Source organism: Arachis stenosperma, chromosome 9, assembly GCF_014773155.1.
Source record: "Arachis stenosperma cultivar V10309 chromosome 9, arast.V10309.gnm1.PFL2, whole genome shotgun sequence".
NCBI lineage: Eukaryota > Viridiplantae > Streptophyta > Magnoliopsida > Fabales > Fabaceae > Arachis > Arachis stenosperma.
The window spans coordinates 47,667,286-47,739,374 of NC_080385.1; the positions used below are offsets into that span (position 1 = coordinate 47,667,286).

Genomic DNA, 72,089 nt, shown 5'->3' on the forward strand with positions numbered 1-72,089 from the left:
CTTAGGCCTGGGCAAGCCGAATGTCAAAGTTAATCTGAAATCAAATAATATTGATGAAACAGAGTTAAATAAGCGAACAAATATAACTTATTGAAATATATCTGTGCTTGTTGTACTTACAAAAGTGTCCTTAAACCACTTCCTTGTGGGTGTTCTCTGAAAGACCTCGCTCTGACGAGTTTTGCAACCTAGCTCGATCTTCTGTCCATAGGGTTTACAGTTTCTCAAGAAACCATTATATTAGTTTCAACTTTATTAATAATAAAATAAACAAATTGAGTTAATAATTAAAACTTTGAATGATACAAACCATCTTTTCCTTAGTTGCCCTATAGGTGGTGGACCCTTTGGTGTGCATGGATCCACTGATCTTGGATGCCCGACTAGCTCGGGCTATAGCTCGGATTGCCCAATATTCCCCATCGTTTCAATACTCATTCAGTCGAGCGAGGATATCGTCTGGAATCTAGTCTGCAGGAGCACCCTTGTTACGGATGTCTACTAGTATCTCCTAGAGGCACTTGGAGGCTCTCCCTTGCCAAGTATTATACATCTTCTGCTCCTCCGCATGGATGAACTCAAAGTGATCTTGCAATAGCAAACACAAGTAAATCAGATAAACAAGTTTATAATTTGAAGTAAAAAAAACAATTATCCTAAAAAGTCATCACCAAAGATCGCAGACGCTATCTAGAGCCATACTAAATTTGGGTATGAACCACCTATAGTGATTCTTGAAAACCAATCCTCTCCAACCCCAATCTCGGAAGGTCTCAACTGTCATTAGGCAAACAATTCCACTATATATGCATGTTATACTATGAATAAACCCATAAATGTAAAACATACAAGTCACTTCCTTCTGACACTACCTTCTGTTTAACAGGCTACGAAGATAAGGCACCTCTTATGGCTTTAGCTGTAGACTGTGTCGGTTGTGACTGCGGATTAGGTGATGCCTGTGCCTGCGGTGATGCCTGGGTCTGTGGTTGTGGAGGTGTTTAATGTATGTCATTGTCTCTAAGGATAGATCCAAGGTTGTTATCATCCTGACAGGATCCAACCGTAAGATAGTTGTGCTTGCACGTCAACCACAGGATCGGTAGTAGGCACGATCGTCATAGGCTGAGTGTGTGATGACAACGTACCTTCCTGGGCCTTCCCCTACTACAACCACCCTCCCTGTCATCAGCTCATCCCCTACTTCTGTAATCTATCATGTCATCTAAAGCAAGTGAAATTAAATGAAGTTAGACCGTTAGTGCTTAATTCTTCCTACATTATAGCCAATAAAAGAGTTCGTATTTAAATTTTATTAATTAAATGTTTTAAAAATTCTAAGAACATTTGATAAAGTCTCCTTTATAATTAGGACACTCCAAATTTTCCAATTAGCAACCACATCCAACACATACAATAATCAACATGAAAAAAATATTTAATTTGTTAATAATCCTAACCATTCTAATCACATTATACCCCGGCATAGAATCATTTTCTTTCTCCAACACTATAAATCTATCTTAAGGTTCGAATCTCTATCATAACATGCATAATTGGCAATAAAATTATTTGATTATAATTTTAATTACATTTTCATAACACTAAAATTAATAAATTTTTATAACATACTTGAAAGTAATCAAAATCTACTGACTCCTTTATCTTCTGATAGTAGATACAATACTGGCAGCAACAACAACCTATATTTTGATCAACATTGTTTCAAATTAACCCAAAATGCAAAAAACAGGAAGGTTAAGAAGTGTGAGAGAAGAGAGAGAAGAGAAGAGAGAAGAGAGAGAGAGAGAGAGAGAAATAGAATTGAGGGAAGGTAATACGTTTTAATTTGGTTATTATTTTTACCGACGTCCTTAAACACTGCATTTTATTTAACTGAATTTTAGTGAACACACAAAATTAAAAATTTTAAAACGTCACTTTTACCGACGGTTGGTTGAACCATAAACCGATGGAAAATCTGATCCAATTTAATGAACAACTGTTTAGATAAAAAGTACTAGATGAGAATTGGGAACTAGTTAAGATCGGGTGCATTCCCCATCCTGTTGCTAGCCTCTTCTGTTGTCACATTCTCTTCACTGGTGCTAGCCCTTTCCGCCACCATCTTCCTTGTCATTGCCTTTGCCCTTACTTTCCTTGTCATTGAAATCCTCTCCCTCCAACATCCTTGTAGTCATTATTGTCGTTGCTGCCTCCCACATGTATTCCTGTCATTGTGGACATTCTATAGTGACCAACCAACATTTCAAGTTGTAATCTTAGTTTATTTTGTAATGGCAATTTTTTGTATGATATACTTGAGTTTAACAATAGAGATAACTTGTGATTTTAGCTACTTACGCTTTTTGTATTTGTAATGTTTAATTGATACTTTGAATATCGTTATTCATTTCATAATGCATTTTAAATATCATAACTCGTTTATCTTGTCTTTAAAGCAGTTTTTGCACAAAATTAAAAATGAAGGAAAACTTACCTTCACAAATATTTAGTAAAAACTTTGTTAATTAGCAAAACATCTAATCAAAGTACTTAGTTTCTTGAAGGTAAATTTTAATTATAACAAACTAATTCAAATACTTTCATAAAACACAAGACTTTTGATCAAGCCTCGCTAAAATCATTTACCAAGGAAAAGAATATCCTTTACACTACTCTTATTATGAATAATATCTTCTAAGGAGAACTGTATTCCAACATCTAGGGACCTGAGTATCCTGAATAGTCTTCAAGTTATATGCTCCTTTCCATAGTACTACCTTAATTTAAAAAGGCCCATTTTAATTCAAAGCCAAATTCCCATATCAGTTTACCATGATTCCGTAGACCTTTTAAGAACCAGATCCATTTTCTACCACAAATCTTCCAAATCTAAAATGCTCGTTGGATAACTTTGGAGTTGTATCTCCTTGTAACTTGTTGCTTAAGGGGTTATTCTGTGAGGTTGGTCATTAACCCAAAATTCTTCAATTAGATCCTTTTTTTTTACCTCATCTTCCAAGGTACTGAGGAGCATCTGAAGACTTGCCTTACCAATCTTTATAGGAATTGTAACGTCCTCATTTAAAGCTAACCAAAAAGGAGATTCTTTGATGCTAGATTGTATTATGGGGTAGTTTGATAAGACCACAAATTAGCTCCTAATTTATTAGGCCACTAGCATTTAGATGATCTAGCTATTTTTTCAATGCCTCTAAGAATAAGGGGCACTTGCTCATGTGTGTGTGTGTGTGTGTGTGGAATGGGGCTCTTTGTGCAAATCTGAGTGAAGTTGACATTTCCTACATTTTTAACATAGTCCATTGAATCTCGAACTACCGTGAGCTAGTAGTAGTAGTGCACAAATTCCCACACTTTGTACAACTAAACCAGCAAGTGCACTAGGTCGTCCAAGTAATACCTGAGTGAGTCAGGATCGATCCTACGAGGATTCTAATTTGAAGCAAGCTATGGTTATCTTGTAGATCTTAGTCAGGCGAATAGAAGAGTTGTTTGATTGTTTAATTTGCAGGAAAAGAAAATATATAAAACGTTACTCAATTGAAGGTGAAAGCAATGATATGAAGATAGTTAAGGCTTGGAGATGCTTTGTTCTTCTGGATTACTCCGGTCTTACTATCTACTCCAACTGTGAATGATTTATTCTATGGCATGCTGTATGTGATTGACGTCCTTCTTAAGAGATCGGCAATGCTCCTCTAGATCTGAACCCCAGGGTTAGTGCGGATCCAGTCTGATTGAAGGTGAAGCTCCTGCAATTCATTCTAATTTGTGATCCTACTTAAAATGCCACAGACAAGGTCGACTCTTCCGGATCAGAGAATGCTGCACTTTTGGTTCTAGCCTCTAGGGATATTCATGGGCCGGGTGAAACTGGGTTTGATGTGACTCAGAACCTGCCCAAAATATACACCGGGTCTATTTATTAGACCCGAACCCGACCCTAGACCCGATGAAACCTATACACTTTCGAAGACTCCAATCATTATTTGACATGGTAAAATTCACTTGGAAAAATATAACAAGAACCAACTCTTCTCTAAAATTAAAGCATAACCATAATCAATACTAATATTGTCTAATAACACCAAATATTTAAATCAATACAAATAACACAATATTATGCATTAATTAGTTTAAAATCTTATGCATTTTAAACATAAAACATTAATTTATAGTCTTATAATAACTAATAGTACAAAATATTAAGGTTTACAAATACTTAAATTCCATATAAGAATAGCCATCATCCATCACTAATAATATCAAATATTAATTATGTATGATGACCGGGCCACCGAGCCGATTTCAAGTGACCCGAGCCATGGCACGGACCCGACCCGAAATAATGACCGGGTCTATTTTAAGACCCTAACCCGGCCCACAAAGACTTTACCACAAAGAATCTAATCTCCCTGTACCTCGGCTGAACTGGTGTCTCGAGAAGTCCCCAACAAAGTCGTGGATTAGCCATCTAAGAGATGTATGATCAAGCTGGTGGTTCATCATTGTCCGATGAAAGACTCACTCTGAACCCCTTTAGAATGAGATAACCTTGTGCCGGTTCAACGCATTCATAATGATGAAGAACGGATATACATCTTAGAATAGAGAATCAAACACGAATTGAGATAGAACAGTAGTACTTTACTAATCCATAAAACTCAGCAGAGCTCCTCCCCTCAACCTAAGAGGTTTAGAAACTCATACTGATAAAAAATACAATGGTAAACAAAATATGATAGATCCTCCCTAGAATGTAACAGTTCTCAATTAAATACTAAGCTAATGACTAAGGATTACATAAGAAGGGTAAAATAGTCTTTTAGTGCTTAAATCCACTTCTGGGGCCCACTTGGTGAGTGTTTGGGCTGAGCTTGATTGAGATCCACATGCTAGCAGGCCTCTATGGCATTGGACACTGGCTAGGGGGTCTTTCTTGGGTGTTGGACGCTAGTCTCTTCTCTTTTGGGCGTTGGACGCCAGAATAGAACAGGAGGCTGGCGTTGAACGCCAGTTTTGGGCCTTCAATTCTGAAGCAAAGTATGGTCTATTATACATTGCTAGAAAGCTCGGGATGTTTGATTTCCATAGTCATTGCGAATGCTCAATTTGGACGTCTGTAGCTCCAGAAAAGATCTTTCAATTGCAAGGAAGTCAGATCCAGACAGCATCTGCAGTGATTTCTCTGTCTCTGAATCAGACTTTTGCTCCAGCTCCTCAATTTCAGCCAGAAAATATCTAAAATTGCATAAAAACACACAAACTCAAAGTAGAATCCAAAAATGTGAATTTTGCACTAAATCCTATAAAAACTTAATAAAACTTAAACAAAACATACTAAAAACTATATGAAAATGATGGCAAAAGGCGTATAAAATATCCGGTCATCAAAACATTAAACTTAAACTGTTGCTTGTACCCAAGCAACCAAAAATAAAGTAGGATAGAAAGAAAAGTAAGATGTAATAAATCTTTGAGTTTTTAATGAAACTCAGTTTTAATTAGATGAGTGGGACTTAGTAGCTTTTTGCTTCTTAATAGTTTTGGCATCTAACTATCCATTGAAACTCAGAAGTGTTGGTCTCTTTAGGAACTTAGAATCCAAATGATATTATTGACTCTCCTAGTTTAGTTCTTTTTTTATTATTGAACACAGCTTTTTAGAGACTTGGCCGTGGTCCTAAGCACTTTGTTTTCCAGTATTACCACCGGATACATATATACCACAGACACTTAACTGGGTGAACCCTTTCGGATTGTGACTTAGCTTTGCCAGAATTCCCAGATAGGGGTGTCCAGAGTTCTTAAGCACACTCTTTTTTCTTTGGATCACAACTTTAACTGCTCAGTCTCAAGTTTTTCACTTGATACCTTCACACCACAAGCATATAGTTAGGGACACTTTTTAATTGATGCTCAAAGCCTTGGATCCTTTTACCCTTGCCTTTGGGTTTAAAGGATTATTGGCTTTTTGCTCTTGCCTTTTGGTTTAAAGAGCTATTGGCTTTTTCTGCTTTTTATATCTTTTTTTAGCATGCATATATGTATATATGTATATATATATATATATATTATTTTTTTTCTTTTGCAACATACTTTTTTGCTGTTTTTTCTTGCTTTAAGAATCAATTTTTGGATTTTTAATATTACCAATAATAATTCTCCTTTTTCATCATCTTTTCAAGAGACAACATTCTAAAATTCCAACTTCAAATATGCACTATTCATTCATACATTCAGAAAATAAAAGCAATGCCACCACATCAAAATTATAGAACTTGAAATTCATGTATCTCTCAATTCGTTTCAAATAAAATTTTCTTTTAAGTATGGTGAGAGATATATGGAACATTTTATAACTTTAAGACATAGATGATCATGCAACAAGAACAAGAGAACAGACAACAAAAATAACAGAAAACAGAAAAATAACATAAGAAAAGGGGATTAAGAGAACGAATCCACCTTAGTGATGGCGGCTACTCCTCCTCCTTGAGGATTCAATGTAGTGCTTGATCTCTTCAATGTCATGCCCTTGTCTTTGTTGTTCTTCCCTCATAGCCCTTTGATCTTCTCTTAGTTCATTGAGAATGTGGGAATGCTCTTGATGCTCCATCCTCAATTGCTCCATATTAGTGTTCAATTCTCTAAGAGAATTATGCAATTGGTTCCAATAGCCTTGAGGAGGAAATTGCATCCCCTAAGGTATCTCTGAGATTTCTTACTGAGGTAGTTGCATAGGCTCACGTGTATGCTCTCTAGTTTGCTCCATCCTCTTCTTAGTGATGGGCTTGTCCTCCTCAATGAAGATGTCTTCCTCTATTGCAATTCCAGTTGAATTGCATAGATAACAAATGAGGTAAGGAAATGCCAACCTTGCTTGGGTGGAAAGCTTCTCAGCTATCTTATACAGTTCTTGAGGTATCACCTCATGTACTTCCATGTCACTCCCAATCACGATGCAATGGAACATGATGGCTCTGTCAATGGTCATTTATGACCAATTGCTAGTATGGATGATAGAGCATTGGATGAATTCCAGCCATCCTCTAGTTATGGGGCTTGAGGTTAAGCCTTCTCAGTTGAATGGGCTTGCCTTGGGAATCCTTTTTTCACTGTGCTCCTTCCACACAGATGTCTAAGAGCACTTGATCCAATCTTTGATCAAAGTTGACTCTTCTAGTGTAAGGATGTGGGTCTCCTTGCATCAAAGGCAAGTTGAATGCCAACCTAACACTTTCCAGACTAAAGTCCAAGATTTTTCCTTAAACCATGGTGCTCCAATTCTTGGGATCTGGATTAACACAAATGTCATGGTTTTTCATGACCCATGCATTAGCATAGAACTCTTGCAACATTAAGATCCTAACCTCTTGGATGGGATTGGTTAGGACTTCCTAACCTCTTCTCCGTATCTATCTTGATTTTGGGATACTCATTCTTCTTAAGTCTAAAAGGGACTTCGGGGATCACCTTCTTCTCTGCACTACTTCATAGATTTGGTCTTGGTGGGCTTTGATAATAAATCTCTCCATCTCCCAAGATTTGGAGGTGGCAGCTACAACTTTTCCTTTCCTCTTTCTAGAGGGTTCTCCAACCTTGGGTGCCATAAGTGGGAATAGAAAGAAAAAAGTAACTTTTTTCCAACACCAAACTTAAAAGCTTTACTCTTCCTCGAGCAAAAATAAATAAAAGAGAAGAATAGAGTAAAAGAAGAAGAAAATAGATGGAAATGGAGGGAGAGAAAGCAATTCGATCAACGGGGCTTTGATGTGTATGAGAGGTGTGTGTATGAAGGGTTAGTGAGAGCGATATTTATAAGAGTGGGCTGGGGTTGGGTTCGGTCATGGGTGGAATAAATGGGAGGGAAATTTGATTTTAAAGTGGGTGGGATTAGCGGGAGTTATGATGGTTTTGGGAAAGTGATATGGATGTGATTGGGCAAGGGCTTATAGGGAAGAGTGTTTGGGGAAGTGTGAAAGAAAGAGGGAAGAAGTGGGTAGGTAAAGATGCTGCTTGACCCACTGGTCCGGAGAGGCTAGGGAATTCAGATTTCCTACCCTCTGCATTGGTGTTGAACGCCCAACACTATGCCCAAAGCTAGCGTTCGACGCCAGCTTTGTTGCCATTTGGGGCGTTGAACGCCTAGCCAGTGCTCCCTGGCTAGCGGTCAACGCCATCAACACTCCATCCAGAGTGTTCTGTTTTCACTACTGAACCTTTCTGTCTTGGTTCTGACTGCTGCACATGATCATGAACCTAAAGAAATAACTTAAAGAAAATAAATTCAAAGAAAAAACATAAACATAAACAATAACTATGGTTAGGTTACCTCCCAACAAGCGCTTCTTTAACGTCACTAGCTTGACGATTAGCTCCTTACGAAGATGGATATGGGCTCAGAATTTTGTCCCATATAGTGAACTTTCTTCTTGTCTTCTCATGAATGAGCTCCACATGCTCTAGAGACAGGACATGACTCACTGTATGTGGTATGATTGGTTTCTTGGTGAAGACAACTCCCATGCCAGGTGAGAGGCCTTCAGTAGGGACTTTCTTGTCCCTCCAGCCTTTATGTACTTTCTTCTTAGTACCTTTATTCTCAGTGCTTGTTGATGGCTGCCCAACACCAAACTTAGGATTGGTATTTGGGGGCTCAGTAAATCTCTGCATTGAATGAGATGGTTGGAACATTAAGTGTTGCATAGTTATCTCTCTTTTTTCAGAGGGAGAGTTAGAGTGAGGCATCTTGAATAAGATGTGATCCTCCCCTAGTTGTAGAATCAGTTCTCCTTTTCCTACATCACTGATAGCATTGGCAGTGGCTAGGTAAGGTCTTTCAAGGATGATAGATTCATCCTCATCTTTTCTAGTATCTAAGATAATGAAGTTTACAGGGATGTAAAGGTTTTCAACCTTCACCAATACATCCTTTACTAAGCCATATGATGTCTTCATTGATTTGTCTGCCATCTCTAGTGAGATGTTTACAGCTTGTACCTCAAAGATTCCCAACTTCTCCATTACAGAGAGTGGCATGAGGTTTATACTTAACCCTAGGTCACACAGAGCCTTCTCAAAGATCATGGTGCCTATGGTGCAAGGGATTAGGAAGCGTCTGGAATCCATCAAAACTAAAACTAAAAACCTTCTATTCTACTCCTAAAACTATACTAATGCTATGCTATGTTCTCTCCTTCATTTCCCTTCCAATATGAGCTAAAATACTTCAGAAATGGGCCTCCAAAGCCTTGAAATCGCGAGTCACATGCTTTTCTAATGAGGTCATGTGCGGACACCTGTGCGGACGCACAGACGTGTGCGTCCGCACACTTTGCGAAATTTCCAACCTGTGCGTATGCACAAGTAGCTGTGCGCACGCACACTAGGCGATGCTTGACGGGATGCGCGACGCGCTCGAAATGATCCACGCGCTCTGCTTGGACTCTTGTGCAGATGCACAAGAGGCTGTGCACACGCACAGGTCTTTGAGCTCATCTCCTTTGATTCTTCAAGTTTCCTCCACTTTGCATGCTCTTCTTCTATTTTTTCCAATCCATTCCTACCTTATACACCTGAAATCACTCACAAACACATCAAGGCATCGAATGGAAGTCAAGTGGAATAAAAATAGATCAAATTAGGCACAAAAGAGCATATTTTCATAATCAAGGACAATTTCGGAGGAAAGTTTAAAAGCATGCTATTAAATGGAATAAATGCAAGTTTATATGATGAAATCTATTCAATTCCAACCAAAATTCATCATCAAATATGGATTCATCAATTCTCCCACACTTAAACACTAGCATGTCCTCATGCTAAACACACTCAAAGGAGACAGATGAAAGGAAAAATGACTTATGCTATATACTACTTAAATGCATGCAGCTACCCTAAGGCTAATAGCCCAAAATGTGCTACGACGAGAGTTGGTAGAAACAAACCATGAAATTCCAATCCATCACAAGAAAGCTTGAGGGTCAATGCAAAGAGGTTATGCATTAAAATCAATGTCCAAAGAATTGAATCGAAATTTTCAAAATTATTCAATCAAACAACTTCCAAGAAGATACAATATAAGGCGCAAGAACATAGAATTGAGCGATCAAACCACTCACCGGATGTGTATCCACTCAATTCGCTCAGTGTTTAGGGTTTAACCACTTAATTCTTCTTTTATCATGCTTTTCAAAGATTTGCAAGTCATCTAACAATCAACTAGTATTTAATGCATGAATAACAATTATCATAAGGTCTTTAGAGGGATGTAATGGGGCTAGTGTTTAGGTAGGATGAAATATGGTTAAGTGGACTTAAAGAATTAGTTTTTTGATTAGCTTGAGTGTCCACCTATTCTTATATCACCTATATACACTTAACAATATAACCTATCTACCCATTTCCTTTTTTTTCTATCTCACCTTACTCATGCATTTTCTTTTCAAACATGGCATATGCATCCTTTATTTTACTCTTTATTTTATACTTTGTTAAATTATTATTATTATTATTATTATTTTTGAGAAGAAAGAGTAATGACAATATAACTATAAAGAGTAATAACAAGAGAATAATTACAATGGGATTAGCAAAATCCAATGATCAAAAATGGAAATGGCACTTGGAATGTAAAACCCTAATGAATCCCGAATGGAAAAGTTGAGAAAAACTTAGAGAAAACTAAAACTAAAAACCTTCTATTCTACTCCTAAAACTATATTAATGCTACGCTATGTTCTCTCCTTCATTCCCCCTCCAATATGAGCTAAAAGACTTCATGTAAAACCCGGTCTAACCGAATTGATTAAATAATAAGTTAAGTAGGAGCGAATATGGTTGGAAGATTTTGCAATTGGAATTTGATGATTTAAATATGATATTTGGATTCAGTGAATTTTTCCGAGTCGGAAAACATAGTTTTCTGCGTAAAAGCGCGCAGTGGAATTTTGACCGGAAGTACCAGCTGAGATTTGTCTGGTACTACAGCTGAGAAAATTGATTATGGGTAAATAAGATTAAGAAATGAGGAATTATAATTAGGAGAGGTAGAAATATTTGAAGTGCGATTTAGAGCGCTAATCTTAAGGGTTTTGGTCCAAAATTGGGCCAACGGACAAAAATAAGTGAACTGGGCCTAAGTGGGCCCAAGACCCAACATATATAAACATTAGTTATGAGCATTTCAGCTCATTTTACCCTAAAGAGAAGGGTTGGGGCGCTGAAATAGTGAAGAGAGGAGAGAAGAGAGAAAACCTAACTCTCTTTGATCTTCAAATCACCATAACTTGAGCTACGGAGCTCCGATTGACGAGCCGTTTGCGGCCACGCGTCGCTCTTCTCATCCTCTACAATTCTATCTAAGTTTTGTAGTGAGTATTCCATTCATCTCTGCCCAGTTTTCGAATTTCCCCACTGTTACACGTTTTTGGGAAGTTAGTGTTGAAATCTTGTGATTTTGGGTGTTTAGGGATACTCCAACATGGATTCTAAGTGGGTTCTATCCCTACTTCATATGGGCTGAGGTAAGAAGTGCTCAAACTCTTGTGATTTATCATCCTTATGAGCCCTAGGTTGATGTATGTATGTGATATTGGTTATGTTAGTGTATTTGGTGAATTTGATGCACAATTGGGAGGTTGGTATTGCTTGTGGAGCTTTGGCGAGGCTTGGAGCTAAGGGTTGGTGGAGACTTCCATAGAAGAGGCTCAATTGATTTGGCTACAAGAGGTACGGTTTAAGTTCCATTTAAGTACCGTGTGGTGTGATGAGAATTCCTAGGCTAGATGCCCCTAGGATTAAGTTTGGATTGTGTAAATGGTTGATGCTAATATGCATAGTTGGTATGTAATGTGAATTGATGATTTGGGTTGAGAATTGTGTGGCCTTGTATGCTTGGTGTATTGAAAATTTGATGTATTGGGTAATGAGTATTAATTTGTGGTTTATGCATTTAAATTGTGAAATTGGGCCGGAGGCCGTAAATTTTGGGCCGGAGGCCGGAAAGAGGTAAGGAAGGTAAGTTGATGTGTGCATTGTATGATGACACAAGTGATTGGATGAATTTCATATAATGAATGTATGAATGATTGGGTTGGTTATTGGATAATGAGGTTTGGGGAGTTGAAGTGTGGAAATTGGTAATTTTGGGTGAAATTGTATAGATGAGGTATGTTTGATTTTGGTTGAGATTTATTATGTGGTCATATATGTGAGTATGATTATTGATGCCTTGATGGTATGATAATGCATGAGAGGTATATATATTGTGATATATGTTTGAGGAATGATTAAGGTTGATTTGTGGGTGGAACCACGTGAGAGTGATTATGATATTGATTATGTATAATGATGGTTGATTGGAAATAGTATTGTTGGAAATTGAGATGAGGAAGGATGTATGACATGTTGATATGCTTGGAATTTAGCCATTTGCTTGAAATGGGTAAAGATGGTTATATGATGGTTTTGTGATTCGGGGTAAAGTGTCAATGTATGAGTTGAGGAGGCTTGATGTTGATTTTGGTATATTTTGATTGGTTTCAAAAAGGGTTGAAATTGGCATGTTTTGATTGATTTTGAAAAGAGTTGAAAATGGCTTGTTTTGAAAATGGCACTTTGTGGTTTTATATGAAAAACATGGTTTTTGGGCATACTTTGACGGGACATAACTTGGACTACGGATCTTTATTTTGTGCCAAATTTGTTTAGAAATGAAATTGGGTCCGGGATGTCCATGCCGTTCGAAGAACGGGTGAAAAACGATTTAAAAAGAGGAAGTTATGTCCGTCGGAAGATTGGGGGTTGAAGCTGTGAATTCTGCAGTTTTTAACTTAGAAAATTTTTAGCAGAATAACCCCTTGCGCGTGGGCGCACTTGGCGCGTACGCGCCGATCTTTCAGAAAACGCCATCCACGCGTGCGCGTGATGTGCGCGGGCGCGCCGATAGTACTGCACCCAATGCCCAGCCATTTTCCAGAGAGTTATGCCAGAACTGTGCCGGTGTTGTGCCTAGGGCACGAGAACACCCGCGCGTACGCGTGGTTGACGCGTGCGCGTCGATGGGCAAGTTTGGAATCCACGCGTTAGCGTGCATGACGCTTGCGCGTCGATGAGTTTTTAAGGACATCCACGCGTGCGCGTGGAGTACGCGTACGCGTGGCATTGTTTTCATGCCAAAGTTGATATTTGAGTTTTAAAAGCCAAATCTCATACTTCTAAGTCTCCGATCTCACCACTTATATCTTAAATCTTTATGATATGCCTAGCTATTAGAAAAGGGCTAGTGAATGAGGATCATTGAGGATTATGTGAGATGTGGAGGATGGTGGTGGAAGTGCTTGTTATGCCATTGGCCGAAGGGCCGTAATTGTTTATGAATTGGCCGGTTCTGGATTGAACCGTGAGCCGGAATAGCTGTGTATGCTATAAATATTGGCTGGTTCTGGATTGAACCGTGAGCCGGAATAGCTGTGTATGCTATGAATATTGGCTGGTTATGGATTTAACCGTGAGCCGGATGGCTGATATGGATGTTGATCCATGGATGAGAATTCATGCATGTTTATGCTGAATTATTGATAATTGTGATTTGCACTTCCACTATCTGTGATGTGTAACCCCGGGTAGTAGGCAGTGGCATTGCCCACTTGCTCCGGGTATGAGACGAAAAATGATGAAAAATGTTGAATGTAAGCATGCTTGTGTTTTCTCTCTGGTTGTAAGGGTGACAGGGCACCGATACCCTCTAATGGCGACAGGGCGCAGATACCCTCTAATGGCGACAGGGCGCAGATACCCTCTAATGGTGACAGGGCACATATTCCCTCTAATGATATTAATACGCAACAGAGAGACTGTGCCCGGGTTAGCTACCGGACACGTCGGGTTGGCTTGATAACCGACAGATGATATCATCAGCCATAGGGTAGGCATACATCATTTGCATATGTTTGAATTGTTTGGGTTTGCCTATTTGTTTTGGATTTCTATATCATATATGCTATGTTACCTGATTACATGCTACTTGTTCTACTTGTACCTTATTTGTGTATTACTTGACTGTATTGCTTGTGTTTGTACAACTGAGAGATCCCTCATGATGGTATTGGTGGATGTTGGGGGCTGTTCTTGATGAGATGAATTGATAATGCGATTGCATAATGATGATGATTTTTGAATGAGATCATTTGAGCCCCCCTGGGTGGACGTAGTGATGTGATTTCACTGGCTCTAGGCGAGGGTATGATGTATTGATATAGAGCTGCTGAGGCAGAGCAACTGGTAATGGCTTTGCTTATGGTTCTGAGTCCGATTCGTGAAAGAATCAGTGGATTGGGAAAATATGTGTAATATGAACTAGATTTAGCATCCCCTTACGTCAGATGCCTATTTATGGATTAGTGAGAATCTAGGCTGGATATTTGGTGAAAAGGAGTTTAGGATGCTTAGTGAGTTTTTATTGCAGTGCATTGGATTTATTTGGCACTTTTACCGTACTGGGAACCCATGGGCCCGGGGTTCTCATTCCGTATATATCTCTTGTTTTTCAGATACAGGTTCAGGTGCTCAGAAGTGAGCTGCGGTTCGTCTGAGAGACGGCGAAGATATTATTTCCTCTACCTTGTGTTTATGATTAGAATCTCTCCATATTTGTTTTGAAAAGATTATATTATGTATTAAACTCTTTTGGAACTTGCCTATAGAGGCTCTTATGTTTCCTTTGGGAGAGATTAGGATATATTGTTGTCAACTACTTTTATACTGTACCCTAGCCGGCCTAAATTTCGCGGGTCGCGACTAGTGGCTATTTACTTATGTTATATATATATATATCTATCCGTTATCTATCTCTTAATCTCCTTTATGCCTTGTCCGTATATCGCTTTCGGCTTCACAGTTTAACTTTTCGTTGTCGAAACGTGAGTGAAGCGTCTTCGTGATTTTATTTCTACTCTTTTCAGGCTTCTCGATTAATATTCCTTTCGAAATTACCTATACTTATATATTAAAAATCCACCTGAGAGTCGTACCACCGTAATATCATTGACTTATGACTCGAGCATAAGGATTTGAATATTAGGGTGTTACACTTCAGAAATGGGCCTCCAAAGCTCTGAAATCACGAGTCACGTGCTTTTCTAATGAGGTCATGTGCGGACACTTGTGCAGACGCACAGACGTGTGCGTCCGCTTACTTTGTGAAATTCCCAACTTGTGCATACGCACAACTAGTTGTGTGCAGGCACACTAGGCGATGCGTGACGGGAGGCGCGATGCGCTCGAAATGATCCACACGCTTTGCTTGGGCTCCTGTGCAGACGCACAAGAGGCTGTGCGCACGCACAGGTCTCTGAGCTCATCTCCATTGATTCTTCAAGTTTCCTCCACTTTGCATGCTCTTCTTCCATTTTCTCTAACCCATTCCTACCTTATACACCTGAAATCACTCACAAACACAGCAAGGCATCGAATGGAAGGCAAGTGGAATAAAAATAGATCAAATTAGGCACAAAAGAGCATATTTTCATAATCAAGCACAATTTGGGAGGAAAGTTCAAAAGCATGCTATTAAAGGGAATAAATACAAATTTATATGATGAAATCCATTCAATTCCAACCAAAATTCATCATCAAATATGGATTCATCAGGTAGCTTCTGCTGAACCAGAGCATTGAGTTCTTTGGTAAGCAGTGGAGGTTCTTCCTCCAAATGCTTTGTACCAAACAGCTTGGCATTCAGCTTCATGAAAGCTTCTAGGTACCGAGCAACTTGCTCTTCTCTAGTGTCCTCATCCTCATCAAAGGATGAGTATTCATCAGAACTCATGCATTGTAGAAGTGCATGCAAGGAAACCTTTATGGTCTCTATATGAGCCTTGGCTTCCTTTAGTTCTTATATAGGGATTTCTTGAGTGGGTATTGAGCACTCAAAAGGTGTGCCATTACTGGCATTTAACGCCAGCTCTAGTGGCTCTTTGGGCATTCAACGCCCTTGATGTATATCTTTACTGGCATTCAATGCCAGTTCCCTTACCATTTTGGGCATTTAACGCCCAGCACGGCTGTCCTTGCTGGCGTTCAACGCTAGAGTACCTGCCTGTTTGGGCGTTGAATGCCCAGTGAGGGCTTCCTCACTGGCATTCAACGCCAGCTCTGAGGCCAGTTTGGGCATTGAACGCCTAGTGAGGGCTTCCTCACTGGGGTTCAGCGCTAGCATTGGTGCCAAGTTGGGCGTTGAACCCCCAGTGAGATGCTCTTCACTAGCGTTCAACGCCATCCCAATTTCTCCAGATTCGGCCTCAGCCTCAGTGGTGATGGCCTTGCACTCTTTTCTTGGGTTCACTTCAGTGTTACTAGAAAGAGTGTTAGGAGGAGTCTCATGGATCCTCTTGCTCCGCTGACCAACTTGTACCTCTAAATTTCTGATGGAGGACCTTGTTTCAGTTATGAAACTATGAGTGGTCTTATAGAGGTTGGAGACTATAGTGACTAAGTCAGAAAGGCTCTGCTTGGGAGTCTCCATATTCCCTTGAGAAGATGGGAATGACGTCTGTTGTTGAACCTATTTTGGTTCCTTCCACCTTGATTGTTGTTGAAGCCTTGCTGAGACTTCTGTTGATCCTTCCATGAAAGGTTAGGATGATTCCTCTATGATGGATTGTAGGTGTTTCCATATGGTTTTTCCATGTAATTCACCTCCTCCATGGTGGGTTGATCAGGATCATAAGCTTCAATTTCAGAAGAAGCTTCTTGAGTGCTGCCAGCTGCAGCTTGCATTCCATTCAAATGCTGAGAGATCATATTAACCTGTTGGGTTATGATCTTGTTCAGAGCTAATATGGCATTTAGAGTGTCAACTTCAAGAACTCATTTCTTCTGAGGGACCTCATTATTCACAGAATTTCTCTCAGAGGTGTACATGAATTGGTTGTTTGCAACCATTTTAATGAATTCTCTTGCCTTTTCAGGCATTTTTTTCAAGTGGAGTGATCCACCTGCAGAGCTCTCCAATGATATTTTGGACATCTCAAAAAGACCATCATAGAAGATACTTAGGATAAACCATTCTGAGTGCATGTTAGGAGGACACATCCTGATCAATTGCTTGTATCTTTCCTAAACTTCATAGAGGGATTCACCTTCTTTTTGTCTGAAGGTTTAAAATTCCACTCTGATTTTGCTTATCCTTCGAGAAAGAAAGAATTTGGCCAAGAAAGCATTGACCAGCTTTTCCCAAGAGTCTAAGCTTTCTTTAGGTTGAGAGTCCAACCATATTTTAGCTCTGTCTCTAATAGTAAAGGGAAAGAGCATAAGTCTGAAGACCTCAGGATCCACTCCATTGGTCTTAACAGTGTCACAGATTTGCAAAAATTCATCTAGGAAATGATGTAGATCTTCCAGTGGAAGTCCATGGAACTTGCAATTCTGTTGCAGAAGAGAAACAAACTGAGGCTTAAGCTCAAAGTTGTTAGCTCCAATGGCAGGTATAGAGATACTTTTACCATAGAAGTCAGAGGTAGGTATGGTGTAATCACCAAGAACCTTTCTTGCCTCTCCTTCATGATTGGCCTCGTCTGCCGTGTTGTCAACTTTTTGTTTGAAATTTTCTGAGAGATTACTTTTGGAGTGTTGTACTTTGGCTTGTTGTAAGCTCCTCCTTAACGTCCTCTCAGGTTTAGGATCAAGATTAAAGAGAGGCTCTTTATCCCTGTTCCTGGTCATAAACAAGAAAAAGAAGCCAAGAAAGAAGGAGAATGGGAGTTTTATGTTTAAGAACAGAGGACTCCTTGTGAGATGTGAAGAAGAAAGAAAAAAAGAATAAAGATAGAAGAAGGAGAAGAAGATTTCGGCTATGAGAAGTAGAGAATTCGAAAATTAAAAGTGAAAAGAGAAACAAGAATTAAAATAATTTTATTTTTATTTTATTTATTAATGAAATCCAAAAATAGAAGCTAATTAATTAAAAATATTTGAAAATTAAATTATTAATTTCAAAAAAGAAGATAGAGAAATAGAGGAAGGATTTTCAAAAATTAGGAGAGAGAAGAATTAGTTAGGAAGTTTTGAAAAAGAAGAAAGAGAAAATAAGTAACTAATTAAGAAAAGATTTGAAAACAAGATAAGAAAATATTTGAATTTAAAATATGAAATTAGAAAAGATAAGATAGAAATTGAAAAGATTAAAAAAAATTGATTTTGAAATTTGAAATTAAAAAAGATAAGATAAGAATTTGAAACGATTTGAAAAAGATTTGAAAAAGATAAGATTTGAAATTTTATTTTTGAAAAAAAATTGATTTTGAAATTTGAATTTTGAAATTTTAAATTTAAATTTTGAATTTTGAAATTGAATTTTAAAATTTGAATTTGAAATAAGATAAGATAAGATAAGATTTTTGAATTTTAAAGAAAGATAAGATAGTAATTTGAGAAAGATATGATTTTTGAAAATATTTGAATTTCAAATTTAAAACTAAGATAAGATAAGATAAGATAATGATTTTGAAATTAAATTTTGAAAAATTGGTTGTAATTTTCGAAAATTAAGATAAAGTTAAGAAAAGATATTTTATTTTTTTGATTTTTGAATTTAATAAAGAAAGAGAAAAACAACAAAAAGACACCAAATTTAAAATTTCTAGATCTAAAAACACTACTATGCAAAAATTAAAAAAAAAACACAGAGACACCAAACTTAAAAATTTTGAAAATCAAGGACACAATTTTCAAAAATTTTAAAAAGAAAAGACACAAGAAGACACCAAACTTAAAGATTGAAACAAAACTCAAATAAAAGACACTATTTTTGAAAACTTTCTAAAAAAGGACTCAAGAAATTCAAAAATTTAACAAGAATACAAACAAAAGACTCAAACTAAAAATAAAGATTAAATAAAGAAAAGAAAAGGTTTTTGAATTTTTTTTTGATTTTTTCAAAAAAGAAGAAAATAAAAGACTCAGATAAAATAAAACTAAACCTGTAAAGAAAAGGAAATTACCTAATCTAAGCAACAAGATAATACGTCAGTTGTCCAAACCCAAACAATTCCCCGACAACCGCACCAAAAACTTGGTGCACGAATTTCCACGCTTCGTACAACTAAACCAGCAAGTGCACTGGGCTATCCAAGTAATACTTGAGTGAGTCAGGGTCGATCCCATGAGGATTATGATTTGAAGCAAGCTATGGTTATCTTGTAGATCTTAATCAAGTGAATAGAAGAGTTGTTTGTTTGTTTAATTCGCATGAGAAGAAAATAAATAAAATGTTAATCAATTGATGGTGAAAGCAATGATATGAAGATGGTTAAGGCTTGGAGATGCTTTGTTCTTCTGGATTACTCCAGTCTTACTGTCTACTCCAACTTTGAATGATTTTCTCTATGGCAGGCTATATGTGATTGACGTCCTTCTTAAGACATCGCCAATGCTCCTCTAGATCTGAACCCCAGGGTTAGTGCGGATCCAGTCTGATTGAAGGTGAAGCTCCTACAGTTCATAATCTTTCGTGATCCTACTTAAAACACCACAGACAAGGTCAAATCTTCCGGATCAGAGAATACTGCACCTTTGGTTCTAGCCTCTACCACAAAGACTCTAATCTCCCCATACCTCGACTGAACTAGTGTCTCGAGAAGTCCCCAACAAAGTCGTGGATTAGCCGTCTAAGAGATGTAAGATCAAGCCGGTGGTTCATCATTGTCCGATGAAAGACTCACTCTGAACCCTTTTAGAATGAGATAACCTTGTGCCGGTTCAACGTATTCATAATGATGAAGAACGGATATACATCTTAGAATAGAGATTCAAACACGAATTGAGATAGAACAGTAGTACTTTATTAATCCATAAAACTCAGCAGAGCTTCTCCCCTCAACCTAGGAGGTTTAGAAACTCATACTGATAGAAAATACAATGGTAAACGAAATATGACAGGTCCTCTCTAGAATGTAAAAGTTCTTAATTAAATATTAAGTTGATGACTAAGGATTACATAAGAAGGGAACAGTCTTTTAGTACTAAAATCCACTTCTGGGGCTCACTTGGTGAGTGTTTGAGTTGAGCTTGATTGAGATTCACGTGCTAGAAGGCCTCTAGGGTGTTGAACGCTGGCTAGGGGGTCCTTCCTGGGTGTCCAACACTGTTATCTTCTCCTTTTGGCGTTGGACACCAGAATAGGGTGATGCATGGAAACTTGTCTCTCAACAAATCTCCCTTCGGCAAGTATACTGAATTATCGTTAAGTAAAACTCACTATAGAGTGAGGTCGAATCCCACAAGAATTGATTGGTCAAGCAACTTTAGTTAGAAGAATATGCTAGTTGAGCTAAACAGAATTTAGATTGAGATGTAGAAATTTAAATGACTAGAAAGTAAATAGTAGAAATTAAAGTGCAAAATCTTAGATGGGGAATTGGGGCAATGCTCATAAAAGTAAATAGCAGAAATTAAAGAGAATGGGTAAGATCAGAAATGAAGAGATCATTGGGTTTAGTTGTTCATAGCTCTAGGAATCAAAAATGGGAGAAAAGAAGAATCCATGCTAGAAGTACAGAAAAGTAAATATGCAGAGAGTAGTTCTCCAAGATGCAAAAGTTTTTATCTAGTTCAAAACTACTCCTATATATACTACTCTTCATGATCTTCTAGTGAGTTCTTCAAGTCTTGGATGTGGGCTTTGGACCTTGAGTTGAAGCAATTCTCATCTTTAGTGGTTCCAGCTTGCAGAGAAATATGAATTAGGCTTGGGCATTTAGTGAGATTAATCGTGGAATACATTTCTGGGTGCGAGAACATTAGTGGCATTCACCTTTTCCACTAACGTTCCACCCTTATATGCCCACGTTATTCTCAACGTTAGAAGTCTTAACGTGACTTCTAACGTTCCTTTTCAATTCTTGGCCAACGTTAATGGGACTCACTTTTCCCATTAACGTTGGCTTGTGCCCCTTTTCGCAAACGTTAATGGGAATCACTTTTCCCATTAACATTGCTTGCCTTTTGCCTCCTACGTTAGGTCTTACGTTAGCTTAGCTAACGTAGCTCTTAACGTGGGCACCTATCACCTTCGAGAGCGTTAGTGACACTCACCTTTGTCACTAACGCTCTAATTGCCTTAATCCCCTACGTTAGAACCCATGTTAACTAAGTTAACATGGCTTTTAACGTAGTAATGAAGCCATCTTCCAACGTTAGTGACAAAAGTGAGTGTCACTAATGTTGGTTCTTTGCACCCCACTCCACGTTAACTTTCACGTTAACAATATTAACGTGAGAGTTAACGCATGCAATGAAAATGATCTAACGTTAGTGACAAAAGTGAGTGTCACTAACGTTGGCATTGTTGATCCTTGTCCACGTTAGAGTTCACGTTAACTTAGTTAACGTGACTCTTAACGTGGGGCATTGCCTAGTTTTCCAGCGTTAGTGGTGTTCACTTTTACCACTAACATTGAGGATAAACGTTATTGGAGTTCACGTTTCTCATTAACGTGGAGTCCTCCTTTCCTTCTACGTTAAGTACCACGTTAACTTAGTTAACGTGGCTCTTAACGTAGGCTATGAATGGCTTCGCAGGCGTTATTGGTGATCACTTTTCTCATTAACGTTGCAAGCCAATTGCCATCCCACATTAGTAGTCACGTTAACTAAGTTAACGTGAATGCTAACGTGATTCTTCCATGCTTCATTTGTCCTGAAATCAAGCAATTAAAGTGCATCAAAGCTCTAGCCAAAATCATGAGATTATGCATCATTAAAATACCATGTAATTCTGGCAAAAATCTCATGAAATCATGCAAAATTCACAATAGTTGCTTGAATGAAGGTGTAAGTGTATTTTCACCCAAAACTTGCCTTGTTTACTAGGAAAATGCATGAAACTACCCTAAAACAGTAAAGAAAAGGTCAGTGAAATTGGCCTAGATGCCCTGTCATCACAACACCAAACTTAAAGCTTGCTTGTCCCTAAGCAAGTACTGAAGCATAAGAAAAATGAAATAAAAGAACAAGAAGAAAAGATGGGAATAACATTCATGGTTCATGGAGTTTCATGCATAGCAACTTAGGTTCTTTCCTTTTAGGTTTCAAGCCTTTATCAAATCCCTAGTCACTCTCTTAATTGCATCCCTTGAGGCCTCTTTCTTATTGATCCTTCTCTTTAAGCTTATTACATTTTTCTTTTGGCTAAGTGCTCTATAAGAGGGCGACTTTTTATGATAAGCTTTCAGCTAACACTCCCAAACCAGTTGGTTTTAAGGTGCTAGGTGTTAAGACACCCCTAAAGACTTACTCCCTCAAGTCTCTTTCCCTCATACATACACACCACAGGCACATGGTTTGTTATTCTTTCTTTCTTCAGACCTTGGTGTCCAGCACCTCTTTGGTTTACTAAGTGCTCTGTAACAAGGGTTACTCTTGATAGTGGACTTTCAGCTGATAATCCCGGATTAGTTAATCCAAGTTACCAAGTAATAAGGCACCCCTAAGAGCTTATTCATCCAAGTATATCCCTTGTACATAAACACCACAGACACATGCCTCAGTTTCACAACCCTTGGTGCCTAGCATTGTTCCTTTTTGTGTTCCCTTTCTTATTTTCACTTGTATTACTCTTTTTTTTTCTTGTTGGGATCTTATTATTTTGCTAGCCTCAAGGAATATGTCTCAAATTTATGACTTAGGATGGATAGTTGCTTTCTTTCATTTCTTGGTGAACCAACTTAGCTTACTAATCATCCTACCACAAACACTTAGAATGCACTTCACAAAATGACTCCATTCTTGTTCTTTCCATAATATTTTCTTTTTGATTAACTTAAAGAGACAAGCATACATGTAGGCAAGATGACAGTGAGCATTCAAGACCTTAGGCTCAATAACATAGACTTAAACAAGGAGAATTAAAGACAGAATTGAAAATCCTAAGCTACCATGGAAGTATGTTCTATTTCATACATGATTTTCCTTATTTAAAGCTTTGAAAAGGAAGGTAAACTAAGAAGGAACTTCACCACCTTTCACTTGTTGGTCTGCTCATTCTCTTCTGCTCCCTTGGGATTCTCCTTGATTACTTGAGTTTCCATTCCCTTTACGCTTTCCCATCAACTTTTTCCAGAATCCGGCATCCTCCATCTTCTTCTTTAATGCTTCCTTTTGCTGTTTCACCTTCCCTTCTTCTTGTTCAGTTAAGTTCTTGCGAACTGCCTCATAATTTGGGATGTCCGGGTGTAGGTGATGCATATGCTCAACCACATAGTTTAGCTTTGCCTGAGTGTTGATGCTGAATTCTTCTCGGTGCAGTTGCCTTCCTTCATTTAGCACGCTGAATTTGTTGAATGCTTTCATTTGATTCATCTGGCGTTGGTTGAGTTCCTGGAGGCGTTTATCTTGACTTTCTTGCCTTTCAGACACTCGATTGAAGGCTTGAGTAAGTTGGGAATAGTGCTCTTGTTGTTGCTCCATTAGCTGTTTCTGCCATTCCCTCTGTTGATTCATCCAATTTGTTAGCATTTCCTCTTGGCGATCCATTCTCTGAGATTGAAGTTGCAGTTGTTGTTCTTGTCCTTCCATGTATAGCCTTGACAAATCATCAATGGCTCCTCGGATGTGACCCAAGTTGATATCGGTTGGGTCATGATATCCTTCTTGATGATATTCCGTGGGTTGGGGTTTTTCTTGGAGAGGCTCTTCCTCTTGTGCCCCTTCTGATGTCCTCTTCTTTAGATGGGGTCTTTTCTCCTGTTGAGCTGGGGTCACATGAGTTATGCATTGGAGTGTAAGTGATCTCCCAAGACCTAGCCAAGTTGGATTGTTGTACTCAAAGACTACCTTGGCTTTCTTGCATAATCTAAGGATGGTGCTGGGGTACCAAAGTCTGGCACCTGAATCCTTTTTCTCGGCTGATTCTTGGATTCCTTCAGCTATAATTTCGTGCACCTTAATGCTTCCACCCTTTATCAAGCAATGTACCATGGTAGCTCGAGTGATATTGACCTCAGAATTATTTGCTGCTGGAAGGATAGATCATCGCACAAGCTCAAACCAAGCTTTGGCATCCGGGATGAGGTCTCCTCTCCTGATGAACCGGGGTCTCTTATCTGCATACCTTTCCCAGTCAGATCCCACAGTGCATATTGGTGGACGAAATTGTGATTACATCAATGTAGTATTCTTTGTTGTTGTATGGAATCATTATTATGGCACCTATGTGTGGACACAACTCCGTTCAACTAACCAGCAAGTGTACTGGGTCGTCCAAGTAATACCTTACGTGAGTAAGGGTCGATCCCACAGAGATTGTTGGTATGAAGCAAGCTATGGTCATCTTGTAAATCCCAGTCAAGAGGATAAAATTATGGAATTTAGAAAATCAAATATGATTAATAAAAATAAACAGAAAATAAAATAGGATAGAAATACTTGTGTAAATCAATAGTGGAAATTTCAGATAGGCGTGTGGAGATGCTAGAATCCTTTCGAATCTCTACTTTCTTATTGCTTTCATCCAATCTTTCTTACTCCTTTCCATGGCAAGCTGTATGTAGGGCATCACCATTGTCAATGGCTACATCCCATCCTCTCAGTGAAAATGGTCCTATGCTCTGTCACAGCACGGCTAATCATCTGTCGGTTCTCAATCAGGTTGGAATAGAATCCCTTGATTCTTTTGCGTTTGTCATCACGCCCAGCCTTCAGAAGTTTGAAGCTCGTCACAGTCATTCAATCCCAGAATCCTACTCGGAATACCATAGACAAGGTTTAGACTTTCCGGATCCTCATGAATTCCGCCATCTATCTAACTTATACCACGAAGATTCTATTGGGGAAACTAAGAGATATGCGCCCGGCCTAAGGTAGAACGGAAGTGGTTGTCAATCATGCGCGTTCATAGGTGAGAATGATGATGAGTGTCACGGATCATCACATTCATCAAAGTGTTGTGCAACGTATATCTTGGAATAAGAATAAAAGAGAATTGAATAGAAAATAATAGTAATTGTATTTAAACTTAAGGTACAGCAGAGCTGCACACCCTTAATCTATGGTGTGTAGAAACTCCACCGTTGAAAATACATAAGTGAAAGGTTCAGGCATGGCCGAATGGCCAGCCCCCATGATCTGAGCACTAATCGTCCCAAGATGTCTAATACACTAGTAAAAAGTCCTATTTATAATAAACTAGCTACTAGGGTTTACATGAGTAAGTAATTGATGCATAAATCCACTTCCGGGGCCCACTTGGTGTATGTTTGGGCTAAGATTGGTCTATCCAAGAGCTGAGGCTTTTATTGGAGTTGAACTCCAAGTTATAACGTGTTTTGGGCGTTCAACTCCGGATCATGACGTGTTTCTGGCGTTTAACTCCAGACAGCAGCATGTACTTGGCGTTCAACGCCAAGTTACATCGTCAATTTCCGAATAAAGTATGGACTATTATATATTTCTGGAAAGATCTGGATGTCTACTTTCCAACGCCGTTGAGAGCGCGCAAATTGGAGTTCTGTAGCTCCAGAAAATCTATTTCGAGTGCAGGGAGGTCAGATTCCAACAGCATCAGCAGTCCTTTTGTCAGCCTTTTTCAAAGTTTTGCTCAAGTCCCTCAATTTCAACCAGAAATTACCTGAAATCACAGAAAAACACACAAACTCATAGTAAAGTCCAGAAATGTGAATTTAACATAAAAACTAATGAAAACATCCCTAAAAGTAGCTTAAACTTACTAAAAACTACCTAAAAACAATGCCAAAAAGCGTATAAATTATCCGCTCATCACAACACCAAACTTAAATTGTTGCTTGTCCCCAAGCAACTGAAAATCAAATAGGATAAAAAGAAGAGAATATACTATGAATTCCAGAATATCAATGAATATTAACTATAATTAGATGAGCGGGACTTGTAGCTTTTTGCTTCTGAACAGTTTTGGCATCTCACTTTTTCCTTTGAAGTTTAGAATGATTGGCTTCTCTAGGAACTTAGAATTTTGGATAGTGTTATTGACTTTCCTAGTTAAGCATGTTGATTCTTGAACACAGCTACTTATGAGTCTTGGCCGTGGCCCTAAGCACTTTGTTTTCCAGTATTACCACCGGATACATAAATGCCACAGACACATAACTGGGTGAACCTTTTCAGATTGTGACTCAGCTTTGCTAGAGTCCCCAGTTAGTGGTGTCCAGAGCTCTTAAGCACACTCTTTTGCTTTGAATCACGACTTTAACCACTCAGTCTCAAGTTTTTCACTTGGACCTTCATAACATAAGCTCATGGTTAGGGACAACTTGGTTTAGCCGCTTAGGCCTGGATTTTATTTCCTTGGGCCCTCCTATCCATTGATGCTCAAAGCCTTGGATCCTTTTTACCCTTGCCTTTTGGTTTTAAGGGCTATTGGCTTTTTCTGCTTGCTTTTTCTTTTTCTTTCTAAATATTTTTTTTTTGCCTTTTGCTATTCACTGCTTTTTCTTGCTTCAAGAATCAATTTCATGATTTTTCAGATCATCAATAACATTTCTCTTTGTTCATCATTCTTTCAAGAGCCAACAATTTTAACATTCATAAACAACAAGATCAAAAATATGCACTGTTCAAGCATTCATTCAGAAAACAAAAAGTATTGTCACCACATCAATATAATTAAATTAAATTCAAGGATAAATTCGAAATTCATGTACTTCTTGTTCTTTTGAATTAAAGCATATTTTCTTTTAAGAGAGGTGAAGGATTAATAAATTTTATTCATAGCTTTAAGACATAGTTACTAAACATTAATGATCATGAAGTAGAGACACAAAATATAAATAAACATGAAGCATAAAAAATAAAAAAACAGAGAAATAAGAACAAGGAATGAGTCCACCTTAGTGAGGGTGGCGCCTTCTTGAAGAACCAATGGTGCTCTTTGAGCTCCTCTATGTCTCTTCCTTGCTTCTGTTGAATGATTCCTAGTAATTTTGGTGTTCCTACCCTTAGTTGCTTCCAATATTTGTGTGAAGGACAATTTATCCCCTGAGGTATCTCAGAGATCTCTTGATTTGCAGTCAAATATTCTACCACTGAGCTATAAACCCTTTACATGAGTCTTTCCATCTCCCATGACTCAGAGGTGGAAGCTTTTGTCTTCCCTTTTTTTTCTCTTCTTCTTTTTTTTTTGAATGTCTCTGGCCTTAGGTGCTATTAATGGTTATGGAAAAGCAAAAGCTATGCTTTTACCACACCAAACTTAGAAAATTGCTTGCCCTCGAGCAAGAGAAGAAAGAAAAGATGAAGAATAAGAAGAAGATATGGAGGAGATTGAGGGATGTGTGTATTCGGCTATATGGGTGGGATTGGGTGGGAAAGAGAATTTAAATTTTAAAGGTAGGTGGGGTGTAAGGGGAAGAGCGGATAGATGTAGGTGGTGAATGAAAAACAGAAAGGATGACCATGAATGGAGAGAGAGAGGGCGAGGTAGGTAGGGATCCTGTGAGGTCCACAGATCCTGAGGTGTCAAGGAATTCCATCCCTGCACCAAATAGGCATGTAAAATGCCTTTGCACACCATTCTGGCGTTTAAACGCCGAGTGGTGCACATTCTGGGCGTTCAACGCCCATGTAAAGCATGTTTCTGGCGTTGAACGCCAGTTTCATGCTTGTTACTGGCGTTCAGCGCCAGCTTTTCCTCTCTAGGCATATTCCTGGCGTTCAGCGCCAGAATGTTGCTTGTTTCTGGCGTTCAGCGCCAGAATGATGCTCTGTTCTGGCGTTGAACGCCGGCCAGATGCATATTACTGGCGTTCAACGCCAGCCTGTGCTTCCTCCAGGGTGTGATTTTTTTCTTCTGCTGTTTTTGATTCTGTTTTTAATTTTTATGATTTTTTTCGTGACTCCTCATGATCATGTACCTAATAAAACACAAAATAACAATACAATAAAATAAAATTAGATAAATAAAATTGGGTTGCCTCCCAACAAGCACTTCTTTAATGTCAATAGCTTGACAGTGGCTCTCATGGAGCCACAAGGTGATCAGGTCAATGTTGTATAGTCCCAACACCAAACTTAGAGTTTGGATATGGGGTCTTAACACTAAACTTAGAGTTTGGTTGTGGCCTCACAACACCAAACTTAGAGTTTGACTGTGTGGGCTCTTCTTGACTCTGAACTGAGAGAAGCTCTTCATGCTTACTCTCTTTTGTCATAGAGGGATGGCCATGTGCCTTAAACACAAGGTAGTCCCCATTCAATTGAAGGACTAATTCACCTCTGTTGACATCTATCACAGCTCCTGCTGTGGCTAGGAAAGGTCTTCCAAGGATGATGCAATCATCCTCTTCCTTCCTAGTGTCTAAGATTATGAAATCAGCAGGGATGTAAAGGCCTTCAACCTTTACTAACACGTCCTCTACTATTCCATAAGCTTGTCTCAATGACTTGTCTGCCAATTGTAATGAGAACAAGGCAGGTTGTACCTCAATGATCCCCAGCTTCTCCATTACAGAGAGTGGCATAAGATTTATCCCTGACCCCAGATCATACAGAGCTTTTTCAAAGGTCATGGTGCCTATGGTACAAGGTATTAAGAACTTGCCAGGATCTTGTTTCTTTTAAGGTAGAATTTGCTGAATCCAAGTATCTAGTTCACTAATGAGCAAGGGAGGTTCACTTTCCCAAGTCTCATTACCAAACAACTTGGCATTCAGCTTCATGATAGCTCCTAAATATTGAGCAACTTGCTCTCCAGTCACATCTTCATCCTCTTCAGAGGAAGAATAGTCTTCAGAGCTCATGAATGGCAGAAGAAGATTTAATGGAATCTTTATGGTCTCTATATGAGCCTCAGATTCCTTTGGATCCTTAATAGGAAACTCCTTCTTGCTTGAGGGACGTCCTAGGAGGTCTTCCTCACTAGGATTTTCGTCCTCCTCCTCCCTTGTGCATTCGGCCACATTGATTATATCAATGGCCTTGCACTCTCCTTTTGGATTCTCTTCTGTATGCTTGGGAGAATATTGGGAGGATTTTCAATGACTTTCTTACTCAGCTGGCCCACTTGTGCCTCCAGATTTCTAATGGAGGATCTTGTTTCACTCATGAAACTGAAAGTGGCCTTTGACAGATCAGAGACTAGATTGGCTAAATTAGAAGTGTTTTGTTCAGAATTCTCTGTCTGTTGCTGAGAAGATGATGGAAAAGGCTTGCCATTGCTCAGCCTGTTGCGTCCACCATTGTTAAAGCCTTGTTGAGGCTTTTGTTGATCCTTCCATGAGAAATTTGGATGATTTCTCCATGATGAGTTATAGGTGTTTCCATAAGGTTCACCCATGTAATTAACCTCTGCCATGGCAGGGTTCTCAGGATCATAAGCTTCTTCAGAAGCTGCCTCTTTAGTACTATTGGATGCATGTTGCCATCCATTCAGATTTTGAGAGATCATGTTGACCTGTTGAGTCAACACTTTGTTCTGAGCCAATATGGCATTCAGAGTATCAATTTCAAGAACTCCTTTCTTCTGAGGTATCCCATTATTCACGGAATTCCTCTCAGAAGTGTACATGAATTGGTTGTTTGCAACCATGTCAATGAGTTCTTGAGCCTCTTCAGGCGTTTTCTTTAGGTGAATAGATCCACCTGCAGAATGGTCCAATGACATTTTCGAAAATTCAGATAGACCATAATAGAATATATCTAATATGGTCTATTCTGAAAACATGTCAGATGGACATCTTTTGGTCAGCTGCTTGTATCTTTCCCAAGCTTCATAGAGGGATTCACCATCTTTTTGTTTGAAGGTTTGAACATCCACTCTCAGCTTGCTCAGCTTTTGAGGAGGAAAGAATTTATCCAAGAAGGCAGTGACCAGCTTATCCCAAGAATCCAGGCTATCCTTAGGTTGTGAATCCAACCATATTATAGCTCTGTCTCTTACAGCAAAAGGGAAAAGCATGAGTCTGTAGACTTCAGGATCAACTCCATTCGTCTTTACAGTCTCACAGATCTGCAAGAACTCAGTTAAAAACTGATAAGGATCTTCAGATGGAAGTCCATAAAACTTGCAGTTTTGTTGCATTAAAGCAACTAGTTAAGGCTTAAGCTCAAAATTATTGGCTCTAATGGCAGGAATGGAGATGCTTCTTCCATCAAATTTGGACGTTGGCTTTGTGAAGTCACCAAGCATTCTCCTTGCATTATTATTATTTTCGGCTGCCATCTCCTTCTCTTGTTCGAAAATTTCTGAAAGGTTGTTTCTGGATTGTTGTAATTTAGTTTCTCTTAGTTTCCTTTTCAGAGTCCTTTCAGGTTCAGGATCAATTTCAACAAGAGTGCCTTTTTCCCTGTTCCTGCTCATATGAAAGAGAAGAAAACAAGAAAAGAAAGAGGAATCCTCTATGTCACAGTATAAAGATTCCTTTGTGTTAGTAGAAAAAGAGAGGGGGTAAAGAAAGGGGAATGGTTCGGATTTTTAGATGAAGAGAGGTGAAGAGAAGTGTTAGCAATTAAATAATTAAATAGAATAAGAAAAGGGAGGGAGAATTTCAAAAATAAGTTTGAAAAGGAGTTAGTAATTTTCGAAAATTAACTATAAAATAAGATTAAAATTAAAATTTAAAACAATTAAAAAGAATTTTTGAAAAAAAGAGAGAGGTATTTTCGAAAATTAGAGAGGGAAAAGTAGTTAGGTGGTTTTGAAAAAGATAAGAAACAAACAAAAAGTTAGTTAGTTGATTGAAAAAGATTTGAAATCAAATTTGAAAAGATAAGAAGATAAGAAGTTAGATAAGATATTTTAAAATCAAATTCTGAAAAAGATAAAATTTTGAGAAGGATGAGATAAAAAGATAAGATAAAAATTTTAAGAAAAAGATATTTTGAAAAAGATTTAATTTTTAAAATGACTTAACTAACAAGAAACTACAAGATAGGATTCTAGAATTTAAAGGTTCACAAACTTCAAATTTTTGAATCAATCACATTAATTGTTAGTGTAATTTCGAAAATATGATATAAAGATAAGAAAAAGATTTTGAAAATATTTTGAAAAAGATTTTTGAAATTTTCGAAAAATAGAAAAAAAAATGAAAAGGATATAATTTTTGAAAAAGATTTTGAAAAGATAAGATTTTTAAAATTGAAATTTTGACTTGACTTGTAAGAAACAACTAATTTTTAAAAATTTTTTGACCAAGTCAACTCAAATTTTCGAAAAAATAAGGAAAAGATATTTTTTTTTATTTTTGAATTTTTAATGAGGAGAGAGAAAAACACAAACAACCCAAGAACATTATGAATGTCAAGATGAACACCAAGAATACTTTGAAGATCATGTTGAACATCAAGACCATAATTTTGAAAAATTTTTGATGCAAAGAAAACATGCAAGACACCAAACTTAGAAGAGAGAGAAAAACACAAAATGACCCAAAACATAAAAATTTTGGATCAAACAAAGATGCATGCAAGAACATTATGAATGGTCAAGATGAACACAAGAATACTTTGAAGATCATGTTGAACATCAAGACCATAATTTTGAAAAATTTTGATGCAAAGAAAACATGCAGACACCAAACTTAGAAGTCTTTAATGCATGGACTCTAACAACAAAAAATGCATATGAAAAATAACAACAACACAAAACAAGAAAACATCAAGATCAAACAAGAGGACTTGTCAAGAACAACTTGAAGATCATGAAGAACACTATGAATGCATGGAATTTTCGAAAAATGCAAGAAAAGTTTTTAAAGCATGCAATTGACACCAAACTTAAAAATTGACTCAAGACTCAAACAGAACACAAAATATTTTTGATTTTTATGATTTTCTAATTTTTTTTGGATTTTTTATTTTTTTTCGAAAATAAAGTTAGGAAAAACGAAAAAGATAAGAAAAATTTGAAAAAGATTTTTGAAAAGAAAATTACTAATCTGAGCACAAGATGAACCGTCAGTTGTCCATACTCGAACAATCCCCGGCAACGGCGCCAAAAACTTGGTGGACGAAATTGTGATCACATCAATGTAGTATCTTTGTTGTTGTATGGAATCATTATTATGGCACCTATGTGTGGACACAACTCGTTCAACTAACCAGCAAGTGTACTGGGTCGTCCAAGTAATACCTTACGTGAGTAAAGGTCGATCCCACAGAGATTGTTGGTATGAAGCAAGCTATGGTCATCTTGTAAATCCCAGTCAGGAGGATAAAATTATGGAATTTAGAAAATCAAATATGATTAATAAAAATAAACAGAAAATAAAATAGGATAGAAATACTTATGTAAATCAATAGTGGGAATTTCAGATAGGCGTGTGGAGATGCTAGAATCCTTTCGAATCTCTACTTTCTTATTGCTTTCATCCAATCCTTCTTACTCCTTTCCATGGCAAGCTGTATGTAGGGCATCACCGTTGTCAATGGCTACATCCCATCCTCTCAGTGAAAATGGTCCTATGCTCTGTCACAGCACGGCTAATCATCTGTCGGTTCTCAATCAGGTTGGAATAGAATCCCTTGATTCTTTTGCGTTTGTCATCACGCCCAGACTTCAGGAGTTTGAAGCTCGTCACAGTCATTCAATCCCAGAATCCTACTCGAAATACCATAGACAAGGTTTAGACTTTCCGGATCCTCATGAATGCCGCCATCTATCTAACTTATACCACGAAGATTCTGTTGGGGAATCTAAGAGATATGCGCCCGGCCTAAAGTAGAACGGAAGTGGTTGTCAATCATGCGCGTTCATAGGTGAGAATGATGATGAGTGTCATGGATTATCACATTCATCAAAGTGTTGTGCAACGTATATCTTGGAATAAGAATAAAAGAGAATTGAATAGAAAATAATAGTAATTGTATTGAAACTTGAGGTACAGCAGAGCTCCACACCCTTAATCTATGGTGTGTAGAAACTCCACCGTTGAAAATACATAAGTGAAAGGTTCAGGCATGGCCGAATGGCCAGCCCCCATGATCTGAGAACTAATCGTCCCAAGATGTCTAATACACTAGTAAAAAGTCCTATTTATAATAAACTAGCTACTAGGGTTTACATGAGTAAGTAATTGATGCATAAATCCACTTCCGGGGCCCACTTGGTGTATGTTTGGGCTAAGATTGGTCTATCCACGAGCTGAGGCTTTTATTGGAGTTGAACTCCAAGTTATAACGTGTTTTGGGCATTCAACTCCGGATCATGACGTGTTTCTGGCGTTTAACTCCAGACAGCAGCATGTACTTGGCGTTCAACGCCAAGTTATGTCGTCAATTTCCGAATAAAGTATGGACTATTATATATTTCTGGAAAGCTCTGGATGTCTACTTTCCAACGTCATTGAGAGCACGCCAATTGGAGTTCTGTAGCTCCAGAAAATTTATTTCGAGTGCAGGGAGGTCAGATTCCAACAACATCAGCAGTCCTTTTGTCAGCCTTTTTCAGAGTTTTGCTCAAGTCCCTCAATTTCAACCAGAAATTACCTGAAATCACAGAAAAATACACAAACTCATAGTAAAGTCCAGAAATGTGAATTTAACATAAAAACTAATGAAAACATCCCTAAAAGTAGCTTAAACTTACTAAAAACTACCTAAAAACAATGCCAAAAAGCGTATAAATTATCCGCTCATCACATATATCACCCACAATCTCCTCCAATTCATCATTGTCGGCACCTTTATCTATTCTTTCTTGGTAACCAAGCTCAACAAAACGTGGGGATTTCAAATGGAGAACTCTAATGATTGCATTGGGGCTAAAATCCACCTCTATTCCTCTTACATAACTCTTGAAGGTGGAGGCTGTGGTCTTATCTTCTCTAACCACATTTGCATAAAATTCTCTGATGAGGTTTGCATTTGCCCTTGCTTCCGGGTTAGTGAGCTTTTCCCAACCCCTCTTTTCAATCTTCTCCTGAATTTGTGGACACTCATTTTTATCGAATTGAAAGGTTGATTTGGGCAATATCTTCTTTTCCTTTATTCGCTCGAATTTGAGCTCATGGAAGGCTGTTTTGAATTTCCCAGTGTCGAAGGAGGGCTGCTCCATTGGTTCTTTTCCATTTTGCCTCTTGACGTTTGATGCTGCCATGAGTGAGAATTGAATATTAGAGGCTAAGGGGTTGAAGATGGAGTTCAGTTGGGTTGAAGTAGAATGAGTCTTGAAGAAATGAGTTTTGAAGAGAGAAAAGAAGAGGTGAGTATATAAGGTGCACGTGAAGTGTGTATGGCTGAGAGAAATAAGTGAAAAGAAAAGAATGGGGATACAGGGTGTGTACGGAAGGGTTGTGTGAAGGGGTTTATATATAGGGATGGCAATTGTTGAATGGTGTGGATTGATGGTGTTGTTTTGATAGTGGACGGTTGGGGTTTTGAGATTGGATTATCACATGGATCACCTCTTTTATGAGGTTCTTGGTTCGGTCTCCAAAGTCATTCATTCCCCATGTTGCATGGCAACAACTCCAAGGACATTCCCTATGAAGACAAGTGTAAAATTCCCTTGGTGTAGTGGCCGAATCTCCCTGTATTAATTGTCCTATCAATTACCATCAATGTCCTTTTTGATTCCCTATATACAAGCAGTAAATGCAATGGGTTATTTGAACTTTTTGGTGGAAAAAAGTGTGAACTATTAAAATGTTTCTCTTTCTTTTTCTTTTTTTTGTTTCTATTAACTAAATGCTTTCCATGAAAACAATTCAATTAAACATTAGACTCCCCATGCATGCACGTTGGTACACCAAACTTGTTTGTAATCACATGGTGCAACAAGTTTGGGGAATGAACTTTCCTCATAAGGTGTGTTCAGACCACACTTGGTGTGCTTTGAACACCAAACTTATCATGTACTATACGTTGCATGTGGAGGGACTTTATATTAATTGTCAAAGTTGGATTGAAATTCCATGGAAATTGTCTTATTACTATTATTATTTGAAATTTAAAGAGAAAGGGTTATAGAACATGGGTTGCCTCCCATGAAGCGCTTCTTTAGCGTCACTAGCTTGACGTTTGGTTCTTGTCAAAGAGGTTGATGGTACTTGAAGTCCTCCCCTCTTGCAGTATGTTTGCCTCTAGTGAACTCGTTGAGAAGTTCATCTCCTAAGGGGAGATCTTCTGTAGGTATCTTTCTGCTTCTCCATCTCCTTAGAACTCTTTCCCTTGTTTCCATTGATGTTTTCTTGTTTTCTATGGATTCTTTCTCCAGGGGAATCTTGTTATTGATCTTGCATGACTCTGGTGGGTCTGGTTCCTCTTGGATCACCTTTGAACATGGTTCTTTCTGACTATATGGCTTCTCAACTAATGGGGCTTCCAATTGTGTTGTTTGTGCTTCTTCGATTGGCTCTTCTATCATCTTATTGTCTTTGTGATCTGCTCCTTGTGAGAGGTTGTAAACATTGAAAGCGAGCTGCTCATCATGTATTCTCAGCACTAACTCTCCTCGTTCTACATCTATGAGTGCTCTAGCTGTGGCTAGAAAAGGTCTTCCCAGAATGATGGGGTAGATAGGATTCTCATCCATTTCCAAAACAACAAAATCTGTGGGAAGATAGTAGCTCCCAACCTTTACCAGCACATTTTCAACTATTCCTACTGCTTGTTTTTGGGTTTTGTCCGCCAATCTGATAATCACATCAGTAGGAGTTAGTTCATTGATTTGGAGCTTTTTCATGAGAGAGAGAGAGGCATTAAGTTGATGCTTGCTCCCAAGTCACAAAGTCCTTTGTCAATCATTGTTTCTCCTATGGCACAAGGAATGTGGAAGTTTCCTGGATCCTCCTTCTTTGTGGGTGGTCCTGGTTGAATGAGAGCACTACAATCTCTGTTCATCTTGATTGTTTGTCCACCCTTCAATGGACTTTTTCTGGCTAGTAGCTCCTTTATATACTTGATGTAGAAGGGCATCTGTTAGAGGGCTTTAATGAATGGTATTTTTACATCTAAAGATGCAAACATATCAAGAAACCTTGAGTATATTCTCCCTGCTACACCACCTTTAAGCCTGTGGGGGAAGGGTGCATATGGGTTCAATGCCTCCTTTTTCTTTAGCTCTTCCTTGGATGTGAGTGGAGTTGCACAGCTTCCTTCCTTTTGACTTTCCTGTTGGTGATTTTAGAGGTGTTCTACTCCATTCATACTTTTCTCATCACTTGTGGTTATCATTTTGCATTCTTCCCATCTCACTTTCTTTGGTTCTCCTCTTGGATTCTTCTCTGTATCACTAGGGAATCCATCAGTGGGTTTGGGAATTTGTTGAGATAGATAGCCTACTTGGGACTCTAATCTCTTGATATTTTCTCCTTGATTCTTGATGTTGGCTCGCACTTCTTCCTTAAACACCTTGTTATCTTGGACTTCTCTGCACATGTTTTCAAGTAGAGCCTCAATCTTTGAAAGCCTATGATCTGTGGATGATGGTGGGTTGAGATTAGGTGATTGAGAAGGTTGGCTAGATGGATATTGGTAATATCTCTGTGAGGTGTTTTGATGAGTGGCATTGTTGTTGGAGTTGAAGTTGGAACGTCTCGAATCTTGTCCTTGGTCTTGTTGGTTTCCCCATCCAAAGTTGGGGTGATTTCTCCATCCAGAGTTGTATGCTTTAGAGTATGGATCATGGACTTGTCTAGGTAAATTTTCCACATAGTTGGCTTGCTCTCAGTCACCTTCTTCTCCTATGTTTACTCCTTCATGAGTTGGTGATGAGGTGATGGCTGCTGCAACTTGGTTCTCTTCCACCTTCTTGGTAAGATCTGCTAGCTGTTTGGTGATCATCTTGTTTGGGCTAACAGTGCATCCATGTGGTTCAGCTCCATTACTCCTTTAGTGTTACTTCTTTCAGAGGCATAGAAGTAGTCATTCTCAGCAACTGTTTCAATGACATCTATGGCTTCTTCAACGGTTTTCTTCTTGTTTAAAGAACCTCCTGATGAATGATCTACATCCTTCTTTGACTCATAGGAAAGACCTTCATAGAAGATGTGAAGTTGAACCCACTCATTAAACATCTCTGGTGGGCATCTCCTTGTCAAGTCTTTGAATCTCTCCCATGCTTCATAAAGTGTCTCACCATCTTGTTGCCTGAAAATCTGCACCTCAGTTCTTAGCCTATTAATCTTTTGAGGAGGATAAAATCTTGCTAAAAACTTGTTCACTACCTCCTCCCAATCTGTCAGGCTTTCTTTTGGGAAGGATTCAAGCCACTTTGTTGCCTTGTTCCTGAGTGAAAAGGGGAACAAAAGCAACCTATAGACATCCGGGTGGACTCCATTTGTCTTCACTATGTCACAAATCCTCAAGAAGGTGGTCAAGTATTGGTTAGGGTCTTCTTGAGCACCTCCTCCAAATGAGCAATTATTTTGCACCAAAGTGATGAGCTGAGGTTTTAGCTCAAAATTATTGGCATGAATGGTGGGTTTCTGAATACTGCTTCCACAGTTTCCTGGATTAGGATTGATTAGCCTCCTTTCATGCCCAACCCGGTTTGCATGGCCTTCTCTGGCATGATTATGAGCTTCTTCTTCATGATTGTTCTCTAAATTCTCTTCCATGTTGGGTTCAAAATACTCTTCCTCTTCCTCAGCACCAACAATTCTTTTTCCTCTTGCTTCCCTTTTTCGTCTCCAAAGAGTTCTCTCAGGCTCTGAATCAAAGGATGTTGAGATTCCTTCTCTTCTCCCTGTCATACAACAAACAGAATGCACAACAGGAGATATAGTGAAGACAATTTTTGTTAGAATGATTGTTAGTGTGAGTGATGCAATTTATCAAACAGTTAGTGGGTTAGTGAGCTGAATTATGATAAACTAAGAAAAGAGAACAGAAAATAGAGAGGGTATAGGGGGTGAGGAAGAAATTAAGAACAAACTAAGGTAAATTACTGAATATAGAAAAGAATAACGGAAAAAAATGCTCAATCTAGTGATCTTCTAGCTTAATCATTGTTGATTCAAAATCAATCCCCGGCAACGGCGCCATAAACTTGATGCATGGAAACTTGTCTCTCAACAAATCTCCCTTTGGCAAGTATACCAAATTATCGTCAAGTAAAACTCACTATAGAGTGAGGTCGAATCCCACAAGGATTGATTGGTCAAGCAACTTTAGTTAGAAGAATATGCTAGTTGAGCTAAACAGAATTTAGATTGAAATGCAGAAATTTAAATGACTAGAAAGTAAATAGCAGAAATTAAAGTGCAGAATCTTAAATGGGGAATTGGGGCAATGCTCATAAAAGTAAATAGCAGAAATTAAAGAGAATGGGTAAGATCAGAAATGGAGAGATCATTGTGTTTAGTTCTTCATAGCTCTAGGAATCAAAAATGGCAGAAAAGAAGAATCCATGCTAGAAGTACAGAAAAGTAAATATGCAGAGAGTAGTTCTCCAAGACGCAAAAGTTTTTATCTAGTTCAAAACTACTCCTATATATACTACTCTTCATGATCTTCTAGTGAGTTCTTCAAGTCTTGGATGTGGGCTTTGGACCTTGAGTTGAAGCAATTCTCATCTTTAGTGGGCCCAGCTTGCAGAGAAATATGAATTAGACTTGGGCATTTAGGGAGATTAATCGTGGAATACATTTCTGGGTGCGAGAACGTTAGTGGCATTCACCTTTTCCACTAACGTTCCATCCTTATATGCCCACGTTATTCTCAACGTTAGAAGTCTTAACGTGACTTCTAACGTTCCTTCTCAATTCTTGGCCAATGTTAATGGGACTCACTTTTCCCATTAACGTTGGCTTGTGCCCCTTTTCGCAAACGTTAATGGGACATTAACGTTGCTTGCCTTTTGCCTCCTACGTTAGGTCTTACGTTAGCTTAGCTAACGTAGCTCTTAACGTGGGCACCTATCACCTTCGAGAGCGTTAGTGACACTCACCTTTGTCACTAACGCTCTAATTGCCTTAATCCCCTACGTTAGAACCCACGTTAACTAAGTTAACGTGGCTTTTAACGTAGTAATGAAGCCATCTTCCAACGTTAGTGACAAAAGTGAGTGTCACTAACGTTGGTTCTTTGCACGCCACTCCACGTTAACTTTCACGTTAACAATATTAACGTGAGAGTTAACGCAGGCAATGAAAATGATCCAACGTTAGTGACAAAAGTGAGTGTCACTAACGTTGGCATTGTTGATCCTTGTCCACGTTAGAGTTCACGTTAACTTAGTTAACGTGACTCTTAACGTGGGGCATTGCCTAGTTTCCCAACGTTAGTGGTGTTCACTTTTATCACTAACGTTGAGGATAAACGTTATTGGAGTTCACGTTTCTCATTAACGTGGAGTCCTCCTTTCCTTCTACGTTAAGTACCACGTTAACTTAGTTAACGTGGCTCTTAACGTAGGCTATGAATGGCTTTGCAGGCGTTATTGGTGATCACTTTTCTCATTAACGTTGCAAGCCAATTGCCATCCCACGTTAGTAGTCACGTTAACTAAGTTAACATGAATGCTAACGTGATTCTTCCATGCTTCATTTGTCCTGAAATCAAGCAATTAAAGTGCATCAAAGCTCTAGCCAAAATCATGAGATTATGCATCATTAAAATATCATGTAATTCTGGCAAAAATCTCATGAAATCATGCAAAATTCACAATAGTTGCTTGAATGAAGGTGTAAGTGTATTTTCACCCAAAACTTGCCTTGTTTATTAGGAAAATGCATGAAACTACCCTAAAACAGTAAAGAAAAGGTCAGTGAAACTGGCCTAGATGCCCTGGCATCACAACACCAAACTTAAAGCTTGTTTGTCCCTAAACAAGTACTGAAGCATAAGAAAAATGAAATAAAAGAACAAGAAGAAAAGACGGGAATAACATTCATGGTTCATGGAGTTTCATGCATAGCAACTTAGGTTCTTTCCTTTTAGGTTTCAAGCCTTTATCAAATCCCTAGTCACTCTCTTAATTGCATCCCTTGAGGCTTCTTTCTTATTGATCCTTCTCTTTAAGCTTATTACATTTTTCTTTTGGCTAAGTGCTCTGTAAGAGGGCGACTTTTTATGATAAGCTTTCAGCCAACACTCCCAAACCAGTTGGTTTTAAGGTGCTAGGTGTTAAGACACCCCTAAGGACTTACTCCCTCAAGTCTCTTTCCCTCATACATACACACCACAGGCACATGGTTTGTTATTCTTTCTTTCTTCAGACCTTGGTGTCCAGCACCTCTTTGGGTTACTAAGTGCTCAGTAACAAGGGTTACTCTTGATAGTGGACTTTCAGCTGATAATCCCGGATTAGTTAATCCAAGTTACCAAGTGATAAGGCACCCCTAAGAGCTTATTCATCCAAGTATATCCCTTGTACATAAACACCACAGACACATGCCTCAGTTCACAACCCTTGGTGCCTAGCATTGTTCCTTTTTGTGTTCCCTTTGTTATTTTCACTTGTATTACTCTTTTTTTTCTTGTTGGGATCTTATTATTTTGCTAGCCTCAAGGAATGTGTCTCATATTTATGACTTAGGATGGATAGTTGCTTTCTTTCCTTTCTTGGTGAACCAACTTAGCTTACTAATCATCCTACCACAAACACTTAGAATGCACTTCACAAAATGACTCCATTCTTGTTCTTTCCATAACATTTTCTTTTTGATTAACTTAAAGAGATAAGCATACAAGTAGGCAAGATGACAGTGAGCATTCAAGACCTTAGGCTCAATAACATAGACTTAAACAAGGAGAATTAAAGACAGAATTGAAAATCCTAAGCTACCATGGAAGTATGTTCTATTTCATACATGATTTTCCTTATTTAAAGCTTTGAAAAGGAAGGTAAACTAAGAAGGAAATTCACCACCTTTCACTTGTTGGTCTGCTCATTCTCTTCTGCTCCCTTGGGATTCTCCTTGATTACTTGAGTTTCCATTCCCTTTACGCTTTCCCATCAACTTTTTCCAAAATCTGGCATCCTCCATCTTCTTCTTTAATGCTTCCTTTTGCTGTTTCACCTTCCCTTCTTCTTGTTCAGTTAAGTTCTTGCGAACTGCCTCATAATTTGGGATGTCCGGGTGTAGGTGATGCATATGCTCAACCACATAGTTTAGCTTTGCCTGAGTGTTGATGCTGAATTCTTCTCGGTGCAGTTGCCTTCCTTCATTTAGCACGCTGAATTCGTTGAATGCTTTCATTTGATTCATCTGGCATTGGTTGAGTTTCTGGAAGCGTTTATCTTGACTTTCTTGCCTTTCAGACACTCGATTGAAGGCTTGAGTAAGCTGGAAATAGTGCTCTTGTTGTTGCTCTATTAGCTGTTTTTGCCATTCCCTCTGTTGATTCATCCAATTTGTTAGCATTTCCTCTTGCCGATCCATTCTCTGAGATTGAAGTTGCAGTTGTTGTTCTTGTCCTTCCATGTATAGCCTTGACAAATCATCAATGGTTCCTCGGATGTGACCCAAGTTGATATCGGTTGGGTCATGATATCCTTCTTGATGATATTCCGTGGGTTGGGGTTCTTCTTGGAGAGGCTCTTAATCTTGTGCCTCTTCTGATGTCCTCTTCCTTAGATGGGGTCTTTTCTACTGTTGAGCTGGGGTCACATGAGTTATGCGTTGGATTGTAAGTGATCTCCCAAGACCTAGCCAAGTTGGATTGCTGTCCTCAAAGACGGGCTTTCTTGCATAATCTAAGGATGGTGCTGGGGTACCAAAGTCTGGCACCTGAATCCTTTTTCTCGGCTGATTCTTGGATTCCTTCAGCTATAATTTCATGCACGTTAATGCTTCCACCCTTTATCAAGCAATGTACCATGGTAGCTCGAGTGATATTGACCTCAGAATTATTTGCTGCTGGAAGGATAGATCATCGCACAAGCTCAAACCAGGCTTTGGCTTTCGGGATGAGGTCTCCTCTCCTGATGAACCGGGGTCTCTTATCTGCGTACCTTTCCCAGTCAGATCCCACAATGCATATATCACCCACAATCTCCTCCAATTCATCATTGTCGGCACCTTTATCTATTCTTTCTTGGTAACCAAGCTCAACAAAACGTGGGGATTTCAAATGGAGAACTCTAATGATTGCATTGGGACTAAAATCCACCTCTATTCCTCTTACATAACTCTTGAAGGTGGGGGCTGTGGTCTTATCTTCTCTAACCACATTTGCATAAAATTCTTTGATGAGGTTTGCATTTGCCCTTGCTTCCGGGTTAGTGAGCTTTTCCCAACCCCTCTTTTCAATCTTCTCCTGAATTTATGGACACTCATTTTCATCGAATTGAAAGTTTGATTCGGGCAATATCTTCTTTTCCTTTATTCACTCGAATTCGAGCTCATGGAAGGCTGTTTTGAATTTCTCGGTGTCGAAGGAGGGCTGCTCCATTGGTTCTTTTCCTCTTCGCCTCTTGACGTTTGATGCTGCCATGAGTGAGAATTGAATATTAGAGGCTAAGGGGTTGAAGATGGAGTTCAGTTGGGTTGAAGTAGAATGAGTCTTGAAGAAATGAGTTTTGAAGAGATAAAAGAAGAGGTGAGTATATAAGGTGCACGTGAAGTGTGTATGGCCGAGAGAAAGTAGTGAAAAGAAAAGAATGGGAATACAGGGTGTGTACGGAAGGGTTGTGTGAAGGGGTTTATATATAGGGATGGCAATTGTTGAATGGTGTGGATTGATTAGTTTAATATTAATTAATTAAGTAAATAAAATCTAATAATATGTATACAAATTCATCTCCTAATCCTAAAGTCTTTCAAATTATGATAATTATTTAATTTTGAAATGATCATGTATTGCTTTATTATTATTGTTGTTGTTGTTGTTGTTATTGTTGTATTTAGATTATTTGTTAATTTTTTCTATTTATTTTTTAAGTTTTTCTAAATTTTATTTTTAATCAAACACCCAATTATCCAAACTGATCCAATTCGAGTTTAACCTGTTTGGATTAGTTTGAGTCAACTCACTAAAAATCACAAAATTGGGAGCAACACAAACTAATTAAAATTTCTTTGGTTCGATTCTCATTTTTTCTTAAATCCAAATCAGCCTGACCCGTGAGCACTCTTTCACACAGGGTCCTAATTCGCATGACAAGCATTAATTATGAAATAATAGGCGGAGAAGGTGAAAACCAACAAATTCTATCTTTTATATTTTAATTTGTAATTTTTAATTCATTCATCCCCATTGTAACATACTTGTTTATGTCTTTGTTTTGTGGTTCAATGTGATTTATAGAAGACCTTAATCATCTTCTTAACAATATAATTGACAAACCCACAATGTAGAATTATATTTTAGAAAGAAAGTTGAAAAAACCTTGAGATACTAAAAGACTTGAAAAGAGAAAAAGATTTTAATTGGATGTGGGTAAACTTTTCAAAAAAAGAGCTTGGAATAGAGAAGTTACACCTTAGAATTTATGCATATCAAATACCTCACCTATCAATCTTACCACTACTATTTAAATTTGACCGCACTGCCCCATCAACCTTTGTCACTGTCATCATCTCTGTTTTTTTTAGCATTCACTACCAGAATTTTTTTTTATCATAGATAACAGCTGTATGAAAGAAGAACATAGTTTTAATAACTCCATATTGTAGAATTTTTTTAAAATAAATAATGAAGATTTTGATAGTATAGATCGAGACAGATGGGAAGAAAGGATGGCGATGGTAGAGGAACCATAACTGCTGGTGCAGTTGAAAGATGTGGAAGAGAGAAAGGGAGAAAGATCAAATAAAGAAAGACGAACAGAAAAAAAGAGGGCGTTATGGTAGGGTGAGGAGTAAGGATGGCAATGACAGATGGAGCCATTGTAGCTGCCACTAAGGCAGAGAAAGGGGACGTTATGAAGTGGAAATTAGGATGGAGAAAACGTAGAGACAACAAGTAGCGGAGAGGAAAAAAAGAAGAAAAGATGAAAAGAAGAAAAGAAGAAAAGGGAGGGAAGAGTAAGGGGTTTATAGGGAGAAAGGCAGAGCGGAGGAGCTGCCGGGGCGAGCATGATCAACTAGGCAACCACCACAATGACCACTATCTGAATATTGCTATTTAATCTTTTTTCTTCTCTCTACTTAGGTTTGTCAAGTGAGATTTTGAAAAAGTTTTGAGTTTTAAAATCTGAACATAATGCAATTATGGAGAATTTTGATTTGTTAAATTCAGAGTTATTATGGTAGTGGGTTTAGAGAGAGAAAGAGAAAGGTGAATTCTAGAGATTTTTGAACTATGTGAGCATATGAGTTATTAGTAGTGGTGGTGACAATAATAGTGGTAGTCAGAAATAAGAGTTAGATGGGGATAAACTTGGGTATTTGGTAAAGGGTTGGGATTGGGAGTGGGGTAAGATTATGGATGACAATACTAACTCTACGGGTATACAACCTGATCTAACCCATTTGGATAGGATTCGCAACTCGATCCGCAGCGGACCGAGTTAAAAGTAGAGCGAGTTGATCTACAAATAAGATCGGGTGCAGGTTTAGGCTTAAGCCCACCTAACCTACTGGCACCCTTAATTTATTATAGTTGTAATTAAAATTTATTATACATTTATAATAAAGTTGATGAGATTGAACCCATATCTTTTGCTTTTAACATGATTTTATTACGATTTTTTGTTTTTAATTTCAATAGGGAGTTAATTTTGTATTTTCAATTTTATTAGTATTTTTATAAAATATGGAACGATTAAATATTGTATTTTATTGAAAAAAATTAATTTTGTTGGGGGTAGCGTTTGGTGGAGAACTTTAGGGTGTAGATAGGGTTAGTGTTGAGAGATCCTTAACCTATAAGTAGGATTGGATTGAGTTTTAGAAAGATTTTAAACTCATAGATAGGGTTAGGGTGGAGTCTAAACCCTACCCTATCCTACCCTTTGCCAGTCCTAGATATGATAGGTTAAAAGGGGTAGTTTAAGAATTTTAGATAATTATTTAGATTTCAGATAGTTCTATCAACCAAAACCCCATCTTTTATGGGTAGAAAATCAATTTTGTTTTCGTTTGGGTAGATTTTTCAGCATTTTAAACATTCATGGATAAAAATAGTAGTTTATTCAAAAATAATTTTTGAATCTTTGTAGACAAAATTGAAATATGAGATGTACTACTATTTATTATGATACTATAATTGTGGAACAAATTAAAGTGCTCATTTTTAAATTGATTTTCAAGCTAATTCACTTTTTCTAAATTAACTAATAAAATATCTTGTTGATAAAAATTCTAATACAAACATATCGACCATTAAAGTTTTTCCTTTAAGTTATAGATTAAATAATACTAATGGTATTATGATTGAACTGCCTTGTTTAATTACCTTTACAATAATTGAACCATAACTCGACTTAATTCATAGTTAAAGTATTATTTTGGTCCTCAATATTTGGGTCAAGTCCTAATTAGGTCCCTAATGTTTTGGATGTCCTAGTTCATTTTTAAAAAGTTTCAAAGTTCCATTTCAGTCCAAAAGATTTATATAAGTTCAATGTTGAAGAACCAATAACGTTTGATTTTAGTATATAAATAAAATAGACCCATCAACATTCAACATAAAAGTTTTTCCTTCGATTTTGGTGTATTAATGATTGATTGATAAGATTTATGATTTTTTTACAAGAAGAAGATGGAGAAGAGAACATGTTACAAAAATATTTTTGTTATATTTTTCTAACACATGGAATAAGATGACTTAAAATAACGTTGTTAACATCGTCACTCTCTTCGTTAATTATTCATGTTAATTTAATGGTAGGACAATATTGAACCCGTTTAAAGTTTTTTGAAATAGAAATAGGATAGTTGAAATGTTATGGACCAAATTAAAATTTAGCCTAAAGGTTGGGTATCCAAATAGTTCTTTACTCTTCATTGATGCTAGTTCAAATATAATTTGTAATCAATAAAATAGAGATTATATTTTGATCTGTGATAAAAAATTACTTTTCAAATAGCTGAACAAGAACATGTATGAACTATGCATGAACGAAATAAGTTATGTATCTCCATAAAAATATAACACACACACATACACATTGACTACAATTGATCATAATGTTAAATTGCTTTTACAATCATACTCGCGATCTCGGTAATCGTCGTAGCAACAAGTCTATAAAAAAAGCTTTGGACAAAACTCTTTTTCCTCGGCATGATAATAGTACAAAATTTAATCTTAATTAAGTAAAATTTTTTAGAAATGTGTCTTTATTTCTCAAAAGTACAAGACTTTATTACTATGTTTGGTAGTAAAAAAATTATATGCTTATGTTTGCAATTTTAAAAAATTATGAAGTGCTTTTGAAAATACTTAATGATATATTTTTAAAAGTAGCTTATACTTATATGGTCTATTTTTCTAAGTCCAATACTAAGAACCGAACTTTAGTATATCTAAAGCTCTAAGGATCTGGTTCAAAGTTTTCTTTCAAGTAAGACATTATATCTTGAAAACATTAAAGAGTAGAGAATAACACTAATTCCTTATTAGTCAACTTAATATTTAATGACTTCTATTAATTTAAAGACTTATATTGTAACCATCATTCTCCTAAGAAAGAGAAGGTTATGATACTTACTATATATAGACAAAAGAAAATTAAACTGATAATGATGAAAAAGAGTAACTTACTATCCTAGAATCAAACAAACCCTAAATGATAACTCATAACCACGAATCACAACTTTTTAACCAATATGCTATCATCTCTATAACTTATTGCTAAAATGTTACTCTTTTTAAACTATTTACTCTCAAGTGCCACTGTTTTGCCATGGTGGCACCTTCTATTTTTTTGGCATGCTGACACTACAAAAAATATGTTGAGTACCGTCAGATTTACTAGCGAATTTAGGAACGAAACTTTTTATGGTAATAGACGAAAATTCATTCCAAGAAAATGTTACTCTCAGATTTATACTTCTGCTGAAAAATTTGATGGTAACAAATAGCGCAAACAAGTATTACATAGGCATGAAGTGTATTATCAAATTTACCGGTAGAAAAATTGGACCGTAACGCAAATTAATAAATGCAGTAGTACACATATTTTTTCACCAGTGAATTTGACGGTAAATTTCATCCTAAATTCGAATTCAAAATCTTCTCCCGTCATTCTGCACCATAAAAACCACCATTTCCTCTTTCTTTCTTGATGATCCATATCTAATCCTAAAGGATTTTTGTCAAAGCCATTCCACCTACGAGTAAGTCGGTAATAAAACGATTCGTGGTAAATTCGTTCTAATATTTTTTTAATTTATGGTCTACAAAATTTTATTTATATTTAAAGTAGCTAAAATATTATTTAAGAAGTCTAATTTCTAATAATTTTAAGGATTTATTATTACAATTATTCTATTATGAAGCATAATATTTTAGCCACTACAAAAGTTATTCCCGATGCTTCAAAGATTGATTGTTTTGATAGAACTAATTTTAAATGATGGCAAAATAAGATTATAAAAGTATTAGATTTTTCTAGAATCAATTATGTCTTAGTTGATCTTAAGCCGGATGAAGATACCAAAAATTACGATTAAGCTTTGAAAGATAAATTATGTATACATACAATTTTAAGAGTATTAAATAATAATTTATATGATATTTATTGTCATCATGTTTATGCTAAAATTATTTGAAATGTATTGGTACAAAAATATATTTATGAAGAATAAGGTAGTAAAAAGTTTTTAGTTCATAATTTCAATGCATAGCAAATGGTAGAAGATAAAAGTATTTCTTCTAAACTTAATAAGTGTACTAAGCTTGTAGATAAACTTGCTAAGGAAGAAGATATTATACCCAAAAAGTTTGTATCTCAAATTCTTGTTGATAAAATGTCGGTTTCATGGAAAGATTATAATTGAGTTTTATACAAAAGAGAAAAATCATGAATTTGTAAAAGACCATAGTGCATATTAAAATTGAGGACAAAAATAGAACTATGACTAATAGCAATATAATAAAGTGTATGCTAAAGCCAATATTGCTAAAATTGTGTACAAAAATCATTCAAATAAGAGAAACAAATTTCATAATAAGGTGATTAAACCTCATTATAAGAAACAAGAATTTAACCCCCAAAGCTTATTTTATTTGGCAAGACTGGGCACTTTGTATCAATTTGTAGAATGAAAAGGAATAACAATGAAGGAGATGGAAGCAATAGTAGAAGCGGAGGAGGAAAGACAGTCGTAAACATAGCAAATCACAAAGATGATGAAGTCGTAGTGGGAATAGTTTCCAAATTCTATCTAGTGAAAGACTCCAAGGGTTGGGTTGTGGACTTTGGTGCCACAAAACATATTTGTGCTAAAAAGGAACTATTTTTCGAGTTTATTCCATAAATAATGGGAATGAAGTTGCTTACCTAGGAGATTTTAGCAAGATTCCTGTTTTAGGTAAAGGTAAGGTGTCAATGAAAATGACATTTAAAAAAATTCTTATGTTTTCTGATGTACTAAGTGTTCTGGTCATTAAACACTATCTTGTGTCAGTCCACCTTTTCAACAATGCCAAGGTCATGGTAACCTTTGATAATAATATTGTCTTGTTGCCTAAGAATGATGCCTATGTGGGAAAAGGTTACCAAAATGAGAATTTGAATCCTCTAAATTTTAAATTTTTACTTGAGAGAATAAGTTGGTTACCCTTGAATGTTTTCTCTCATGTTTTCTCTTGATTCCACCTATGAAATAAATGAAGAGAGATCACACTTTACCTTCTAAAGTGAAATTCAAAATTTAGAAGATCCAAATTCCAAAAATGATGATCTGTTTGTTTTAAACATTATTGATAATAATAATAAAGGAGAAAATTCAATTTATATTTATTTTGTTGATTCTCTTTATTTTTGGAATAGTAGACTTTGACATGTTAATGTACCGTATATTTTGAAATTAAAAGAAATGTGTTTAATCAATAAGTTGGACAATTCTTATTTAGATAAATATGATGTATGTGTTAAAACAAAATTGACTAAAAAATATTCTAAACAAGTTACTAGGCAAAATGAAATATTAGAACTTGTGCATAGTAATTTGAGTGATTTGAAACATACTCCAACTAGAAGTGGGAAAAGATTTATGTAGTAACACCCTTACTACCAGAATGTTACGCTTCTGGCTACGCCACTCTGATAGTGAGGAGTATTACGACGACTTCCATATATTTATTCATTTTTGTTAATGATTATTCTAGATATACAAAGATGTATTTGTTAAGAACTAATAATAAAGCATGTGATATGTTTATTAAGTATAAAGGCGAAGTAGAAAAATAACTTGGTAAGAAGATTAAAAGGTTAAGAACTGGTAGAAGTGGTGAGTATGAATCTAATCTTTTTAATAAGTTTTGTGAAAAACATGGTATAGTGCATGAGATAACCCTGCCATATTCTCCTGAATCTAACGGCATAGCTGAAAGGAAAAACAAAACTTTAAGGAAAATGATGAATGCATTACTTATAAGTTCAGGACTACCTCATTCCATATGGGAGGAAGCTATTCTATTTGCATGCTATATATAAAATAAGGTACTGCACAAGAAGCTTAGCAAAACATCCTATGAACTTTAATTTGATAAAGCGCATAGTTTAAATCACTTAAAAATTTGGGATTGTTTAGCTAAGGTTATATTGTCAGATAATAGTAGTGCATATAGATTTCTTATTACTAAAAGTGATGTACTTGAACATAATGCCTTAATTGAATCTTGTAATGCATCTTTCTTTGAAAATATATACCCTAGTTAGTCGAAAGATAAAAATGTTTCTAGCATCCATGCTTTATTTGATAATGTTGTTGATGAACAAGATAATGAAATACGAAGTAAAAGAGCTAGAAAAGAAAATAATTTTGGTGATGATTATGTTACTTATCTTATTTCTAATGATCTTTTATTATATAATGATGATATATCTTTTCCTGATGCTCCTTTTTGAAAAGATGCTATAAATGCTGAAATTGAATCTATTATATCTAATCATACTTGAAAATTAGTCGATTTATCTCCTAATGAAAAACTTATTGGATACAAATGGATATTTAAGAAGAAATTAAAACACGGATGGTAGTATTGATAAATATAAAGCTAGATTAGCAGTTGAAGGTTACAAACAATAAAAAGATGTAGATTATTTTGATGCATATGCTCCAGTTGCTAGAATTACATCTATTAGAGTTTTATTTGCTATTGCATCTATATTCAAACTTGTTGTACATCAAATGGAAGTGAAAACTGCATTTTTAAATGGAGATCTTGATGAAGAAATTTACATGGATCAATCTGAAGGTTGCGTTGTAAAAGGTAAAAAGAATAAAGTATGTAAACTTGTCCAATCTCTTTATGATTTAAAGCAAACTCCAAGAAAATGACATGAAAAATTTGATGAAGTTATGCTTTCTAACCAGTATGTAACTAATAGATCTGATAAATACATATATAGAAAATTTAATTATGGTGTTAGAGCTGTTGTTGCATATATATTTATGATTTATTAGTTTTTGGAACATACTTAGAGAAATTAAAGTAAATAAAACTTAAAAAGTTTCTATCTTCTCAATTTGATATAAAGGATAAAGGTGTTCCAAATGTTATTCTTGAAATAAAGATAATAAGAAAAAATGATAGTTTTATATTATCTCAATCTCATTATATTGAAAATATGCTTAAAAAATTTGGATATTATGATGTAAATTTGTATCTACACCATATGATTCAAGTTTACATCTATTTAAGTATAAAGGTGATAGTGTCTCTAATCGAATGTGCTTCTATAATTGGTAGCTTGATGAATTGCACTAGACTTAACATTGCATATGTTGTAAATAGATTGAGTAGATATACTCATAATCCTAATAAAGATCGTTGGATTGCTTTAACTAGAATTATGAGATATTTGAAAAGAAATATGAATTTTGCTTTATTGTATTCTGGTTATTCCTCTATTTTAGAAGGATATACTGATGCAAATTGAATTTTTTATTCTGACGAGATAAAATCTACAAGTAATTTTGTGTTTATGTTAGTAGGAGGTGTAATCTCTTGGAAATACACTAAGCAGACATGCATTGCCAAATAAAATATAGAATCAAAATTTATAACATTAGAGAAGGCAATGACGGAAGTCGAATGGCTAAGAAATTTATTAGTGGATATCCCACTATAGAGTAAAAGAGAAATATCTATGACTATGCATTGTGATACTCAGACTGTTATTACTAGAGTAAAGAATAAGATCTACAATGGTAAAATCTGACATATAAGAATGCGGCATAACATTGTAAACAGCTTATTAAAAGTTGTATAATATCCATAGATTTTGTAAGGTCAGAAAAAAATTTGGTTGATCCTTTGACGGAGCCACTTGTTAGGATGCTAGTAAGTGAAATATCGAGGGGGGTGAGACTTGTGCCTAGTGAATAAAACTGTGAGATTGATATCCAACCACTCTAATTATATCTTCTATGAAGATGGTTCAATGTGGTCAACGAAGTCATATAAGTTTTAAGGGTACTATCGCTTCTTTGTTTTTCACCGTACATATGAGATGTTTGGCGATGAGTTCCTTCCTAAGGTGAATGACAATACGAATATAGTTATTGTATTTTATTGTTTCGACAATTCATATGAGATGCTTGGTGATGATGTTCGTGGTCCCAAAATGCGGAGGTGGAGATGTTACTACAGCATACTCTTGATGCATAAACACAAAACTGAGAGTGGAGATGAGGCCGTCTCCTATGAGTTTGGGCACTTAATTCTAAACCTCTCATGTTAACAGGATGTGGCGCATGGCCGTTAAAGCGCAAACTGCCATGAGCAGCATTATCTAAGAGAATATTTTGTGGACTTGTGGATGTGCTCTAACCATAATCTCAGAAGTATAAGGTTCAAAGAGTTTACTCTACCACGCTTCTACAGGGTTGTCACTCACTTGACCTAAGGTGAAGTTCAAATCCTTTTGAATATTCCACTAATGTCAAATATTCTTAACCTCCCTTAGTTCTTCTAGTTTTCCCTAAGTTTGAAACATGTGGGAGATTGTTGTGTTTTTAAGATTGTGTTTCAAACTTAGTACCACATGAGACACTCTAATAAAAATAAAAGTTTTGAATTGATTTACGACCGTTGCTAATTAAGAAGAAAATCATTGAATTCTTTTATGACTGTTGCATGAATTGAATTATATAAAAGGAGAAGCATCATATACAATAATATATATATACCCCCAAAACATTCTCAGTTTGTTTCAATATGCAACTTATGCTCTCTCTCTCTCTCTCTCTCAATAACATTAAACCTTCTCAAATATTAGCAAGAGTTACTTGCAACATATTTTTCAATTAAGAAGAAGAATGATATTGTGCTGCTCTAAATGTTCCATGAATATTGGTGTGGATTGTATTCTTGATGATCCACGTATAATCTTTGAGGATTTTCGTCGAAGTCATTCCACCTACGGGTAGGGTGGTAATAAATTCTTTAGGACAGTGCCTAGTACGATTCATGATAAATTCGTTCTAATATTTTTTAAATTTATTTGTCTACAAAATTTTATTTATATTTAAAGTAGCTAAAATATTATTTTAGTAATCTAATTTTTAACAAATTAATTCATAATTGAATTGATATTTTGTAAATAACACATTAGATAGTAAGATATATAATGATTTTTATACCTCTATGTATCAACTTAAGCTTTAGAGATATGTGATTTCATGACATGATATCAAAATTTTTATTAAAAATGATCTACAATTCATTCCTTTTTTAGCCAAATAAAAAATTTAAGCATAAAGAACACTAAAAAAATATCTATGTAAAAAGACTCTGACATGAAAAAAGTGTAAAATACATAACTATTTATATACTTCTATTACCAAAAAATTTATGTTTGCTAATGGTCATGCAGTTTGTAAAAGTCTGTTGGTCGAACTTTGTTGCCAAAATTCAACTAATTTTACTAACGTTCGATGGCTATCGTAATAATAAATAATATTAGTGACATTATTATTGTCGGTAATGTCCAATGCTAAAATAAAAAATGTGAAACTGAAAGTACCATAGCAGTTAGATGACGTGGCAAAATATTTGAAGGCATAAATTTAACCCCTAAAAATTTCAAATAAAACTTAAAAGCCCAATTTTCCCAAATTGCAAGAGTATCTCCAGGAGTTGAGAAGAATATTGGGGAGCAGCAGCCAAGACTCAGGTAGCTCTAGTAGAGCTCGTTCGCATGGTAGTTGGGTGAAGAACGCACACCGTGACAGAGGTGGGAAGGTTCCGCATTAGTGCGGTTATGGGTTGCATCCTATTCTTCGATGGTTTGGGACGGATTCCAATCCAGAAAGACTATTTTTTGGATGCCCTAATTATAATGTGAGTTGGTTGAATTGTTGCAAGTTGATTGTGTGTCTTATTTCTCAAATTCTTATTGATTTTATAGTTGTTATTCCTCTCATTTTTTTTGAAATTTTGGTGTGGTAGATGGTGCACGAAATTGTGATCATCAATGGTGCCATCAACATGGTACGCTCAATTGCAATCTCAACTCTTTATCACAACTTCGCACAACTAACCAGCAAGTGCACTGGGTCGTCCAAGTAATAAACCTTACGCGAGTAAGGGTCGATCCCACGGAGATTCTTGGTATGAAGCAAGCTATGGTCATCTTGTAAATCTCAGTCAGGCGGATTCAAATGGTTATGGATGATATATGAATAAAGCATAAAATAAAGATAGAGATACTTATGTAATTCATTGGTGAGAATTTCAGAGAAGCGTATGGAGATGCTTTGTCCCTTCCGTCTCTCTACTTTCCTACTGTCTTCATCCAATCCTTCTTACTTTTTTCCATGGAAAGCTGTATGTTGGGCATCACCGTTGTCAGTGGCTATAGTCCCGTCCTCTCAGTGAAAATGTTCAACGCGCTCTGTCACAGCACGGCTAATCATCTGTCGGTTCTCAATCAGGTTGGAATAGAATCCATTGATTCTTTTGCGTCTATCACTAACGCCCAGCCTTCAGGAGTTTGAAGATCGTCACAGTCATTCAATCCTTGAATCCTACTCAGAATACCACAGACAAGGTTTAGACCTTACGGATTCTCTTGAATGCCGCCATCAATTCTAGCTTATACCACGAAGATTCCAATTAAGGTATCCAAGAGATATCCACTCAATCTAAGGTAGAACGGAGGTGGTTGTCAGGCACACGTTCATAGGTGAGAATGATGATGAGTGTCACGGATCATCATGTTCATCAAGTTGAGGAACAAGTGATATCTTAGAACAAGAATAAGCCAAATTGAATAGAAGAACAATAGTAATTGCATTAATACTCGAGGTACAGCAGAGCTCCACACCTTAATCTATGGTGTGTAGAAACTCCACTGTTGAAAATACATAAGAACAAGGTTCAGGCATGGCCGTGAGGCCAGCCTCCCAATGATCTAAGATATCATAAGACTACTCAAAGATAGCTACCCAGATAAGAATACAATAGTAAAAGGTCCTATTTGTAGAGAACTAGTAGCCTAGGGTTTACAGAAATGAGTAAATGACATAAAAATCCACTTCCGGGCCCACTTGGTGTGTGCTTGGGTTGAGCATTGAACCTTTCATGTGTAGAGACTTTTCTTGGAGTTAAACACCAGCTTTTGTGCCAGTTTGGGCGTTTAACTCCCATTCTTGTGCCAGTTCCGGCGTTTAATGCCGGGCAGTCTTGAGCTGATTTGGAACGCCGGTTTGGGCCATCAAATCTCGGGCAAAGTATGGACTATTATATATTGCTGGAAAGCCCAGGATGTCTAATTTCCAACGCAGTTGAGAACGCGCCAATTGAGTTTCTGTAGCTCCAGAAAATCTACTTCGAGTGCAGGGAGGTCAGAATCCAACAGCATCTGCAGTCCTTTTCAGCCTCTGAATCAGATTTTTGCTCAGGTCCCTCAATTTCAGCCAAAAAATACCTGAAATCACAGAAAAACACACAAACTCATAGTAAAGTCTAGAAAAGTGAATTTTAGCTAAAAACTAATAAAAATATAATAAAAACTAACTAAAACATACTAAAAACATACTAAAAACAATGCCAAAAAGCGTATAAATTATCCGCTCATCACAACACCAAACTTAAATTGTTGCTTGTCCCCAAGCAACTGAATATCAAATAAGATAAAAAGAAGAGAATATGCAATGAATTCCAAAAATGTCTATGAAGATCAGTATTAATTAGATGAGCTGGGCTTTTAGCTTTTTGCCTCTGAATAGTTTTGGCATCTCACTTTATCCTTTGAAATTCAGAATGATTGGCTTCTATAGGAACTCAGAATCCAGATAGTGTTATTGATTCTCCTAGTTAAGTATGATGATTCTTGAACACAGCTACTTTATGAGTCTTGGCCGTGGCCCAAAGTACTCTGTCTTCCAGTATTACCACCAGATACATACATGCCACAGACACATAATTGGGTGAACCTTTTCAGATTGTGACTCAGCTTTGCTAGAGTCTGCAATTAGAGGTATCCAGGGTTCTTAAGCACACTCTTTTTGCCTTGGATCACAACTTTATTCCTTTCTCTTCCTTTTTTTTTCGCTTTTTTTTTTGAATATTTACTGCTTTTTATTGCTTCAAGAATCATTTTTATGATTTTTCAGATCATCAGTAACATGTCTCCTTTTTCAGCATTCTTTCAAGAGCCAACATTCATGAACAACAAATTCAAAAGACATATGCACTGTTTAAGTATACATTCAGAAATCAAAAGTATTGCCACCACATCAAAATAATTAATCTGTTATAAAATTCAAAATTCATGCAATTCTTCTCTTTTTCAATTAAGAACATTTTTCATTTAAGAAAGGTGATGGATTCATAGGCCATTCATAACTTTAAGGCATAGACACTAAGACACTAATGATCATAAGACACAGACATAGATAAACATAAGCATAAAAATTCAAAAAACAGGAAAATAAAGGACAAGAAAATTAAAGAACGGGTCCACCTTAGTGATGGCGGCTTGTTCTTCCTCTTGAAGATCTTATGGAGTGCTTGAGCTCCTCAATGTCTCTTCCTTGCCTTTGTTGCTCCTCTCTCATGATTCTTTGATCTTCTCTAATTTCATGGAGGAGGATGGAATGTTCTTGGCGCTCCACCCTTAGTTGTCCCATGTTGGAACTCAATTCTCCTAGGGAGGTGTTGATTTGTTCCCAATAGTTTTGTGGAGGAAAGTGCATCCCTTGAGGTATCTCAGGGATTTCATGATGAGTGGGATCTCTTGTTTGCTCCATCCTTTTCTTAGTGATGGGCTTGTCCTCATCAATGAGGATGTCTCCCTCTATGTCAATTCCAACTGAATAACAGAGGTGACAAATGAGATGAGAAAAGGCTAACCTTGCCAAGGTAGAGGACTTGTCCGCCACCTTATAAAGTTCTTGGGCTATAACCTCATGAACTTCTACTTCCTCTCCAATCATGATGCTATGAATCATGATGGCCCGATCTATAATAACTTCGGACCGGTTGTTAGTGGGAATGATTGAGCATTGGATAAACTCCAACCATCCCCACGGGCTTGAGGTCATGCCTTCTCAGTTGAATCGGCTTCCCTCTTGAATCTCTCTTTCATTGAGTGCCCTCTTTACAAATGTCTATGAGGACTTGGTCTAACCTTTGATCAAAGTTGACCCTTCTAGTGTAAGGGTGTTTATCTCCTTGCATCATGGGCAAGTTGAATGCCAACCTTACATTTTCCGGACAAAAATCTAAGCATTTCCCCGAAACCATTGTAAGCCAATTCTTTGGGTTCGGGTTTACACTTTGATCATGGTTCTTGGTGATCCATGCATTGGCATAGAACTCTTGAACCATTAAGATTCCGACTTGTTGAATGGGGTTGGTAAGAACTTCCCAACCTCTTCTTTGAATCTCATGTCGGATCTCCGGATATTTACTCTTTTTGAGTTTGAAAGGGACCTCGGGGATCACCTTCTTCATGGCCACAACTTCATAGAAGTGGTCTTGATGCACCCTTGAGATGAATCTCTCCATCTCCCATGACTCGGAGGTGGAAGCTTTTGCCTTCCCTTTCCTCTTTCTAGAGGTTTTTCCGGCCTTAGGTGCCATAAATGGTTATGAAAAAACAAAAAGCAATGCTTTTACCACACCAAACTTAGAAGGTTTGCTCGTCCTCGAGCAAATAAAGAAAAAAGAGAGTAGAAGAAGAAGAAATAGAGGAGATAGAGGGGGCTTTGTGGTTCGGCCAAGTGGGAGAAGTAGTGTTTAGGTTGTGTGAAAATGAAGGAGTGAAGATGGGTTTATATAGGAGTGGAGAAGGGGTGTATGGTTCGGCCATTATGGGTGGGTTTGGGAGGGAAAGTGGTTTGAATTTGAATGGTAGGGTAGGTAGGGTTTTATGAAGGATAGATGTGAGTGGTGAAGAGAATAGTGGGATTTGATAAGTGAGGGGTTTTTGGGGAAGAGGTGTTGAGGTGATTGGTGAATGGGTGAAGAAGAAGAAAGAGAGTGGTGGGGTAGGTGGGGATCCTGTGGGGTCCACAGATCCTGAGGTGTCAAGGAAAATTCATCCCTGCACCAAGTGGCGAGCAAAAATGCTCTTTATGCCAATTCTGGCGTTAAACGCCGGGCTGGTGCCCATTTCTGGTGTTTAACGCCAGTTTTTTGCCCTTTCCTGGCATTTAACGCCAGTCTGGTGCCCCTTTATGGCGTTAAACGCCCAGAATGGTGCCAGACTGGGCGTTAAACGCCCATTTGCTGCCCTTACTGGCGTTTAAATGCCAGCAAGGTTTTCCTCCAGGGTGTGCTATTTTTCTTTCTATTTTTCATTCTGTCTTTGCTTTTTCAATTGATTTTGTGACTTTCCATGATCATCAACCTATAGAAAACATAAAATAACAAAGGAAAATAGATAAATATAACATTGGGTTGCCTCCCAACAAGCGCTTCTTTAATGTCAGTAGCTTGACAGTGGGCTCTCATGGAGCCTTACAGACATTCAGAGCAATGTTGGAATCTCCCAACACCAAACTTAGAGTTTGAATGTGGGGGTTCAACACCAAACTTAGAATTTGGTTGTGGCCTCCCAACACCAAACTTAGAGTTTGACTGTGGGGGGCTCTGTTTGACTCTGTTTTGAGAGAAGCTCTTCATGCTTCCTCTCCATGGGTACAGAGGGATATCTTTGAGCCTTAAACACAAAGGATTCTTCATTCACTTGAATGATCAATTCCCCTCTGTCCACATCAATCACAGCCTTTGCTGTGGCTAGGAAGGGTCTGCCAAGGATGATGGATTCATCCATGCACTTCCCAGTCTCTAGGACTATGAAATCAGCAGGGATGTACTGGTCTTCAACCTTTACCAGGACATCCTCTACAAGTCTATAAGCTTGTTTTCTTGAATTGTCTGCCATCTCTAGTGAGATTCTTGCAGCTTGCACCTCAAAGATCCCTAGCTTCTCCATTACAGAGAGAGGCATAAGGTTTATGCTTGACCCTAGGTCACACAGAGCCTTCTTAAAGGTCATGGTGCCTATGGTATAAGGTATTGAGAACTTCCCAGGGTCCTGTCTCTTTTGAGGTAATTTCTGCCTAGACAAGTCATCCAGTTCTTTGGTGAGTAAAGGGGGTTCATCCTCCCAAGTCTCATTACCAAATAACTTGTCATTTAGCTTCATGATTGCTCCAAGGTATTTAGCAACTTGCTCTTCAGTGACATCTTCATCCTCTTCAGAGGAAGAATACTCATCCGAGCTCATGAATGGCAGAAGTAAATTCAATGGAATCTCTATGGTCTCATTATGAGCCTCAGATTCCCATGGTTCCTCATTAGGGAACTCATTGGAGGCCAGTGGACGTCTATTGAGGTCTTCCTCAGTGGCGATCACTGCCTCTTCCTCCTCTCCAAGTTCGGCCATGTGGGTCATGTTAATGGCCTTGCATTCTCCTTTTGGATTCTCTTCTGTATTGCTTGGAAGAGTGCTAGAAGGGAGTTCAGTAATTTTCTTGCTCAGCTGTCCCACTTGTGCCTCCAAATTCCTAATGGAGGACCATGTTTCAGTCATGAAACTTTGAGTGGTCTTGATTAGATCAGAGACCATGGTTGCTAAGTCAGAGTGGCTCTGCTTAGAATTATCTGTTTGTTGCTGAGAAGATGATGGAAAAGGCTTGCCATTGCTAAACCTGTTTCTTCCACCATTATTGTTGTTGAAACCTAGTTGAGGTCTCTGTTGATCCTTCCATGAGAGATTTGGATGATTTCTCCATGAAGGATTATAGGTGTTTCCATAGGGTTCTCCCATGTAATTCACCTCTTCCATTGAAGGGTTCTCAGGATCATAAGCTTCTTCTTCAGATGAAGCATCCTTAGTACTACCTGGTGCAGCTTGCATTCCAGACAGACTTTGAGAAATCATATTGACTTGCTGAGTCAATATTTTGTTCTGAGCCAGTCTGGCATTCAGAGTATCAATCTCAAGAACTCCTTTCTTCTTATTCGTCCCATTATTCACATGATTCCTTTCAGAAGTGTACATGAATTGGTTATTTGCAACCATTTCAATGAGTTCTTGAGCTTCTGCAGGCGTCTTCTTCAGATGAAGAGATCCTCTAGCAGAGCTATCCAATGACATCTTGGACAGTTCAGATAGACCATCATAGAAGATACCTATGATGCTCCATTTAGAAAGCATGTCAGAGGGACACTTTCTGATCAATTGTTTGTATCTTTCCCAAGCTTCATAGAAGGATTCACCTTCCTTTTGTCTGAAGGTTTGGACTTCCACTCTAAGCTTACTCAATTTTTGAGGTGGAAAGAACTTTGCCAAGAAGGCATTGACTAGCTTTTCCCAAGAGTTCAGGCTTTCTTTAGGTTGTGAGTCCAACCATATCCTAGCTCTGTCTCTTACAGCAAAAGGGAATAGCATAAGTCTGTAGACCTCAGGGTCAACCCCATTAGTCTTGACAATGTCACAGATTTGCAAGAACTCAGCTAAAAACTGATGAGGATCTTCCAATGGAAGTCCATGGAACTTGCAATTATGTTGCACTAGAGAAACTAATTGAGGCTTAAGCTCAAAGTTGTTTGCTCCAATGGGAGGGATAGAGATGCTTCTCCCATAGAAGTCGGGAGTAGGTGCAGTAAAGTCACCCAGCACCTTCCTTGCATTGTTGGCATTGTTGTTGTTTTCGGCTGCCATGGTTTCTTCTTCTTTGAAGAGCTCTGTTAGGCCCTCTAGAGAGAGTTGTGCTTTAGCTTCTCTTAGCTTTCACTTCAAGATCCTTTCAGGTTCAGGGTCAGCCTCAACAAGAATGTTTTTGTCTTTGTTCCTGCTCATATAAAAGAGAAGAAAACAAGAAAATATGGAATCCTCTATGTCATAGTATAAAGACTCCTTGAGGTGTCAGAGGAAAAGAAAAACATAATGAAGAGGTAGAAAATTCGAACTTATCAAGTGGGATAGAGTTCGAATTGTGCATTGAGGAGGAGTGTTAGTCCATAAATAGAAGGATGTGAGAAGAGGGGAAGAAATTTTCGAAAATAAATTAAAAAGATTTTAAAAACATTTTGAAAAATACTAATTGATTTTCGAAAACTAATAGTGGAAAAGAAATCAAGTGATTTTTGAAAAAGATTTTGAAATTAGAAATAAAAAAGATATGATTGAAAACTATTTTGAAAAAGATGTGATTAAAAGATATGATTGAAAATTTATGGTTTTAAAAAGATGTGATTGAGAAGATATGATTTGAAAAACAATTTAAAATGATTTGATTTTAAAAATTAATGACTTGGCTAACAAGAAAAGATATGATTCAAACATTAAACCTTTCTCAACAGAAAAGGCAACATACTTGAAATGTTGAATCAAATCATTAATTGTTAGCAAGTATTTTTGAAAATGGAAAGAATTGATTTTGAAAATATATGATTGAAAAGATATGATTTGAAAAAGATTTGATTTTGAAAAATTATGAAAACTTGAAAAAAATTTGAATTAAAAACAAAATCTTCCCTCTTGTGCCATCCTGGCGTTAAACGCCCAGAATGGTATACATTCTGGTGTTTAATGCCTAAAATGCTACCCTTTTGGGCGTTAAACGCCCAGCCAGGGTGCGTTTAAACGCCAGTTTTCCTTCTTCACTGGGCGTTTTGAACGCCCAGCTTTTTCTGTGTAATTCCTCTGCTGTATGTTCTGAATCTTCAATTCTCTGTATTATTGAATTGAAAAGACACAAATTAAAAAATTTTTTTGGATTTTTAATGATGAGGAATAATCAAAATGCAACTAAAATCAAATAAACAATGCATGCAAGACACCAAACTTATGAGTTTGTATACTATTGACACTAATAAATTGAGAATGCATATGAGAAACAACAAAACACACAAGACAAGAGAATTTAGAGATCAGAACAAGGAAATCATCAAGAACATCTTGAAGGTCAATGAAGACACATGAATGAATTCAAAAAATGCAAGAAGAAAAGAAACATGCAATTGACACCAAACTTAAAATGAGACACTAGACTCAACAAGAAACAAAAATATTTTTGGTTTTTATGATTTTGTAATTTTTTTTGGTTTGTTTTTTTTCAAAAATTGAGTGAAGAAGAAAATGAGGATATCAAAATTCTTAATGAGAATTCCAGGAATCATGCAATGTTAGTCTAAAGCTTTAGTCTAAAGGAATTAGACATGGCTAGCCAATTTCAGCAGGACATTACATTCAAGAGCTAAATTGATGAGAATCAATCAGCTTTGGTGATGATAAGAACATCACCTTGAAACACTAGAATTCATTCTTAAGAATTCTGAAGAAAAATACCTAATCTAAGCAACAAGATGAACTGTCAGTTGTCCAAACTCAAACAATCCCCGGCAACGGCACCAAAAACTTGGTGCACAAAATTGTGATCATCAATGGCGCCATCAACATGGTACGCTCAATTGCAATCTCAACTCTTTATCACAACTTCGCACAACTAACCAGCAAGTGCACTGGGTCGTCCAAGTAATAAACCTTACGCGAGTAAGGGTCGATCCCACGGAGATTGTTGGTATGAAGCAAGCTATGGTCATCTTGTAAATCTCAGTCAGGCGGATTCAAATGGTTATGGATGATATATGAATAAAGCATAAAATAAAGATAGAGATACTTATGTAATTCATTGGTGAGAATTTCAGATAAGCGTATGGAGATGCTTTATCCCTTCCGTCTCTCTGCTTTCCTACTGTCTTCATCCAATCCTTCTTACTCCTTTCCATGGCAAGCTGTATGTTGGGCATCACCGTTGTCAGTGGCTACAGTCCTGTCCTCTCAGTGAAAATGTTCAACGCACTCTGTCACAGCACGGCTAATCATCTGTCGGTTCTCAATCAGGTTGGAATAGAATCCATTGATTCTTTTGCGTCTGTCACTAACGCCCAGCCTTCAGGAGTTTGAAGCTCGTCACAGTCATTCAATCCTTGAATCCTACTCAGAATACCACAGACAAGGTTTAGACCTTTCGGATTCTCTTGAATGCTGCCATCAATTCTAGCTTATACCACGAAGATTCTGATTAAGGGATCGAAGAGATATCCACTCAATCTAAGGTAGAACGGAGGTGGTTGTCAGGCACACGTTCATAGGTGAGAATGATAATGAGTGTCACGGATCATCACATTCATCAAGTTGAGGAACAAGTGATATCTTAGAACAAGAATAAGCCAAATTGAATAAAAGAACAATAGTAATTTCATTAATACTCGAGGTACAGCAGAGCTCCACACCTTAATCTATGGTGTGTAGAAACTCCACCGTTGAAAATACATAAGAACAACGTTCAGGCATGGCCGTGAGGGCAGCCTCCCAATGATCTAAGATAGCATAAGACTACTCAAAGATAGCTACCCAGATAAGAATACAATAGTAAAAGGTCCTATTTGTAGAGAACTAGTAGCCTAGGGTTTACAAAAATGAGTAAATGACATAAAAATCCACTTCTGGGCCCACTTGGTGTGTGCTTGGGCTGAGCATTAAACGCCAGCTTTTGTGCCAGTTTGGGCGTTTAACTCCCATTCTTGTGCCAGTTCCGGCGTTTAACGCCGGGCAGTCTTGAGCTGATTTGGAATGCCGGTTTGGGCCATCAAATCTCGAGCAAAGTATGGACTATTATACATTGTTGGAAAGCCCAGGATGTCTACTTTCTAACGCAGTTGAGAGCGCGCCAATTGGGCTTCTGTAGCTCCAGAAAATCCACTTCGAGTGCAGGGAGGTCAGAATCCAACAGCATCTGCAGTCCTTTTCAGCCTCTGAATTAGATTTTTGCTCAGGTCCCTCAATTTCAGCCAGAAAATACCTGAAATCACAGAAAAGTACACAAACTCATAGTAAAGTCCAGAAAAGTGAATTTTAACTAAAAACTAATAAAAATATAATAAAAACTAACTAAAACATACTAAAAATAATGCCAAAAAGCGTATAAATTATCCGCTCATCAGTAGACTACCGGTAAGAGATGGTGCGACTTTTTTAAATGGGCAGATGTTAAAGAAGAAGAAGCCATAGTTGGCAAAATATGTGTTTGTTATTATTTTTAGATTTGTGATTGTAACTTATGGATTAGGTAGGATGAAATATATGTAACTATGATATTAGTTATGTGAATGAAGCATTGTTATGTATTTAATGACAAAATAGAAATGGAATTTTATGTTCTCTTGGTAATGATATATCCTGTAAAAACTCTTTAAAACTGATATTATATGAAAGAGGAAGTATAAATTATGACCAAATAAGTATCAAAAGAGCATAGTTTGATCAAATTGGTCAAGTGGATACGAGTCTGTATATGAACACAAGATCAGTAGCTGGCTCTAATAACTATATATGTTGTATGCACTTTCATTAGTGAATAAATTTAAGTGTATAGTTTATTTGTGAAAACATTGAAAACAAAATAATAACTTTGGCTCTCCATGATTATCTTCTTTGTTCCCATGAAAATAAAGATAAAAAGATGTTATAACAAAAGAAAATATAATAGAACCTTTTGTGGTTCTTGCACTTGACAGAAGACCCACAAATAAAATCTCATAATCAAGGGACTTCTATTTGGAACAGGTGGGTCCAGTAGCTTATAGGCAAGGTCTAATTGGATTTTAACTGAATTTTGCCAAATAAATTATTAAGAAACAAAAGATAATCATTCATTTAGTAATTCATAGTCATTAATCATTGTCAATATCACAGCATTAGCAATAGCAGTATCTATATCATACTTTAAATATCCTAGATAACATAGTTTCAAAATATCCTAAACCAAAACAGATTACTCTACATAACTGATGAGCGAATAATTTATACGCTTTTTGGCATTATTTTTAGGTAGTTTTTAGTAGGATCTAGCTACTTTTGGGATGTTTTTATTAGTTTTTATGCAAAATTCATATTTCTGGACTTTACTATGAGTTTGTGTATTTTTCTGTGATTTTAGGTATTTTCTAGCTGAAATTGATGGACTTGAGCACAAATCTGATTCAGAGGCTGAAAAATGACTGCAGATGCTGTGGGATTCTAACCTCCCTACAATCGAAGTAGATTTTCAGAAGTTACAGAACTCCAAATGGTGCGCTATCAATTGCGTTGGAAAGTAAACATCCAAAGCTTTGTAGTAATATATAATAGTCCATACTTTGCTCGAGTTTTGACGACGCAAATTGGCGTCCAAATGCCCCTTCTCTGCCCTACTCTGAAGTTAAACACCAGAAACACGTTACAAACCAGAGTTAAACGCCCAAACTAGCATAAAAGCTGGAGTTTAACTCCAAGAGAAGCCTCTATACGTGTTAAGCTCAATGCTCAGTCCAAGCACACACCAAGTGGGTCCCGGAAGTGGATTTCTGAACCATTTATTCAATTCTGTAAATCCTAGTGGCTAGTTTCATTATAAATAGGACTTTTTACTATTGTATTAGGAGCTTTTAGAATATCTTTGGACCATTGTTCACGTTTTGGGAGGCTGGCCATTCGGCCATGCCTACCCTATTTTCACTTATGTATTTTCAATGGTGGAGTTTCTACACACCATAGATTAAGGTGTGGAGCTGCTATTCCTCGAGTATTAATGTAAAGTACTACTGTTTTCTATTCAATTCATGCTTATTCTTATTCTAAGATATCTATTCGCACATAAGAACATGATGAATGTGATGATTATGTGACACTTATCACCATTCTCACTTATGAACGCGTGATTGACAACCACTTCTGTTCTACATGAAGACAAGCTTGAATGTATATCTCTTGGGCTTCTAATCAACGATTCACATCGACTTCCCTCTGACAATTGTGTGTACCAAGTTATTGGCGCCATTGAGATCACAATTTCGTGCACCAATAACACAGTATCAAAATATTAAAAGAGCATAGTTTGATCGAATTCTTTTTACAAAATATGTTCTACACAACTTCCAGTCAATATTGAAAATTATTTTCTATTTTGTTGTTGGTGGTTTGAAGCCCGGGGTGGGGACGAATTTCATAAACTCTGTCAAGTGTGCAACTGTCCCAAAACTTGCTCCTTGCATTGGGTCTATTTTGAAAGTTATTTTCCTCTTAGATTGCAGCTTGTCAGGCCTAGTTACCTGTTGTGGAGGTGGATGTGGGTCTGATGGAGAGACCTAGTGAAATTATTAACAGAATTAGTGACCAATACAACCCAATAAAAACCAATCAATATATAATCAAATAGTATCAATCAATTGGATCTAACTAATATTTACTCGTGTATTATAAACCAATACAAACCAGTTAACAGCTAATTAAGTATTAAAAAAACTCGTAAGCAGTAAACTAAAGAGTTGCTATAGTAATACAATTGTCTAAATATATGTAGTTGTACAGTTATACTATTAGAGAAACATGAAAGAATAAGATTGTCCTTTTAAATTGATGAAAAAGTAATACAATTATTCTAACAATGGTTGCTCCAATAAATAAATATATGTAATTTCAATCGAAAAATACTGGATAGATATTAAAGAGTTTCGTTTATAACAGATTCCACAATAACAGATTCCAGAGTAAAGCAGATGTTTCATTCTTGTATTTGAAGTAAAAAAGAACGGGAAGAAATAAAGAAAAATAAAGAAAACATAAACAAGGCAATTATCTATGTTTGATCTCTAAATCAATGCGTGCAGTATAAACACTAAATGAAAATCTTAGAATGACTCAATATTTAATTTGTGTCTGTTTAGGTAAGAAATACTTGAGTGTTCTAGCACTTGTTAGCTATTAGTCTTTACTAAAGTTGTTGTGAAATACTTTATTTTTTTAAGAAATTACCCAATCAACAATTACATTAAAATGGGGTATAAAGGAGTAAATTGTTATTTTAAAATGGAATATGAAAAATCAATATATAATCAAATGGACAAATGATTGAAAGATTCAGTTGATCATAGCCACAAACATGCAAAAAAATTAAACCCTAACATACAAGAACTCTATCATTATCAACAACCATAATCAGCCACATTTTTCCAAAGTTTCACTAATGAAGTAAAGTGAAAAAAAATGAAAAACAAGCCACAACTAACATTTTGAGAAAAAATAGAGCATAGTATGTTGAGAGCAATAATTTTGTTACTAACCTATTTTTGAAGAGATGGTGATTCCCAAGTAATTAATCTTCACAATAGGGGGCGAAACAAGTAAGAAAAGCTTCAAACCATCAATACTGCAACACCCATGGTTCTTCTTTGACGGAAACGTAAACAAGGGGAGAAGGAGGAAGAAGAAGGGTCAATTGGATTTCACTTTTGAAGTGGTCAATGTTTGGGTTTTTATTTAACCCCTTTCTTATATCAAACGACGTCGTTTCTAATATTTTTGGCGCCAAGAGTAAAACGGCGTCGTTTTGAGAGTGTCAGGTATCATTTAAAATTGTGAGGTCAGCATTCCGGTGACGGAAAACAACATAAGGGCTAATTTGAGGCTCAGGTCAAAATTTTAGGGTATAATTAGAGTCAATTGAAAGTTTAAGGACTAAATTGAGTCGGGGTCAAATTTCAAGGACTAATTTGAGTATTAACTCCAAGAGCATTCATTAAACACCATTACCAACTCAGGATATCGTAGAAATAATAAGCTTGATATTTGAAATTTTATTTACCCATGGTAAAGTCATCGTTAATTTTAATTAAAAATAAAAATAATTAAAATATAGTACACTTTTTATTGTTAAAGTTTTCTAAAAGTATAAAAAGTATCTCTAAATTTTATTTTGTTTCAATTTTGTTATATAAGTTTTTGATTTATATCAAATATAATTTTGGCAGTTAAATTTTCAAAAAACTTATGACTATGTTAATAATAATTTCACAAGAATTATTTTCAACACAAACAAGACAAACATAGTTGCCATGTATTATTGTTGAATTAGTCTTAAATTTTTTAAAAGTTTAACTGTCAAGAATATTTTTAATGTAAATAAAAAATTATTGGAATAAAATTGAAATAAAATAAATCTTAAGGATGTTTTTAAAACTTATGACAAATTTTAAAAAATATATATTTTATTCAAATAATTAATTTTTTTACGGTCTAAGCATTAGTAACTCATATCTGAAATAAAAATCAAATTTAATTATTTTATTCTTTCCAACGATAAAATCATAACTAATTTTATGTGAAAATAAAAAATAATTATATTTGTTATCGATGACCCAAGCATTAGTAATTTATTTCTAAAATTAAAACTAAAATTTATCTATTTATTAGAATTTAATTTGAAAATTAACTTTTTTTAGACATTAGTCAACTTATTTAAAACTTTATTTCTATATTCACGTTTATATTCTAATCATTCTTTTTTCAAATGTGTTCGTAGCCCGAATCCGGAACGGTTCGTGTCCAATGAGTGTTGAGGTTTAGGAAATTGCTGGAAGCTGGATTTGTATGGGCTCCGGAAATGAGGCGGATGAGGTTCCTTCGACCCGGCGAGGCGTGGAGTGGGGGGAGGAGCTACCTGCAAAGACTCCAACGCTCAAGATAGTGTCCGTACAAGAGACACTATTAGGGTTAGGATAGGTGACGTACCTGGGGGAGGGGTAGGGCTCTCCCCTTATATAGTCTGTGCTCGAGCGGGACCCACAGGAGCAGACCCTCCTTCTTGGAAGCTTTCTTCCAGCTATCCAGGTGCTGTGACCAGGCAGGGAAAAAGGGGATTTGCGGGTCGGGGGACCCGTCCGGTTGTCGACTCGGTACCCATACCCGACTCACTAATGGGTTGGGCCAGAACAATGCCCTAAACGTGTTGATCACTAGGCTAGACGGTAATTGGCGCATTCGAGCTACTCGCCTTTTCCCTGGTTGATTTCTCCTTAAGTAAGGAATCCGTCGATGGAAACTGCAATCCCATGCGCGTGCATTGCCCCTATACGTAGCTTGGTGCGTCGCTTCGAACTCCGCACTGAGCATTCAATGCTCATTATGTCTTATTTGAAAATTCAAGAGAAAGGACTATTATGTCCTTGCCTTTTCGCACTCTACCCTTTACGGTTACCATTCTGGCTTCCTTCAAAACTTCTCTTATTCCTTATTTTCTATTCCCTACTACGTTTGCTTCTACTTTGATTCTCTGAGTTGTTCTTGGCTGGGAGATTTCTGCGAGCCCTTCTCCATTCGCTTTTCTCTTTTTACCTCTTAAATATTTTCCTGGTAAGCATTCTTTATTCCTTTTGCTCCTTTATTGTTTTATGGTTGCTTTTTTCATTATCTCTGGCGATTGACGCATGCCATTCTTTTGCCTTTGGTTTATGCCTGCTTAACTGTTGTAGCCTACATTAGATAGTTGCTAGGGGGCACCATTTAGGTGTCTATTTCTTGAATCTGGGCTTTAGATTAGCGTGCATGTCATGGATTAGTAGCGTGGTTAACTGTAGGTCCGTTTTTGTTTATTTTTTGAGTTTACGACCTCCTAGGTTGACTTGAGTGGTGCTCCCACTATAGGTATGGCTCGACCACCAGTGCCAAACGTCACTGATTTTTACGCTTGGGTAACCTCGGATGTGAAGGATACACCCCCTAGGATAACCAAAGAGGAGCTCCAAGAATTTTGGGACTCCGTTTCCCTGTGTGGGGGAGGTCCAAAGAAGGCAAACTACCAGGTTTACGTTTCGAGCAATCGGGAACGTGTTTGCCACAAGAACATGGCGACCCCCTGGGTAGTTAACTGGTTGTGGGTCTATAAACCAATGTTCACTACTCTGGGAATCTGACTTCCCTTCTCTCCCTTTGTGATGTCTCTGCTAAATCGTTGTGACGTCGCTCCTTCACAACTCCATCCTAACAGCTAGGCTACGATCCGCTACTTTGAGCTGGTGTGTGAATATCTAGAGCTCCCGGTTTTTGTAAATGTGTTTCTTTATCTCTTCCTATTGACAAACCTTTCTCGGGAGGGAAAAACAGAAAAAGGGTATATGTCCTTCCGAGCCGTGCAAGGTAGAAAAATATTTGGGCTCTCTGAGGATTCCTTCCACGGCTTCAAAAGTACCTTCTTTAAGGTCAGGCCAATTCATAGTTACCATCAATTTTGGTTGACCCTGGAAGGAGAGATACAAATCCCCACTTATTGGAGCTTCGGGGCTGGCTCTGCCTATTTATTAAAGGTGACTCACGATGGGTTGCATGAGGAGGACCATCGGATTACCGACAACTTGTTGACTATCTTTGGGCCTCGAAACCTTAATCCCCATTTGTTATTAGGTGATCAGGAAATCGGTCAAGCCCACATTGGTAGGTTATTTCCCATTCTTCCTATTAGACTTTCCTTTTAGTCTCTTTTGGGGTTTCTTATTAAAACTTGGTTCCTGACTTCCTTACTTGCGTTTTTCTTGTAGTTTCTATGGCTAACAGGAAGACCATTATGACGGAGCTGATGACCCACTTCCTTGGCGAGAGCGATGACGAAGACTCCTTTACAACCCATTCAAAGATCCTGGGTAACACTGCCGCCGGCGAGGGGAGTGGTCGAACTGCTACTGAGGATCAGGGTGATTCTCAACCTTTTGGTAGCGCCCGACCCGATCATCCTCTGAGGAGGGTTATGGAAGAACCGATTCAACAATAGGGGCCTGATTTCGAGGCTCACCCTGATCTAACCATTATTTCCAACCCCAAGAAGAGAAAAGGTCCTACTGAAAAGACCTTAACGGTGATGGAGAGGAGCTTCGATGCCGACCATTTTATTGATTCCCAACTTCTCCCTGGAACTGAGGAATTCTTTCAAGAGGAGGACCTCGCTGCTCAGGCGAAGTGGACTTATCGTAGCCTCTTTCAAGCCGCATCCATTACCCGGAAGGCGGAGCCCGTTCTGGCTTAGTGTCAAGCTCTGGAGGGAAAACTTCGCGCCTATCAAATAGACATCACTGAGTTGAAAACCCAACTTGCAGAAAAAGAGAAGAAAGCGGAGGAAGATGCCTCCGAGATCAACAGATTGGTGGAGCGCGACCTCACTATCTCTAAGGAATTGAATGTTTCTTAGGGTTGAGTCATTTTTGCTAAGGACAAGGTTAAGGAGTTGGAGAAAAAATTGAAAGAGCTAGAGGAAAAGCACAGCGAGGCGGAGAAGTCGGTCCAGGTTGCTTAGCAAGAGGTTGCCTCTCTGAAGAAGAGGAACAAGGACATCGTGAGGGATGCTAAAAAGTTGTTAAGGCTATTGAGGATGGGATCAAGGCCCAGATTTTCATCTTGGCTCCTGATCTCGATACCTCCTTGGTTGTGGCCTTCAAGATGGTTCAGGATGGCAAGATTGTACATATCCCTAAGAAGTCGTGACCTTCTTAGAAACTTTTAGCTTCCGTTGATTTGGCTCATTCTCTTGTAGTTTTAATTTGTTGTTTTAACTTGTTTGGCTGATGCGATGCCCTTGCTTTGTAGTACTTCTAATTTGTTGGGCCGATGCGATACCCTTATTTTGTGATATTTTATCGCGAGTTGCTTTATATTGTTCTTGGGCCGACTAGTTACCTTTGAAAAATATTTGTAGCTTTCTTATTTTCCAGTTTTATCGTTTGGCTAGTAGGCCGTATATTTTTCCTTTATGGTATTCTTTGCTTCGACTAAGGCTCCCAGGGTGATCAGTCCCGGTTAGCCGTGGTAAAAAAATTATGATACATGTAATTGTTAAAACTAGCGAAATGACATAACATATATGGTATTTATAATGAAACGATTGCATATGTTCATGGTAATTATAATGAAACAAGATAACAAGATGTCAAACAGGATGACAAGATAACCAATGATAATGAACAAGAAAAAAGAAAACCGTTAAGTCGCTAGATCACTCTTTAGGAGTAGAATCTTCTAAAGTTTGTTGCGGTCCATGTCCTTGGTACTTTGCTCCCGTTCAGGCATTCCAGCTTGTAAGCCCCCTTCCCGAGTACCTCTTTAATCCTGTACGGTGCTTCCCAATTAGCTGCCAATTTTCCTTCTCCTGGGGTCGATAACCCGATGTCATTTCTTCGTAACACCAAGTCGTCTGGTTCAAAACTTGATTTCAGCACCCTAGCATTGTACCTTAAAGCTACCCTTTGCTTTAATGCAGTTTCTATCAAATGGGCCATCTCCCTGATTTTATCAATCAGATCTTTCTCCATCGCTTCTTCAATGCTTCCGAGAAGCAGCCTTGGGCTCGGTTCCCCGATTTTGACTGGGATTACCGCGTCGATCCCATCGGTAAGCCGGAATGGCATTTTCCCGGTGAAAGATTGCGGCATCGTCCTATACGACCATAGGACCGAGGGAAGCTCGTCTGCCTAGGAGCCCTTTTTCTGGTCTAGTTGTGTCTTTAGGCTGCGGAGGATGACCTTGTTTGCAGCTTCCACTTGGCCATTGCTTTGTGGATGTTCGACTGAGGAGAATTTTTGCTTGATCCCTAGCCCTGAGAAGAACTCCCCAAACCTCTTGTCCACGAACTGCATCCAATTGTCCGAAATGACAACGTCAGGGATTCCAAACCTGGAGACCACTTATCTCCATGTGAACTTCCGACAGTTTGCCGATGATATACTGGCCAATGGGTCCGCCTCAATTCACTTGGTATAGTAAT

General features: G+C 37.3%; 3 non-coding genes across 3 annotated transcripts; all 3 read left to right on the forward strand.

The window, feature by feature from the left end:
* The first annotated feature begins 17,099 nt into the window (after nt 1-17,099).
* Nucleotides 17,100-17,208, forward strand: LOC130952032 (small nucleolar RNA R71). Its single transcript, XR_009074214.1, has one exon. It is a non-coding gene; the product is annotated as a small nucleolar RNA R71 (small nucleolar RNA).
* A 19,799-nt stretch (nt 17,209-37,007) lies between these two features.
* On the forward strand, nt 37,008-37,115 carry LOC130952673 (small nucleolar RNA R71). The gene has a single exon (XR_009074851.1). It is a non-coding gene; the product is annotated as a small nucleolar RNA R71 (small nucleolar RNA).
* Nucleotides 37,116-59,671: 22,556 nt separating this feature from the next.
* Nucleotides 59,672-59,779, forward strand: LOC130953461 (small nucleolar RNA R71). The gene has a single exon (XR_009075631.1). It is a non-coding gene; the product is annotated as a small nucleolar RNA R71 (small nucleolar RNA).
* Nucleotides 59,780-72,089: the final 12,310 nt, after the last annotated feature.